Source organism: Nipponia nippon, unplaced genomic scaffold, assembly GCF_047370975.1.
Source record: "Nipponia nippon isolate SJK-2023a ecotype South Korea unplaced genomic scaffold, ASM4737097v1 scaffold_10, whole genome shotgun sequence".
Taxonomy (NCBI): Eukaryota; Metazoa; Chordata; class Aves; order Pelecaniformes; family Threskiornithidae; genus Nipponia; species Nipponia nippon.
Window position 1 is genome coordinate 26,011,456 of NW_028262291.1, and position 70,522 is coordinate 26,081,977.

Here is a 70,522-nt window from a genome sequence, read left to right on the forward strand (position 1 = left end):
AGGACATCGAGGTGCTGGATCGCGTCCAAAGAAGGGCAACGAAGTTGGTGAAGGGTCTAGAGCACAAGTCTTATGAGGAGCGGCTGAGGGAGCTGGGGTTGTTTAGTCTGGAGAAGAGGAGGGTGAGGGGAGACCTTATTGCTCTCTACAACTACCTGAAAGGAGGTTGTAGCGAGGTGGGCGTTGGTCTCTTCTCCCAAGTAACAAGCGATAGGATGAGAGGAAACGGCCTCAAGCTGCGCCAGGGGAAGTTTAGGTTGGATATTAGGAAAAACTTCCTCACCGAAAGGGTAGTCAGGCATTGGAACAGGCTGCCCAGGGAAGTGGTTGAGTCTCCATCCCTGGACATATTTAAAAGATGGGTAGACGTGGTGCTCGAGGACATGGTTTAGTGGTGGACTTGGCAGTGCTAGGTTAACGGTTGCACTCGATGATCTTAAGGATCTTTTCCAACCTTAATGATTCTATGATTCTATGAAGGGGCAAGAAAAACCATGGACACACCCATTCCTGCTCATGACATGGAAGCAGCAGAGAGCTGGTGCTGCTCATCAGCAGGGTGGATGCAAGTATCCCTCTAGAGAGCAGGGAAGTATTAAGGTGTAATCGTTCATTCATAGTAAACCAAATTTTGGGCTCCTGCTTCCTCCCTCTTTCTAGTCCAGGCCCACATCCCCCAGGATTATTCAGATATCTATCTATCTCCTCTTTAGACACATACTTCCCATTAATGTTAATGAAAGGTTCCTAAATAGGAGGCAGATGCCTAGATCCTTTAGAGGACCTGGGATCCTGGCAGTCACTGATTTCTGTCAATTAACTCATTTTTTCTGCTGGTGGAAATGAGAACAGAATTTAGCTCACTGTTCTCAGAGCACTCAGTGGGTACATGTGCCAATATGCATTCAAAGAATAGATATCTCTAAATACTAGAATGGGTAAATTTCATTCTCAGCAGCAGCAATGAACCTGATTGCTTTCTGCAAATTGAATTCCTTTAGAAATCTCTGACATAATTTCATCACCCCTTTTCAAGAACCCAGTTGGCATCTTTCATTTTACTTCATTCTCTTTCCTCTTCCTCACAGTTTCTACCTTTCTACCTTGAGATCGCAGGTTGGAAAAGTTTAGCTATCAGAAGACCCGTTTGTCCTTTCTTTACCAGCTCCTCTGGTCAGCTGCGCATCCTTCCCCCTTTGCTTTGTATTTTCTTTACAACTCTGGGATCTGCCTTTTCCCAGCTCTTCATGATGTTGGGCTCCTTGATTTCTGGAGCATTTTAGCACATTGAAATCCTTTGAGTATATTCCCTTCCTTGCGTCTCTGAAAACTGTTTGATCTGCTAATCATACTTCCCATTACTGATGGCAATAGCCAAACTTTTATTTCATGCAGGCCAATGCTTTCTGTGTTACCCTAATCAGGACACAGGAATACAAGCCAGCTCTGTACATTCAGTGGCACCTGGATGGCTGACGCATGGCCAAAATGTCTCAGTATGGTTTGTGGTAACATGTAAAGGCCCATAGTTTGCATAAAGCCCAGGTTCCAGTGCTTGGGCTCCGGGAACACTGATCTGGCACTCAAAACTGTAGTCTTGACATTGTGCTGAATGTGAAAAAGTAGCCAGGACCAAAGTCCTGAATAAGAACAGCTCTTAACCACTCCATGTTGAGAGGAAAGCAGCTCCTGGAAGCCAAACAGCTGCTGAATCCCCCTCCACACCTGCCGTGTCCAAATCTTACAAGTGACCAAAAGTCTCAACTTTACTTCCAGAGATTTTCTGAATCTCTGCTGGCTCTTTGGCTTTTTCTATCTCTAGCTTTGTGTTGACTGATAACAGAACCTAAAACCATAAAAGTTATCAGTTTCCGAGTCCCTCTCTACCCTGGCAGATCCAGAAGCTCTCTGAAGGAAAACAAACAAGCCAGCAGAGCAGCACTCGTTTTTATTCCTCCAAGGAGGACCAGGGAAACCAGCAGCCTTTTGTCTTCCTAAGCTTTCTAGAGCACCTCAGAGAACCAAAAGACATTTACTCACAACAAAGTACTCACCCTTTCTCTCTGTATCTCTAATCCCACCCAATGGCTGGGTTAGGCATGTGGGATGGGTGAATCCATACCTTATGGTGTCTATGGTAGAGTGCAAAACTGCCTCAGTGCCCAAGACCAGCATGCTGACCCCCAAAGAAATGCAGGGATTTCCAACAACATGACACAAGTGTTCCAAATCAAACCTCAAGCATCATCCATCCAGTTTCCAACACAGTCCAAACTACGTGAGAGACTTTATGAAACAGTGGCAGCTGAGCTGGACTTACCAGGGCTCTTTTAGCTGCCATGAACTTCACTAGCAATCCAGCTATTGGCCAACAGTCTGAGCTGTCTGTAACAGATGACTGGGTGCTATGGGATCGTTCTCCGAACTCTCAGACAATGAAAGGACTTTTTTTCCCAAGCCTCCTCACTGACTGCCACATTTAATGAAGACACATAATGGGACAGTCAGCACCTTAGGTGGTGAGACCATCAGTTGTCTTCTGCAATGAAAGGGGGTCTTTTTTTCACCCTTCTAGTTACTGAAGCTTATTGAGAGAGACTGCAAGAGATGAATTATCTCAGCTGAAAAGTCTGGGCCTGTTAAATCTTGTAGGGTGGCTAGCTGGGCAGCACTATTGCAACATGAAGATGACTCAGCCACATAGCATCTTTGTTGGCATCCTATTAGCTGCTGCCGAGACGATTATTTCTTTATTGCTAAACAGAGCCTGTCAGTGGCTTGGGGCACTTCTGTGAAAAATGTAACAGAGGCAGAATAATAATTCAAAACATGCCAGACCAGAAAGCCATGGCTCATCGCATCAGACTCCTTCTGCCTGAAAATAAACCAGTCCATATTTTTTTCAGGGTGGGTGAACCGGTGCTTGTGACTTCAGCAGAAGCAGCGCATCCTTCCAGGAAAGCAGGATCCCCTTCTCATGCAAATGGCCTTACAAATGCAGAAGCAGAAGGGAACAGAGAAATTCTCCAAGTGGAAGCTACATCAGCAGAACTGACTCAGAAGAGAAATTTGCTTTTCAAAGTTTTCCATGAGGCGTCAGCTGCTCTTGGGTGAAGTGATGCTAGCAGGCAGCGTTGCAGCTACTTCCCCACTGTGGGAACAAAACCCTTTTAAAACTGTTTTGACTGTAACTAAGGAATTAGAGAGATGGATGAAGCCAGCCGAAAGTGTGACAATCTCCTAAAGGCGCACAGATGGTGAGCAGACCCTGGAAACCGATTCACTTTGAGCAATCACTTTCCTGAAGCACATTTTGGACAGTTTTTCAACCTCTCTGAGGACCTGAGGAAACCCGTAACTTCTCTGAGGCAAAATGAGGGGCAAGGGGGGAGGCAGGAAAAAAGCATGATTTTTTCTTGAATCGCACATTCACACATAGTTATTTATTTACTTGCCCTTTGACATCGAGAGAAGCTCATCTCTCAGAGAACGATCACCCGTGGCTCAGCCCAGATGGAGGTGGGATACAAATTTCATTGCCAGTGGTAACCATGAAAAGATTTTCCCGTTTTACCAGAAACCACAATCTCCCATAGTTTCCAGACTTCTCAAGTGATATATAGCTTGGTAATTGTCCTGAGAGATAAGGGAAAGCCTCCTCTGTGGTTGCATTTGATATTGGCCTGATGTATGGGATCGCTCAGTGCTGGCTCAGTGGAGGGTGTCTAGAGACAGCCTTCTGCCTTCTTCTTCTCGCTGGGGAACCTCTGCTGGTGGCAAGCAGGATCCTGAGGGTTGCAAATTGCTTTCCCACATCTAACATCCCTTTCATAGCAGCCTTAGTCAGTTTTTGGCATGAGGAGGAGAGTTAAAGAGTTGTTTATAGCTGCTCCAGAGCCTCCTCTGCAGTGCTGCCACCCCTGTGGCACCCCTGCACCAAGGACTGAAAGGAGCTGCTGAGGGCAGCCCAAAAGGGTAGGAGGGAAACGGGGCATGGAGGGGAAAGTCTTGCAAGTGGAAGAGGGAGAAAAGCTTCTGGAGAGGGAAACCTTCAGCCACAGCAAGTGGCAGAAGCCCCTTTTCTTGGGTCAGTGCAAGTGACGCTGGACAAACCCTCAGTCAATCACCTATTAGAAACACTGGTTGTGGCAAATCCTGCTAACCAGACGGAGCCTGATATAGACACCTTCCAGCGTGCTGCTGTATAGAACAAATGGACAACTTAAGATTTTCAGATAAGACTCTGCGATGCTTAATGTTCCACTTTCCAGAGAGAAATGAGGACCCTGTTAAGAATTTGGGATAAGATTGTCCAAGCAATCGGGATGAGCAGCCGCTAGATGGCACGTCCATCCTCTCCAAACTTGGTATCCCACAGCCATGAAAGTCCAGGATGACCCACTCATCCCACACAGGCACAGCAAAAGGCTGAAATGTTATCTCAGCATCTGCTCTAAGAAAAAGCTGGCACACTTTGCAGTTATTTTGCGTGGGGGCTCTGCAATCTGATGAACATTCCTCTGTGATTTTGAAAGGATTTAAAAATAAGCTGCACACAGATTTTGCAAACTTGCTCTCACTGGTTTCAGTGGAGATGTACTAGGACTGCAAAGAGCATTTATGTGCAAAACAGCTCATAAAAGGAAATATACAGTGCTTTGTTCTCCCACAGGAGGGCTAGTGAATTATTTGGGTAGAACCCACATGAAGTAAGAAGTTATTGGTAGATACTATTTTCCAGATCCTCAGCTGCTGTTATGTGGTATGCTTCCCTCATTTATACTAGCTGAGAGTCTAGTCTCTAGGTCTCCAGGTCAGAATTAAACAAGACACCAAGAGGTCTTTGGAGAAAGGAACTTTTATTTGAGGGGACTGCCAAACACATTAGATTTGAACCACTTTCTCTCAGAGATTTAATCTCAGAGGAACTGGCAAAACAGAAAAGTCCCAGAAACAGGAGTGAATCAAGCACATTAAGGCATTATGCTGTAAGCCACAGTGTTTTCCATGTGTAACAGCAAATATCTGAAGTCTTTCAAAGCAGAGAGTTCCAGTGTAGCTTTTGTCATTGAAAAACTGGCTTGCACTATGCAGAAATTGAAAAGGAAGCTAAGCTTATAGATTTCCCTATATCAAGTCAGTCTTACGTACCATAAAGAAGTTGGGTTCTGATGCAAAAAGGCTTAAATCACCTCCTCTCCCCCGCCCCCGCCCCCCCCCCCCGAAATTTTCCCACTATAATATGAAGAAAGATTAGGTATATTGTACAGGGTTTTAAAATTCTCCCTCATCTTCTCTGTTTGTGCACAAGGGCAAAGACTGTGCTTTTATTTGATGTTATTTTGAAATTATCCTTTTAAAAAATGCTGTTTTGTGAATTCAGTAAAGTAGCACTTTGTGTTTCACTTGCATGCCTGTAAACATCTCTAGCATTTGTTAGAGGGTGACTCAAACCAGCCCTAGCTCTCTGTAACACGAATTAGGTCAAGTTGGACAACGAATATGTTACTTTCATGAAAAAACCCCAGCAACCAAAAATAAATATTTGAATTTCCTAAACATGTTTAAAACTGATGGGGAGCATACAGCAAAGCTATACAGCTGGGAGGGGAGGAAAAGGGAGTCTCCCATTTTGTGAGTTCACTATGTTGCTGATCACTATGGAGTCGTGGTGCCTCACTGAAACTTCGGGGTACTTCTACAATGCAAATAACAAATAATCATCCCCAGGAGAGCACTACTGGAGATCCAGCCCCAGATTTGAGACTAAAGAGAGACATCAAGTGGAAGAAAGGCACATGACCAGTTGCAAGTCATGAGCGGACGTCAAGGGTTTAATTCCTACATGCGGTTCACCGCGGCTTTATGTGCGTAAATATGTGATGCAGGGGCACATTTGGGCACCTCATTGCCCATGTGGGCATTGAAACATGCATCTGGGTGAGAAAGAGCAGGGAGGCAAAGGTGGAAAAGAGACTTCTTTCAATGCAAGATTTAAAATTACCTCTATGCAGCAAGGAGGTACTTGGATGCCTTCATAAATGAAATTGAAGGGAATTAAGTCTCTAAATACTTTTGTGGATCTGAGCTTATGTAAGAGGTATTAGTGTCATAGGATTGTTTGTTCCACTCGCCTTGCTCCTTCAGGTAAATCACGTCAGTGTTGCACACATTTCCCTGAAAAAATATCCAGCCTGCCAGTGCCAGCTCCTGAGTGCTTTCATTTACTTTTTCAGACCTTGAAGTGGGTTTTCCTTCCTTGGGTTTTCTAAAATGTTTTTGTTAACTGGACTGAAAGGGATGACTTCTCACCAGGCTCCAGGGCTGTGGGGTGTGGAATTAATACTGCCTAAGCAACAGCATCTGTCCCAGCATACCCCAAATGCAGATCAACAGGGAAGGTTTCCCCATTGCTGGGTAACATTCATTCCTCTCAATCCAAGGTACCAGACAGTTAAAAGAACTGTCAAGAAACAGATGAGTGTTTAAACACAGTTATTCAGCCTTGTATTACAGACAGAGCTGGTCCAGGTCAACATGGGTGCTGGGAGTGCATCACATGAGATCTGCCCAGATGTGCCCGTGTTTCTCTGGTGCCAATTCTGTTCTTCCTTTTTGAAAGACGAACGCAGATCCATGCAGCTTTGCATTCAAGTTATGATCTTAGGAGGAAAGTAGTCTTATTATCAGCGCTCTGGCTCCTTCTTCCTACCATGCAGAAAAATGCATATACTCATCCAGGCAGCCTAATCTCAGAAACACTGTTATGGAAAGATATTATGCAAAATAGCTCAAATCTTGTGGGAGGGGAGGGATCTCATGGTGCTTTGGCATTTCATAACCTCCCTGTGCAAAGCTGGACATAAAATCCAGAATATCACTTCAATCTGTAAGTACTAGATCAAAACAAGGTTGTAAGTGGAACCTATTGTGCTCCAGCAGGCTGCCTTTAGAAACAAGACCCTACTTGGTTCCTGGAGGAACGGTGGATATTCTTGTTGCCCTCTGAACAGGAGGTTGTGATTCAAGGAGAGAGCACACTGGCAGAAGCAGAATACTCCTGTGTGAGACGAAGAAGAAAGATTTTGGTGTCTAGTATGGAAGCCTCAGGAGTAAGGTCAAGTTCTTCACATGTTCATCCATATCTACATGTGTTTAAAAGGACTGAGCCTGAATGCTCTCTCTTTGGAATTAGTTTCTGGTTGCCAAAAATGACTGCAAAAAGCACAAAAAGGACTGTAAAATTAGGTTAAGTCCTAGCTCCACCAAGTTCCACAAAGTCACACTATGGGGAGTGTTAGCCCAGGCATGCCCAGGTACTTACAGAGCTCAGCAGCACAAGCAAGAGCTCCTTAGTGACTGGGATGCTTTCTTGTGTCCTGGTTTTGGCTGGGATAGAGTTAATTTTCTTCCTAGTAGCTGCTATAGTGCTGTGTTTTGGATTTAGTATGCGAATAATGTTGACAACACACTGATGTTTTAGTTGTTGTTAAGTAGTGCTTACACTGGTCAAGGACTTTTCAGCTTCCCAAGCTCTGCCAGGTGCACAAGAAGCTGGGAGGGGGCACAGCCAGGACAGCTGACCCAAACTGGCCAAAGGGCTGTTCCATACCGTATGACATCATGCTCAGTATATAACTGGGGGGGGAGTTGGCCGGGCGGCAGTGATTGCCACTTGGGGATGGGCTGGGCATTGATCAGCGGGTGGTGAGCAATTGCACTATGCATCACTTGTTTTGTATATTCTTTTATCATTATTATTATTACTATTATTTTCTCTTCCTCTGCTCCTATTAAACTGTCTTTATCTCACCCTGCGGGTTTTTTTGTCAATTCTCTCCCCATCCCACCGGGGCAGGGGGGGAGGGTGAGCGAGCAGCTGTGCAGTGCTTAGTTGCCAACTGAGGTTAAACCATATTTTGAAACTCATCTGGCATTTTCTGTATTATCTGCCTCAAGTGAGCAAGCCCATGGCAACAGACATGGTCTCATCTCAACCCAGAGATGTCTGTGACCTGCTCGCACTCTGTGGAAGACTTTTTGAGACTTGTTTCTATGAGGGTTTTTAAAAAGGGAGAAATTCTGGAAAGCATAGGATGATAAATCTTGATGATTTGTTCCATCAAATTTCCCATCCCAAAGGTCAGATAGACATCCAACTCATGGGGGCACATGCTCCCATACTTGCTAATGCTCAATGGATCACAAAAACTTAGAGTTCAGAAGTCCCAAAGTTAATGCCTGGGAAGACACATCCCTGTGTGCTGCATTTTCCCGTGCCCATTGAGGGGAGAGCAATCTTTTCTTGCAAAAAAAAACCGAGTTAGGGAGTGCAGTCACCTCTGTAATAGTCAGATGTGAGGGACCCCGTACCAGGGTCCAAAATAACCAAGCGACAGAGGAATCTGCTTCGTGGTGCCTTTGGCAGAACAGTTTCCCTTTGGCTCGTCCAAGTCTAACGTCTGCTGGAAAATTTCAGTTGCCTGCATTTCTCACTTCAACCAGGGGAGGGCAACTGGTCATCAGGAAAATTAATGCAGTTCACTAAAGCTGACACGTTCACTTCGATGTCGTAAAACTCAGAATTAGTAAAAATAATTAATCCTGAAAAAAAACTCAGACTACTTTAAAGACATACCTTTTGATAAACATTTTTTCCCTAATGTAAGTTAAAATAGTCTCCCTTTGCCCCACAAGTCCTACCAACCAGTGCACTTTTACTGCTGTTCACTCTAACCGTTATTCTTTGTATATGATTAATCTGCTAGTAAATCACAGCTTTTGGCAAATAAAAGAGGATTCCACTTACGGTGCCATGAAAGCACTTCTGTCAAATTAGACTTTACAAAATCTGTAATTTTAAATTATGCTTTGCATTCTATCTATTTTATACAGTGTTATTAAACAGATACTAACTGTGAACTGTAAGTTGTTTGATAGCGTGTTTTTTTTTTTAACTTGGAATTTAAACAGAAAAATTACCACATTCTTTGCTCTATTTTTGAAGTCTTTCCTCCTTACCAAAGCAACTTTGAAAGAACATTTTTTTCAAAGTTAGGCAGTTTGTGTTGATAATTACAGCACTCATCACTGTATCACCTGAACCCCTCAATGTTTTGGCCCTGTCAGCACAGAAATCCTTCTCCTCTTAGAGTCCAAGTGTGGCCAGTTCAAAGATATTTTAAGGGAAATAAATATGCAAACATTATAAATCCACATGTGTCTTCCTCTTTCTCTGTTCTCCCTAATGCCAAGGACTAATTTCCTGCTTCTGATATATGTGACACTGGGCAGCAACCTGTGCCAGCTGAACCTCAGATCCCTTCTTCTCAGAGATCCTCTGAGACCCCAGAAAAGCAGTGTGGTCCCTGCCACTCTGCAGCTTGCTGCAGAACAACCCCCAGACCTTCCATCCCTGCTTCACAGAGACGCGAAGCACTGCCTGTACATAAAATGGTGGGAACTTGCTTGCTTGCATCCCACTGCTCCAGAATGGCTCCTACCCAGCCAGGCATGGTTTTACCAACAGAGAATGAGGGGCTGCAGCTCCCTCCATCATTAGCAGCCACCCATAATTAGTAGCCCCCATGCAGTACCTGTGTTTTTCATTGCAAAGCAGTGGGGCTCTGAGGACTGTGCAGCTTCTCACAACCCAGAGCAAGGCTGCAAAGGGCCGTAAAGGTGCAGCACAGCCAGCTCTGTGCAGGGCATTAGTATTCCCCTGTGCTTGAAGGAGACAGACCGTGTGTACAAATGAATCAGGACCTGTATGAGGCTGCATCCCAGGGACTTGGACTCGTGCACAGACTTCCTCTGTTTATCCACAGAATAGGCCATGACTTGACTGGGTAAAGAGAATAATTCCTTCTAAAAAGAAAGTATTCATTTGACAGGGAATGGTTGTTGTGCTTGAAATGAAGATGGCCCAAGGCAAAAACAGATTTCTTGGCTGAATGACCTGTTGGCTGGTCTCTGGCTGCCTTTGAAATGGTATTCGGTCTTCAGCCTTACAAGCCACATAATGGTGGGTTTCTCCAGCCTGTGTGTTTTCTTACAAGCACTTTTGTCCTGTCACTAGCTGAGAATCCAGCCTACTGTGTATGTTGTAAAAGATGCTGTTTATACTTGGGCTTTTAGTTTACCATCTGTGCACAGCTCAGCTGCAACATCTCTGCAGATCTGTTTCTCCTCTGATGCCAAGTCCCTGCTGCAAGCCCTCAGAAGAGCATGATTTACTTCAGACTTTCTAGTCAAATTCAGGCTCTTTGCAAGTTCTCTTTTAATACCTGTCCCCTGTTCTCAGCAAATGCAGTGGTACAGACTTAATGCTTTTCTACAGACTCACTGATTCAAATCCGAGTGGCACTGAAGCATAACCAGTTACACATGCAATCGCTGATGCATGTATACCTCCACACTGCCCTAGCTAACACGTATCCCATTCTCAAAGCCATTGACACAAATTCATTCAGGCACCAGAGCGACTGGCGCGTACACAATCCATTTGCACTGCACCTTGTAATCACTTTTTATTTTAAACCCATTTTCTTTAAGAAGCAGCCTTGCACTAATCCTCAGGGGGAATATTTTGAGCCCAGGCTTCGTTTCTCAAAGTAGGACACTTTTTGTAAGAATCAGAAACAAGCTACATGCTCAGTACCTGTAGGCTTGGGTACTCTGTCAGCGCACAGATGAGGAAGGCTGAATATAAGAACAGGCAGACACTACTTCACCTAGAGCCTTGCGTCTTTATAGGTAAGCATTCTGGCTTACAGAATACAGGCATGAGCCTGACCAGATGTTTAAATTAAAGACAAAGCCTATTACAGAGAGAGAGAGGGGAAAGAAATAGTACTTTCAGTATTCTGTAGGAGAGTAGGAGTGTTTTTACTGAAGGTTAATTCTGCTTGAAAAAGAGATGCTGGAGTGCTACAGATTTCCAGAGAGACACATAGTCCCCAAGACTGGTTGTAAATGAGTTTTCAGATACTGCCCCAAATAATTCTGATGCAAAATTTGTCCTCGTCTTAGACACTAACAACTGACCTTGCAACTCTTTTGGTAACAGAGAGGAGCCTGAGCAAAGTTAGGTTTATTAGACAGTTTGCAGGCCATGGATAGCCTGGTATTGCTGTGGACAGCTGCAGAAATAGAGGTGACAAGACCACACCTACAAAAAAGTCCCTGTGCAGACCGAGTCATTTCACTTCCACCTTACTCTGTTCTGCTTCAGCACCTGCATTTCAGCCATCTCTCCCTGCCCGAGCCCACACGCCAGCTGCAGCTGATGAGCCTGCAGTTACCTCCTGGTGGCCCGGAGGAGGGCAGGCAGCCCGGGGTGCTGCGTGCAATGTGTGTAGCACTCAGCGAGTGGCACCTGCTCTCCAGGTGCAGCCCCCTCCCACGGCCTCTCCTGTCTCACGCTATCCAAGATGCATGAAGGAGGACTTGTTATGTGGCCTGCGTTCGCCCATTACACGACCACATGCTCATCCTGCCAAAAATGTAAGATGTCTGCAGGATACAGGCTAGTGGTAAGGCTGCTGAGAACCACTGCTGCAAAATGGGGGAAGGATGTGTTTAATCCTGGTACCAGCGGAAGAGAATGGGAGCTGCACGGAAAGGTTTGAACTAGATGTGGGTTTTGAATGCAAGAATTAAAACCAAGTGCATGCAACAAATAAAGCACAGTGTAGAAAAGGACCTTTAAAAATCTTTTCTTCAAAGTCTGGTGGCATAGTAAGGAATCACCCTGCAGGCACAGAAAGGTGATTGAGAGGCATCTTGTAAGGACAGAGTAAGGCAGCCATGGCATACCTGTCTCAGTACAAAGGCCAAACTGTTTTTTGCTGCCCCCAGGAATGAGGACTGGGGCCTTGAGTTCCTCCTCCTCCCAGGACAGCAGAAACCATGAAAGTGAGGAATGCTGCTCCTCAGAAGAGTGAGGGACCTCTTGACCTTCCCTCGTTTTAGGATTGGCTTGCCTGATTTGGTTTTGGTGTCTTTGAAATGAGGACTTAAAGAGGATCACAATATTGTTGCTGTTAGATTGCCTTATCGCTATTATTTTTATTTCTGTTCTGCCAGGAGAGAAGAGGCAGGATCCTATCGGGCTAGTTATGCCACACGCCAAGAACAAAGAGCCGGTGCTGCGAGCTTGTTGCTGGCTGCGCAAAGCGGACACGCGACACAAAACGGCAAAGCCCAGGGAAACAATGCAATGACACCGGTCAGCAGAGTCAACAGCAGCCACAGCACGCTAGCACCTCACCGCCCTCACACTGCTGTAATCACTGGGGCAAACAAGGGCTTAACGGGGTTTGGATGGGGAGCAATGCAGCAGCCCTACTGATGTTTACAGCGTTCACTAGGGCAGCAAAATTCCCCATTGGAAAAATCTTTGAGTGTGTCATCGGGCTTGCTTTCGCTTGGCAGACAGCCACAGCGCACATCTCACAGGAGCAGACAAGCTGTGAGCGGCCTTAAATATTAAGGTGTGTACGTACCTACTTGATAGGCCGTAAAGGGAGAGCCTTAAGTGAGGTGGGCAACGCAGCAAATACAGCGAGTCAGGGCAAGCGACCCTAGAGCAGTACCTGGGCTACCTGCCTAAGGGGAGCAAGATGAACTGATCACAGCCGGAGAGGATGAGGTAGCAGCCAAGGCCTAACAGGTGAGAGGGGCCGAGAGGAGCTTAGCTCCCTCCCATGGGGAGCTGAAAATGTGTTATTTGGTTTGAGGGGGGAGTATAAACGGGATGCAGCAGCCGAGCGAGAGGCTGGCCCCAAAGCAGGGCAGCAGGCGGCGAGCGGGGTACCCCGTGGAGCCCCGGGCGGGCGCCCGGAGCAGGGCCGCCAGCCCCGGGCAGGGCACGGCGCGGCCGCCGGGAGCGGCGCCGGCGCTCCGCAGCCTCCCCAGCGGGGGCCGGGCGGGGGGCGGCCCGCCCCGGGGCCGGCTCAGCGCAGCCGCCTGCTCCGCCCCGCTGGGACAGCAGTAGAGCCGGGGCCGGGAGCGGAACCGGGGCCACATCGGCGGAGGGAGGGAGCGGATCGCCGAGCCGTGCCGAGCCCGCCCAGCAGGTAGGCGCGCTGCGGCCGCCCTCTCTGTGGGGCCGGCGAGCGGGGCGGCCCGGGAGGAGAGGGCGAGGGCCGGGACCCCCTCAGCCGGGCCCGGCGGCCCCGCTCCCCTCGGCCCGGGGGTCTCGGCGGGGCGGGGCGGTGCGGGGGCCGGTGCCGGCGGGGCTCTCAGCGGCGGGGAACTTCCCGGGGGCTTTCCGCGGGGCGCTGGCGGCCGGGACCGGGGGCGTCTCCCCCGGGCGCGGCGGGGCGAAAATCCCCGCCGCGGTTAGCGCAGCTCCTTGCGGGGGGCGGCCGGGCGGGCAGCCCTCCCGCGCCCGGGGGGCCCCGCGCCTCCCCCCCGCGGGGGGCTGCTGCGGGGGCCGCGGGGAGCCGCTCTGGGGCGAGTCCCCGCTGCTCAGGGCTCACACGCGTGCCTCCGGGGGTGCCCGTTCAAACGGGTGGGTGAGCTTCGATCCTCTCGCGTAGCTGGTATGTGGCCCGAAAAAGATCATCAGGTGCAGTGGACCTGGTGTCACGCAGGAATGAGTCCTGCAGGCCGGGCGTGTTGGTGCTGTAAAGCGATTTCGGCAGGCTGAATGTGCCTCGACCGCCTGCCGAGAGACTGGGCGATGCTGCTGTCTTCAGTGGGACTCGGTCTTGATTGATTTCTAAGATGTAGATTAGTTGCCTCTGTAGCAATCTTACCCCTATTACAGCTACAGAAATCTAGTACTGGCCCAGGCTGCTGTGTCCCTTTTTTTTTTATTTCCCCCCATTCATTTTAATATCCCAGCGAAGAGAGGAGTTCAGAGTAGTGCTTCCATTGCAACAGCTGGGTAGATGTTGGCTGTGAATCGTCTTGCAGTGTGACTTAACAAATCTGTTGATATGGGGGTAAGGGCTTGTTACAACCCAGGCATGCAGTTTCTGCCCCAGAGCATAAAAGCTGTGCTGTGTATGCTTTAACATAAAATGGAGCACTCCGTACAAAAAGAAAAAGGGGGGGCGGGGGGGAAACCCAACATCCTGGAATCTAAATGTTGGCTTCAGTAAACTGTAAAGCTAGTTCACGATGAAGTGTTCCTATGTCTTGGACCAGTTCTAGCATTTCCATCTTGTGCATGAGATGAGAGCTTGAAACTTTACTAGCTGTGCAAGGGAGGGACAGAGTGTCCTGCTGCAGTGCTCTTGGAGAAGAGCAGCTCTTGGAGATGTTTGTGCTGGCAGTAGAAGTTCGCAGGGACGTAACCTATCCCAGTGCTAGTGAGGCCTCTCGATGTGTAGCTTCTGAAAACACCCGTACACTTCTGTGCAAGTGAGGGTGTACAACTGGAGAGTGCTGTATTGAAATCAGCCATCGATGATACTTCCTCTCCACGGAAGACTTTTTCTTTTTTTTTTTTTTTTTTTTTTTTTTTAACTTTCTCAGGTACCTTGGGCTTGAGAAAAATCTTCTTCAAGCCCGAGGTGTGAGCCTGCTGCTGTGAAGCTTGCTTGCTGCATGAGAACTTTTGAGCAGAAGCGTGTGGCTAGGATCCTTTTGGTGTGGTGGGTGGGTGGGTCTACGCTTTGGTCCAAGTGTAGAAACACTGCTCTGAAAACTTAGAGGGAGGTGTCTAGTGAGAGGAGCAATCTTGGTAGAGCACTGCAGTATGCTGGTGTCAAGATAAGCATATGACAAACAAGCTGGAAAAATGACAAATTACTTGGATCTTACTAAATACTTAATGAGCCCTAAGTGGGAAGAAAGCATTAACAGGGGAGAAGGGCACTGGTGGTGTGGTCAATGACCTGTTCTGCAGTGTCACTGCACGGGCGGTCGCAGTCCTGCCAGTGTCCCATCGCAGGACCTCTTTGTGGTTGCTGCAGTGGGGTGGTTTTAACATTTGTGCTTGTTTCTGGTCCTTTGGCTGGAGGAAGAAGTCCCACACCGACAGTTGTGCTTCTTTAAAAAAAAAAAAAAAAAAATCCATGGGTGCTTGCTCATGTTGGGCTGCCACATGGGTGAAAAGGACCTTAGCCAACTGCTCAGCAAGCCAATGTGTGGATTTGGAGTGGCTCAGGGAAATGAGTAGCCTCTCCTTACTCCTAACGTCCTTTCATTTTAACACCTTTTTCATAGAAGGATCTTGCTTCTAAAGCAGCTTCACTCGGTGGAGCCTCTCTGGGCCTGAACCCCTCTTGGCCTGGGCTTGTCCATCCTTGCTGAGGGCTCTGGGGACTGCTGGGACGACAGCCTTGTCCCTGTGCTGCAGGGCAGGGGTGGCTGGGTGAAGTCTTGCAGCATTTGCTCAGCTTCTTACCTGCATCCAACAGAAATAGAGCAAGATGCAAGCTCAGTGCCTGGAGAAAGCTCTCCCTGTGGGCAATCTCTGTCCTGCTGCATGGAAGCTCCTCCCTTAAGAGGATTTAGCGGCTTTAATGATGTGGCTCATCTGGACTCTCTTCATTCCTGTTATTGTCTCTATTTTAGTTCTCGGGGGACAGGCAGGTGTAGTGTGACCTACAACCGTAAGCTGGTGCAGGAGATGCTCTAACAAGGCCTTCCCACAGCTCCATGGAGGTTTCTTGCCCCTGCTACCCAAACCACTCTCTGCTTGCAACACCCTGAAGTGCAGGAGGGGATTCGTATGAAATTCCTCATCTGACTGTAGCTGAGGAAAGGTTTTATCCCTCTCCTCTTTCTCTGGTTCATTGTGTCACAGCTGTAAGGCAGCAGGGAACCATCTAGGACTGCAGGCATTCATCTAGTAGATGTTTAAATCAGAGAGGTGCAGGTGGGAGTCTTGCAGGCCTCTGGTAACCACAGGCCCCGAGGCACTTTCCAACTCAAACCATGGCTGTGGTTCTTGGTGCCCGCTAGCACTGTTACCGTGGGAGGCAAGCAGCAGAGGCAGAAGGCGCTGCCGCAAGGACCTCAGGCACCGATGGCACAGGATCTGTTACGGGAAAGCCAGGGTGATGCTGGGAGGTGGACCATGCCCCATGCTATCCAAAGTGGTAATTATTGCTCCGCTTTAATGGTGCCCGTGGTGTGGCAGCCACTTTCTTCCTGGTCTCCTTTCTGTTTCTGTTCGCTGGCGAGTGGGAGGTGCCAGTGTGGGTCTAGCAGGGCGCGGGCTGTGCGTGAGTGGCTTGGAAGGCCGGAGGAGGTGGCGATGCTTTCAGTCGGCCTGTGCAACAAGGGATGGTTGGAGCCTCAGTTCTTGCACTTCTTCCTCAGTTTCCTCTTTGGAAAAACTTGTGTGCATCAAAATTAACTTCTTATTGCCAGAAACTCTGGCCCTTACCCTAGAGTGCCTTAACTTCACCTCTCTGAAACAGGAGCACAATCTGGGGTCCTTCTGTATAGCAAAGGGTGAGCCTTGCCCACTGCCCCGTGGTTGTCAGCTTTGATAGGCTAAGAAATAAACTGTGGTCTTGCACTGATGCTTCTGTTGGAAGAATGCGGGATTAGAGCTTTCTACAGGCAAATAAATGATTAACGACACGTGCGTGAAGGGACGGCTGTGTGAGCCACCTTCTCTTTAGGAGCTGTGTAATGAGCTGCAGTTGTTACCTAACCACCTCCGTCTCTTCCTGTTGTCTGTATTCTTAAAGAGGGAATGAAATGGACGAAAGGCTGAAAATTACAGGCTCTCTCTTGGCATGGTGAAAGGAATAATAGGGGAGGCACAGCCAGCGCCAGCAGTTCCTTGATGGTTGGTCGGCTGCGGCAGAGCCTGTTTGCTGAAAGCTATCTGGGCTATCAGGGCTCGGAAACACTGAAGCAGTTAATGGCTGACTTGAACCTAGACGAGGTGATAAGTGAAGCACAAGAAACTCCGTGCTGGAGATAGCTTAAATCATTGCTTGTATGCACTGACAGATTCAGAGGGAGCTAATTTTCTGGAAGAAAGATGAGGCGTTACTGTGGGCAGCTCTGCGAAAGGGATTGCCTGGTAGATGACAGGAGAAAAAGGGAATAAAAGAGTAGCCTGTTGGGATGGGGATCGGAGACTGCCGGCTCAGTACCCAAGCGTGTGTCCTCTCAGACACAGCAGGGCCAGGGAAGCTGGGTGGTTTGAGGCTCCTCCAAAGTAAATACAGGGGAGAAAGGGAAGGAGACTAAGCCAAAGGCAGGCTTTCTCCTGTGGGAAGAGGCACTTGCATGGGCTGTCTGTCTGACTGCTCTAATTCTTTTATCTCCTTGATGGAGCTTCAGAACTGGGACAACACCATTTAAAAAAAAGTCAAATCAAAGTGCGGTGTATGTACTTAATTTCTGAAACTTGCTGCTGAGCTAAGTGGCCTGCCTTTTTTTACGGAGCTCAGGAGCTGGGAAGGGCCAGCTCTCCTGTGCCACCAGGACCCTTGTATATGGGCAAAGGGCTGGTGGCATTTGTTAAGGATGCTGCTGGGCTGCTGTTTCAGTTTCTCTGCAGTGCAGCCTTGAGTACACAGGTGCATCATGAAAGCGCTTTACCCTTTGCTGCAAAATTGTTGCTGGGCTGTAAGCAGATTGCTGATGTCTTCCAGTATGATGATAATCCCATTGCCATGTGTACTGGAGAAATGCTGATGTGGGACGAGCTATATATGTTAGGATATCCAGCAGCCCAGAGATTTGAAGTTATATAATGGAGAGTTCCCCTTGTACGCAAGAATAATTCTGTTTCAGCCAGAGGGAGGTCTCTCGTATGCAAGCAAAGGAAGGGATGAGCCGTCAGAGCTGCAGCCATCCACCTTCAGCTGAGCTGACCTTCCCACAGCTGGAGTCTGGGACTGCCTTTGGTCCCTTCTGCTGCTGCTCCCCATCCGTTGCCATGGAGGCAGTTTGGGAAAGGGGAGGGAGAGGAGCTAGCTTACAGGGATGTGCATAGCAGGGCCCAGACTTGCTGCAAAGTAGTTTTACCTGTTGGGAATGAAGGAGCCTGTTTTGCGGTTGCCCTGGAGAAGAGGTTATGGTCACTGGATGTGGCAGTGTCCTCTGCCAGCACCTTCCTTTGGCCACTGCTTCTGTGATCCATGAGGTTTCTGTGCCCTCGCCAGGATGGGGTCAAGGGGCCACACACGAGCTCGATGCCCTCACCTCCTGCTTCTACGGGAGAGGCTTCGTGCAGCAAATTGTCTGTCTAGTTTTAAAAGCAACCCACTGCAGGACCCTGATTTCGCTTCGGCTGGTGTACCGGACTGGCACAGGTTTGAGTGAGTTGCCTGTAGGTGTTTTATGCACTGGGGGGCTGCGGGATCACCACCTGTGCTGTATTGGTGCGGGGCTTCAGGAGCAGCACGCGAGGCAGGTGTGGAAGTGACATCTTGGCACTTGACTAGGACTGCACGGGCTGCTGCCATCATCCCATAATATAAGAATATGCAAATCCTAAACACCCGGAGCTGGCATGTCTCCTGTGATAGATGATTAGCAGTTTGGTTGGGAATCAATTGTGAAGTCTAAATTAACTCGAAGAGCTCTACTGTTGCACAATAATGGCTCAGTGCTCTAGTTAGACCTTTCCAGGGAAGTTTCTGTACCTTTCATGGCATTTCAGTTTCTAGGTGCCCTAGTCTTAGAGGCAAAAATATCTGTGTTGGGAATGTCTTATTCCCTTCCTACCTGATTTTTTTCTGATTTCTCCTTGGTCCTTCAAATGGCTTACTTAACATTACTTGAAATACGTGTGGACAGAAATCGAAGAGAGGTTCTGTATTCAGTAGTGTCAGTATGGAATGGTTTTTTTGTTTTGTCTTTTTTTTTTTTTACTCTGGTCCCCAGAGCTAACATGCCTGCTTTCGAAAGGCACCATGCAGACTGCTCTGCTCATCTCCTTTCTGCTTGTAATAAAATAATTTGTAGAGTACTCTTCGCATAAAATGGTACCATTCTGGCTGGTGTGGTGATAGGACACCATGCTCTAGTACTGCAATTATAATTGTGCATTGGTTCTGGGGCTTGTTTGGTGCTGATGGTGTGGCGCAATCGGTGTCCTCTTGACCGCTGTGCAGCCAGTCATGTGTCTGCTCTGTGTCAGCATGGACTGAAGCTGCTGGTGATGAGTCAGTCTTGAGCAGCTTTGCTGGAATGCCCTCAGCTTCCTAGTGTGCTTTACTAAGTGAACTCTCTCTCCTGTCCCCTCTCTCCCCATCTTCTGTGTCTTGTGATCATGGAGCTAGGCTCCCTGTTCATACAGAAGTGTGGCTCCAGAATACTGTGCTGGATTTCGATTGAGGGGACTGCTGACCTGCAGGTTAGCAAGGCTGTTTCCCCCCGGCGTTGCCTTGAATTTTCCACTGACCAAGCAGAGATGGGAACTACTTTCCAGCATCTATGCTGGATGCTTGAAGAATCTGGGGCTTAAAAGGCAGGCAGCAGTTCTAATTATGCTCATCTGTGAAGTCTCTTCTGGGGAAAAAAAACCCAACCAGACAAAACCCAGCTGCCAGGATGTACTTTCCCAACAGTCTAAGAAGCTGCTGGGCTCTTCTTTGCATTCAGGTCCCTTTCTAATGCAGGTTTGCAGGGACACTGCACATGGAATAACTGAAGAGCCCTCTGAGTTGTGCAGTAAATCTGCCTATTCCTGAAGGAAGCTCTTTTAATTAGAGAAGACTTCTGCTGGGCAGCTGCTGTGCAGGACAGTGCTATATCACATCTGTGCAGAGAAGCCCTGCTGAGCCATGTGAAACAAGGTAAAGGCACAGCCCTTCTCTTTCTGCTCCCAAGGGGTCTGCTGCACCTCCTTGGGGACGCTGCACAGGATGGGGGGGAGGCTGGGGGTACAACGGAGGTCCTCAGAGGCTGGTGGTGAGGGGGAGTGGAGCCCTGTGAGGCAGGTCAGCCTTGCGAGTGAGCCCCAGCCCCTCTGTGGGACTTTCTGCAGGAGGTGGCTGCTCTGGCTGCACGGGGCTCAGCAGGTCCCTCCCACTGGATCCCCCAAGGGCGATAACAACTTGTCTGAGTGCAGATAAAATGAGGGTGGTTATGCCTGCTCACGAGGGGTGGGAGGTGATGCCCACGACCGCTGGTGCCTCTTCCACCTGACGTGAGGGGACCTGACAGGTCGGATTTTCCTCTCGCCCCTGCTCCCTGGGGGAGGCGTTGTGACTCGTAGCTTCCTGGAACGAAACCCAGGTGACCAAAATGCTGTTGCCGAAACCGCATGGGAATTTCTTAATGTCAAAAGCAGCATCAAACTGGCTGCTACCTTGTCAGAAGAGGCTATTTCAAGGGAGGGCTATTTCAAGCAACAGCAAGCTGCTTTAATGCCCGAGTCCAAGACCTCAGAGGCTCATTTGATTTGATGTTGCAGTCCTGCTGGTGGTGTCGGAGCCTGGGTGTTTCTGCATTCATTCCCAATCCGTCATGTTGCAACTTTGGGCGCTGTTGTGGCAGTGGTTTAGACTTGATCCTGTAGTAAAACAGTAAGTTTGTGCTTTGCGTAGCTTCAGGCAGATGGGAAATCTCTTCTTATTTCAGCTGTCAGCTACAAGCAAGACCTACCAGCGTGTATACAAGTAGATGGCCATGCATGCGGTGTTGTCCCGTGGGAACCTACACAGTTGCTCCTTTTTTGCCCAGAAGAGAGGCAGCCTTCAGCACAGGGTGTTTGCTGTCAGGAGGAACAGCCTGTGCAGCAGTGTGCGAGCTGAGCCGGGTCAGCAGCCATGTTACTGTGGTGCTGTCTGGTTACTCCTTTGCCCAGGGTCTCGGCGGAGAGTCCCAGTGTCCTGCGGTGGGTGGCTGTCCTGCTGGCAGCCTCCCGTCGGAGGAGGAGCCTGTGATGGGGCTTTGCTGGGCTGGGTTTCAAGCTGCTGTGCTAACGAGGGGTGGGCACGCGTCCTGGGAGCAGAGGGGGCCTTGTGTCACAGCCCTTACCTGCCTAGGTAGCATGCATGAGAGCCCTTGCTGTAATTCGATGTTATTAGTACATTTGGCTTGATTAAAAATTGTAGAGCTGATGTGAAGTAGAAACAGTCTCTGGGGAGCGGGCGGTGGGGGAAAGAGCACAAGGTGGTGGGACAGGCAAGTAAGAAAAATTGTGTGCAGCCCTATTAAAGAGTAATCTAAAAAGCCTCAATTGTGATTTACCAATTAAAAGATGAAACAGCCCTGCTGTTTCCTGGGAGCATTTATCTCTGCATTGAGACTTATCTGATATTTGTAATTCAGTTAGTTATTCTGGATAAGAGTTCTTTCTTTTTAAAATAAATACCTCTGAACTACCCTTTTTCTATCTCATTCTTCTCGCATTGGTCCATCAAATAATATTTGTGCCCTAAATTTAGAAAAGGAGACCCTTTCAAGAAAGTAGAAAAGGCCACCCAGCCTCCCTTGGTTTGGGTTCAGCTGAACCTGTTTTCCAGACCACTGTGTGTGGATCTGCAGACTCCAAGGAGGCCCCTCCTTTTCCCAGAACAAACCCAGCTTTTCGAAGTCTTGCTTGTCTATTTTAACTGCCAAATTCCTGGGGAACTTATCCCATATGTCTGTTCCTCTTGGCTTGAAGCAGTCCTGTCCACAACCTACGCATGTGGTGCTTGGAAGGCTGGATTGATTATTTTCCTTTTTTTGGATGGTATTTGGTGGAGAGGTGATCTTAACTGCAGGTGGCAGGTCTATAATTGAGTCATGTTCTCACATCGCTCCAATTAAGTCTGCTGGGATTACCTGCCGTAATGCAGCAGTCAGCAGGTATTGCAGTTTGCCTTGGCCTCCAGGACCATCTTCATAGAAGGGAAACCAAAAGCTTTTAAGCATCTCTTCCAGCTGGCTACGTGTTTTCTAGAGGCCCCCTTTGTTTTCCGGCTTTGTCTGCTGAGATTTCTTATTGTGGCATTTCACTTCCTGAAATGCTTAGGCTGGGAACGAAGCAGCTTCACTGCAGCTTCTGTAACAGCTTGTGCTGTGTTACTCTTGCTCCTCACAGTGCTGCCCTTTGCTGCCATACAACACAGCTTTCTTTTCCACTTTCTTTCCCCTGTAGGAAGGGCTTGGAGTGAGGAGACTGCTCTGCGAAGGTGGAAGGAAAAAGTGATAGACAATGCTGCTGTACATCTTGGAGACCGTACAGCAGCCTCTGCTGGGACTGACTCTTCCAGAGTAAAGCACGAAATTGCTTCTGAGCTGCATCCTCAGAGTGATCAGACCAGTGAGGGGCTTGGCTGTTGTGGCCAGGTGCTGCCAGTTACAAATATGAAAAAAAATTGTATTATTCACATTGAAATTGGAGGGGAAAAATGTGGTTGCAGGTGAATATTTTTGAGTAGAAGGGAATGACTCAAAACATCTCTGCTCTAAACTCTTTATACTTTAGGGCTTTTCTTGCCCTTTGCCCTCTCTGGAATCATCATTCCGAAAGAGAGGCTGCTTGAGACAGAGTCCCTTCCTCTGAAGCTTTTAATAGTTCTGTTTTTCTCTTTTCATTCATGCCGGCTGATAGTGTCAAGTGGTATCTGTGGCATGAAACTCAGGATGTTGTGAAATGTTTGTCCTCAGACTGTGATGATGCTCATTCCGCCAGCAGGCAGACCGGGCTCCGGTCCGGCACGGGCTCTTGTGTGGCCCTTGGGTAGTCTGATGGGAAGTAAAGCTTCTCCTAGGGCAGAGGGCAGTGAGTGCAGAGGCTGGGTCCAGCAGTAACCTTTCATGGCTGCGGCACCGCTGTTGTGCGAATGGTTCTGTACCATTGAGTCCATTGAGTTTGCAGACCCCTTGCTTAGCCGTCCCTGTCTACTTGTAGCCAGTGGGTTTGCCGAGTTGCTTTTCTTGTCCTCCCCGATACGCGTGTCTGGGAGACACCATGAGATACTTCGCATGAGAATCTTGCAGGAGTCCTGTTCTTCTGACTCTGGGTACTAGCAGCCCTGCAATGAGGTCCTTCAGGTTGTAGAGTGGAGGGGCCATGGTTATGGTAGGGCAGACCTTGTTGAAGAGGGATGATGATTACAGCTGCTGATCTGTCATCTTCTGCTCTAGAACCACATGTAACAGTGCCATCATACTAGCAGGGGAACAGGAGTGGTTCAGTGGGCACAGGCATGCAGACAGCTGGTAAATGGTGAGGGTGCTGCAATTAGCAAATGGTGTATTTGGCAAAAACAAGATTCCTGAGATCACAAATAGTAAAGGGGCTGTTCTTGTGAACAGGCCAAAAGATGCATCCCTTTGGGGGCTGAGGCACTTCTCTGTGCCAGTAGGACTTATGTGACTTTCTGGTCATGCTGGGTCTGCAGTAGTCTTCCAGCTCTGCTTGTCTGTGGGGCTAAAGGGTTAAAAATCTCTGCTTCTTGAGATCAGTGCCTTGCTATCAGCAGAAGTTCTGATACAAAGCATGTGATATGATTAAAGTAGACTAATAGCCTGTCTATTCTCTTGTTCCAGAAAGCTGACTTAATTCTAAAGCTTCACAATCATTTGCAATAACGAGCCAGAGGTCTCTTCTCTGTTTCCTTTGTGGTGTTTTTTTTGTTTGTTTGTTTTTCTTCCTTTCTGCCACTTAAGATCAGGGGGATAGCTAGAGGAGAGAGGTCTTGGAGAATCCTGGTGCCAGAAGGCACTTCCATTCTCCAGTGGGCTGGTCCCTTAGCAGCATGGGACTTCAGTGCTCTGGTGAGCACTCGGCTAGCTTGGCAGGGTGTCTGAGCTTCTCCAGAGGCTTAGCCTGAGAAGCACAAGGGAGTGCTTGTCCCCCTACGCCCTTCTGGGTAGGTGATCTCTAGCTCTTGGCTTCTAGCAGTGTCTGGCTTCAGCTATGCAGTGAACTACCGGACAGCCTGCTATTGCTGGAAATGGTGGTGGATAAGCCTAGTTGGGCTCAGCTTCCTTCCCACGCTGGATGCCAGTGCCCGGGTTCTGCTCAGCCCTGTGAAGAAGGGTGCAGTCCCAAGGTTCGACAGGCAGAAGGAAGGTAGAGAGAGAGGATGTTTGTTTAATTGCTGTGCAAGTTGCTAAGCTGGGGAAAACTTCCTGCCCTTGAAGTAAAAGTACTCGCTCTGCACCTTTACTACATCCTTGCTAATTCCTGGAAAGAACCAAAAAGAAAAGGAAACCTCATTTCCCAGTTCAAGCAGATGCTGTAACTTCTCAGAAACATGTTTGGCATGGCGTACTGAATCTAAACACCCACTAGTTATCTGCCCTAGCATCTGAGAAAATGGAAGTAACTGAAAACCAGTTTGGTTTGAAAGGCAACTTTACAGTAGAAAGTCCTCGACCTTGACCTCTTGCATTTTATGGGATGAGGAGGTGGAAAAGATAAAAATCAGTTATATTACCTGGCTCCTACATGAGTCTGGCAATCTCTGGTGCTGTCTCATAAGACAGGAAAAAAGCTTGTGTTAAGGCTTGCTTCCTGCCTGGACTGTGGTAGCCCTTGGGTGCTTTGGCAGGGAGGGAAGGCTGCTGGGTCTCAGGAAGGTATCTCCAAGCCAAGTGGCATCGGGAGGGATATTGTGCAACTCCTCAGAGGAGATTTATTGACATCCAAGGCATTGCCTGCATGAGAAGGGAGGCTCAGGAGCCAGTCCTGTGCATGTACTTGCACCGGGAATTTCCAGGCTGATGAGTCAGATGGCAACAGCAAATGCTTAGTAGCGTCCTCTGCCCGCTGCAGAGCCGCGCTGAAGAGAAGCTTACCGGAGCACAAGCAGGGTGCTGCTCGCCTGTGTTGGCCACCCTGCTGCAGTTTGGGGTGCAGGTCGTGCTCAGGGGCTTCGCCCCTCCATGGGGTGGTGTGGGGCAAGCCAGCGTGGGGGGCTGCCTTTGACACACAGGCACAGCTCGTGGGCGGGGGAGCCAGTGGAGGCATCCATTTCAGAGGTTAAGTTTACAGCGTAACAGCTCCAAGTGCAGAAAACAAAGCTGTCCTGGTCTTGTTTTTGGAGCCATTAAAGAGCCAATGTAGTCAAGTGACAGAGTTGCCCAACCAGTTTTGTGAAAACTGCATTTTTACTGCACCTTGTGCTGGTTTTCATCAGTGTGGAGACCTCTTTCTGGACCCTACCTGCAGCATTTGCTGCCCAGATAACTTTCTAGTACGTGGTAATCAAAAAGAGAAGAAGTCCACTAAACTGTACTTTTGGTGCTTTCTTCTGTCTGCTATTTCTGGTAAGTTGTTTGGTTTTTCGTGTTTGTGTGTGTTTGTTTGTTTGTTTTTTAAGGGGGAGAAGAGAACCAAATGATTTCTGCGACAGATTGTGGGGTTGGTTTTTTGTTTTTTTTTTTTTTCCATTTTTTTTTTGGCAGACTTGTCTCTCTGGTCTTGCTGAATGGAAAGATTTGCTTAAATCGGAGAAATACTGTCCTGCAAATACTGTCATGCTGTGCAAGCATGAGCGTATAGACTGAAAATAGCAAAGAACTTTCTCAATTTGCCAGTCATAGGGACTGAAGACCTACTTAAATGTTGGCTCTCAAACTGAAGTGTGAAGTTCAGATGTTCTTAAAATCTGATTGCACCCCTTGCAAATATAGAGATATGATAATGGGCGCCTCTAAAACCTGTGCTGCTCTTTGATACTGAACTGTGAGGGTTTTTTTAACAGTATGATAGTGGTTTATAAATATCTAATCACTTCCTCTCAAGCATCAGAAGTACATTTCCAAAATACGCATTTCCTTTTAAAAAAAAATGCATGACATGTGCTTGTTGTGATAAAACATGCTGAAAAACCTCTGCCATCTTAGACAGTCCTACGAGTGCTTTCTAATCTAGGGTCTGACTGGATGACACTGTCGCTTGTCAGATTATTCACACAACAATATACTAACTACAGAAGTCAAACAGAAAAGCTTAACATCTTTCAGGTGCACCAGGAACAAATTACCTTTGCAGTGTGAGTTGATAAGTTTCCTCGTAAATCTAGTCTTTCCAGTGGTATTTCTGCAGTACTTGCAGCCAACTGTTGCCTTGCTTTAGTCTGCTCCCCTTACTCCAGGGGTAGCAAATGTGCAGGGACTGCATGCACACTTGAGCCTCTGGCTGGCATCAGTGACACATGCATAAATAGAAGTAACTTCTGCATCCACAAGTGTGGTCTGTTTGAGAGAGTAACCCTAATTAGCAGTCTTAATTTTTAGGATCCAGCTTGTTCTTCGGATCCCTCCATTGTAACTTTAGAAGAGATGCTGTTTGGAAAATCTCCATGACAAACATGATCCTGTTTGTTTTCAAGGTCATTACACAGCTGGTATTATCTCAGTGGAGCTTAAAGAAAAGTTCAGTGAATTCAGACCTTGGTCTTTCATTGGCTCTGCAGTTATTTGCTTGCCAGAGACAAGATGTACTTCCCAGGTATACTCAAAGTCCAAGGCCTTTGAATGTTAACGTCAACAAGATGAACTCCTTTGGGTGTTCTTTGTATGTTAATGTGGCTGTAACTTGCAGTCTCTGCCCTGAGGGCAGTGCTGTACCAGGTTAACAGGAGACTTAGTAACTCTGTCATTGTTCATTAACTGGTACTGTTGTGTGAAGCTGTCCTGTCTCATCACTGATGATCAGGAGACCTTCTGATTGCCAAGTGCTTGTTCTTCATGTGCATGGATAGAGAAGCATTATCGGCAGCTGAGTTTTGGGGTGCAAGGGCTCAAAATCCTGCAAAAGATGGGCTGTTTCCTCCCCTGCCATTAGAGATCGTGGCTTTCTGGGCTGCCCCTTCCCCAGCCTCTCCTGCGTGCAGGTGTCTGGCTTGGAGCTGGAAGGGGAAGTGACCATTTAGGGAGCAACTCCTGATCCCCAGCTGGCTTCTGTGCATCTCTAGCCTGGTGTACGGCTGATCTGGTTCTGGTTTCTGGATTGGGATAATACTGCAAAAAGTAACTGCACCAGCCTTCAAAATGGCCTTCACCTCATGCAAATTAGCATGCAGATAAACATCTTTATGGAACCAGCAGCTTGCTGATCCCCTCCTAGGGACAAGTGCTAGTTGCTTTCATCAGAGGGAACCAGCGCTGTGACCTGAGTACATCAGGGGGAGCTCCTCCTCCTCCTCCAGGGCTTCTTGGTCGATCTGTCTACAAATGAGCCCAGCTAACTTTGGTCACTGTTGTGGTGTGAAAAGAAGGTGGGGAGGTGAGATCGGATCAGGGAGATGTTTAGAGATTTTCAAAGTCCAGCCTGGTAATAGTATCCTGAGGGAAACAACCTGTTGCAATGTATAAGGCTTGGGTAGGCTTGGGGAAGGTGGCGCTTGCTTGCTGTGTCAGGCAGCACTTGCAGGGCTCGTAATAAGCTCAGGTTGCTTTGGAGGTTGCCTCAGTGGACTAGCTGAACTTTCATCCAAAGATCCCACCTGCCACATCAGATGTAAGATGTGAAGGATCAGGAACCTCAGGGTATGCTGCAGAACCTTAGTTCACAGCACTGGCTGCTGCATTTCTGCATCTGTCAAGTTTCTCCTTCGGCAGGCAGGAGGGATAGTAGAAATGAGCCAGCATGCCAGCCATACAGAGCATTCAAGGTCTTTGGGGGGACAAGGGGAACAGCAACTGGAAAACCAATTCTGGTGCTGGTTTGACCTCATCCTAGCCTGGTAAAAGCTAGTAGCAGCACATCCTATAGGGTCTGCCTTTGTTTTACACTCCCTAGGGTTAGAGCCTGAGGAGTGGTAGTGGGGACCAGCTGGCCAAAGTACATAGAAACAACCTGCAGCTTCTTTGTAACTGATCATTTCCTTTCCTTAAGGAAGAGGGTCTGGGGAGAGGGGACAGCATCTTCCAGGCTATGTAGATGCATGCAAATGTGAACCCTCTTCTACTTGACTTTGAGTATCGGGGCTGACCTTCAGAGCTCATTGCGCTCGGGAGCACGTGTGCTCTCCTCCAGGGTTTGTGGGAACTTTGCACTTGCCTGTAAATGTACCGAGACGGTGATTTCCACAACTGATGGTTTGTGTTGAGGTTGTTCCTGCTTGTCTCCTTCTCTCTCACCGTGCTTGTAAATGAGCCCCTTATTTGTGCTGTGCAGTAACTTGGCAGCTGAGGTGCTTCAGCTGCCAGAGCTCATCAGGAAGGAACCTGCACTGCAAGAGCAAGGGTGGTGTTGCAGAGGAAGGCTGAGCTCTTACCGGCAGAGCTGCATGGCACAGGCACGTACAGTGCTAGCCCGAGCCAAATATCATAAACTTCAGTGAGCACCAAACGTGCAGCGCTTGCTAGGTGGAAGCAGTACAGGATCTAATTGGAGAGAGCAGAATTGCGATTAAAAATTAACTTAACCACATCAGTTAAGGCGCAGAGAGGCTATAACATCTGTGCACAAGTGTTCCCCTTCCTGCCTCAACGGCCGGTGGTGGGGCCAGGAGGCAGAGGTGTTCGGCTCTTCCCATATCTGTCCCAAGCCTGTCCTTCGCTGCAGTCACCTATTGCGGGAGGGGGGCTGGGAGTATCGCAGGCTCCTGCGGCAAAAATAAGTTAATCTCCGAGCTGTGATGGGACTCCTCTGCTGTCGCTAACAAAGCAGGCCTCTGTCTGCCTCTCCTCAGACACACGTGTCCTGGATTTTGTGCTCCACATACCAGTCTTGCTGTCATCACTGTTGCTGGGAGAACGACAGGCCTGAGCACTGGAGGTGGTGGACGGGGCAGGACGCCATCCCCTCATGCTTGTTTAGCCTGTGTGGACTCATTGTTCCTCCCACACAGGGGGAACCCCGGGGTCCTGGATCAATTGATGCCTTCCTGGAGTTAGTTCTCCCTTCATGTCCTAGGGCTGATGCTAAGAAAGACCCAAGATCAACTACACAGAAGCTGACCAGGCCGCGTTGGCAACCAAGTTTTTATGGCAGTAGTACCTTAAAGGAGCAAGCTGGTAGATGTGGGTAAATGCATGACTTATAGGATGTCTTTATAGGATGGGAAATGAGAGGCTGGGAGAAAAGCCACTCTGCAAGTTGATGGTATGGTCTCTTATTATATCCCCTGCAGAGCTGGCATCAATCTGGAAAATGACAGGGAAAATTTGGAGGCGTATGGGCATGATTGTTAGAAAGACTGAGTGTGGCTGCTTGGGGAGGAAAGTTCAAGTGGTCAAAGCAGTTCGGGTGGAGAGGAAAAGGAGGAAACAAACAGTTGCGGACAATCAGTGGAATCTAAAAGTTGCAAACTTCATATATTAAACCTTTGCATGTGTGGCTGCAGGATGTTAAGGCTTAAAAGCTGGCTGACTTCAAAAGGCAACTGGACAGCTCTGACTGCCACAGTCCACAGGCAGCACTGGCTGACACAACTCAGTACTTGAGCCAGCCCTTCACTGCCGAGAGGCCCATGGAGATACCTGGTTGTGACAACTACAAGCCCGTCTGCTGCCAAACCTAACCCATCTCAAATTTTGTTGAGCTGCTGCTTCTACTGTATGGTGGTGGTGTTGGTTTTGTGACTGTTTGTGCAATTTCAGAAGGTAGGGTTTTGAGGAGTTTCATTAATGTAGTGAACAAAAGTAAATTTAATTTCGAAAGGATAGCAGAAGAATTGGAAAATCTGTAATGTTTCATTATGTGGAGCTTTGAAGTATCTTAAAGGCTCAAAGCAAACCCTGGTTCTCTTTTGGCTTGAAAACTGTACTTTGAATTACTTTATGGCTAGGAGCTACAAAAGAGGTATATCTCCCTGTGGCAAGAGGAGAATGGTGCATAATGCTGTAATGCACAGTTGGCTTTTTGGGTTTTTTTAATAAACGTTGAAGATGGTATGCCTTTAACAAATAGCTAGGAGTAGAAGAGCCCTGAAAGCAATCTTTTACTCTTGTCACCTTAGGCATGTCTTCTTCCACACCAGCTCTTCTCAACTTGTTTGGCTACTTAATTATCTTAGATAACTATTGTAAAGATCCTAACAGCTCTGCAAATGTGTTTTTTCCTGACTAATCAAAGTAGTGTGAACAGAGTCGGAAATAGGCAGCACATGGCTACCTAGTGCTAGGAAGCAAGTCAGCAAGTAATGGGAATTTTCCCTCCAGCTTGAAAATAAGGAGGATTGCACCTGGGACTGGACATCTTAAGGTAAGAAGTCCAATGCCTTGCGCAGGAGGTTATTGTCTAGCTTAGTTCTTGGCTAGTTTGAAGAGTAGAAAAATACTTGTATCCCCCACAACAGACATTCATCATTGCCTAGGGACCTGGCTGCGTCAACGTTCTGGTTAGACTGCCAGGCTCCAGTTTGTGATGCTATTAAGAGGAGAGGTGTTCATGGTGAAGCCAGTAAGCAAGCCAGCTGGATGGGAAAACTTATGTCTTAGTTATCCTTCCAAGTGCAGTCTTAAGTGTTGGTGCCTGCCAGGATTAACGGCCCGAGAGAATGTATCTCCTGCAGAGGAAAGGAGGGGAGTATACAGTTTGAAGGAAGCGACATTAGTGCTGTCCCTGCTCCAATTCTTGCCCCTTTTCTGAGATACCATTGAAGGCATGGTAGTCTTTGGGTTACAGTTGTTCTGTGACAGCAAGCTGGCATATGATTTGTGGTAGGAGAGTTGCTCTAGCATGAGCAAGGCTAGCTGAATAAACTTTCTGTCATTAACCAAGGGCAAAAATCTGCTAACAGAGAGCCTTCACTCACTTCTCATAGGTTGGTAGTGATGCAGCTGTTGTATAGTGCATCTGTGCTGGAACAGAACAAGCTCATAGCTGATGACTGCACCTGGGGGGACTGGAAATGGGAATGCTGTGTCTTTGATATTTGATGTAACAGTTTCTGGTCCATACTTACAGGAGCTTTCCCCGGCTAATTTGAAGGACCTACTTCTGGGTGCTGCGGGCTTTATGGACTCTGACCTGAGGAGTTAACTGAGTAAAAAGTGACTGAGATGATGCTAACCTAGCTGTGCAGTAAGAGTTCCTTAGGTGCAATGACTATATAGCATAGACGGGATTTTTAAGATCAACCTGTAGCACAGCTGGCTGAGATTGTATGTCCATGCTGCTTTCCCATCTCAATAACATCTTGCTGTGTGCTGTGCAGTGATGGGCTTAGCGCAGCCTCTAGCTATGGCATCCCTTCAAGTTAGAGCAGCAGTGTTGTCTTCCGCCACGGAGTTCAGACTTGTGCTCTCTCCTGGTAGTTGAAGGGTGGCCATTGCTTGGTGAGAAGACTAGCCAGTTATAACAAGGCCCACATACCAGAGTTAACCTAAATATTTAATAGGATTAAGCAAAAGCCTCTGATTGAAATAAAAGAACATACTGGGCTCCAGTGACCCTCAGTACACCCAGGCTGGCAGCAGGGAACCCTGCTGACCTTGCTGTCTGTTGGGGCTGGCTCTTCGCAGACCAGACTGGTGACCCCAGCCTAGCATCGCTCTTCCTCTCGCTGTTGCTTCTTAAAGCAGCATGGTCTGTTTTGAGCAAGGAGCTTGCTAGAGCAAATTTTAAGGAACTTAAAAGTCCTCTGTTGCCTATGTAGGAAACATAACTGAGCATGGGGGAGGAAGAAGAAGCAGGAAAGCTGACCTGAGATGTTCCCCCACCGCTCCTCATGTGTTACTCGGCTGTGCTGCTTCCCCAGGAGGAGGCTTACTCCAGTAGCGGGGATGGTCTGTGGGACTTTTTTCTAACTTCTGCACTCTTTGCTGTCAGACAAGTGAGAATTGGAGTAGCTTGCAGTAATACAGATCTATTTACTCCCCTGGTCCTGTAGCGCAAAGACCTGATGAGGATCTATTGTTGATAAGCTGCCTACTTTGCAGTGTTAAGAGCAACCTTGTCATCCCTTCTCGTAAGGGTTTACATAGGCTTCAGCCATGGTAATTGGGCAGAGTTAACATCAGATACAGTAAAGTACCTTCTCTCCGTGGCGAAGACCTGCCCTGGAGTTTGTCTCTGTATTGCTTGCTAGCCACCCCATGGATGTGTGTAGTTTGTGTGGCTGGTACCAACAAACTAAAACCAGCATCTTGTCTTATCAGTGCTCCCACACTGCCTCGAACTCGTGAGGTTGGCTTTGGAAACTGGGACTTTTTGGAATCTTGCCTGGCTTGATCCTGCAGCAGAATTGGTAGTATGTATCCACGGAGAAGACTTGCTGGACCTCCTGCGCTGTCAAAGCATCAGGTGCTGAGCTGCACACAGGAAGCTTGATTTAATGCTGCCTTTTAAACTGGCCCCTTGGTCTTGCTCTTCAGTGTTCCTTCAGCTGCTTAGGGGTCACAAAGAGAAGAGATTTTCTGTGGGAGGGAGCTGGCCTTGTGAGCTCCTTCAGATAAGTGCATCCCTTTTTTCTGCCAGGAGTGGTAGCTAGAGTTGGTGTTTTGGTTGATGCTATTAATGCAAAGTCTATATAAATAGTGATGGAATTAGTAGTGTATTTGTGATTAAATCCCATCTGTAACTACTGATAGCCCTCTGTCACTCTCCAGGAGATCTTGGCAGAAGTGGCTGTTTGTATTTGTAGTGACAGTGGTGTCCTGTTTTGCTGCCCTGAAAAGGCAACTCGGGTAGTCTATGGAGCACATGCTTTCTGTGTGTCTGCTCTGAAACCCACTAGATGATCCAGAGCTCTGCACAGGGTAAGGATGTTGCTCTGAAACTGCCTGAAGGACCTGTCGCTAACATAACTGGTTGTCTGTCTGCTTTCCCTTTAGGTCCTGTAAGTGAAAGAAGATGGGGTCTGGCTGCCTAAAAGTCACCAAGTACTTCCTTTTCCTCTTCAATCTCCTGTTCCTTGTAAGTATTGTGGGCATCTGCAGAGTAAAAAGGAAGGCCTGGACTAAAATTAGCTGGAAAGGTGTTTTTTTCTGGATGTTGGCCCAGCATGTTCATTAAATAAAATGGCCAGAGTTTTGGAAGGAGGGAGGGAATCCCTGAAGTCGAGGGACGTCAGAGCTGCTGTGCGGCTCCCAGGTATGTCGAGCAGCTCCGCTCCCAGTACACACCTGCTGTCTCCAATGCCCACAGCTCCCTTCCTGCAGTGGGAAGGGAAAACAGGAGTTATGGATCCTTTCTGGAAGGAGGGTAGTTGTAACTACTTTCTCTGCCACATCTGGAGCACCAGCTGAGCTGCCCCTGAGCAGCAAAGCTACAAAACCTGCCAAGTAATGGCAGTGCCCTCCTAAATAGGCCAGGCAAGCTTCAAAGAACAACTCTAATTTTGTTTGAGTCCCAACGGCTGGTTTTGATTTTTAACAAGATGAATTAGTCCAAGTCCCCTATTTGAAATGGAGTTGGGAGGTGGGGGAGATCGGGGCAGGCTTGCCTGGGGAAATGAGGCAGCCCACTGGATGCAGTTATTTTCAAGTGTGAGGCTCAGGAAAGGATGAGCTCCTTTTGGATCAGAGTGGGACTGGGAGGGCCACACGCATTCTTGTATGCATTGTTTTGTGAAGCTTAGATATTGTGTGTCATGTGGACGGTGATGGTACTGTTGGTGCTGCTGTCCTGCAGTGGGATGGTGTAGTGTGGAAGCATAAGGTTTCAGCTTTCCACATATCAGAAAGAAAATAGCATGTCTGATATTGTTACCCTTTGTGCAGCGTGTAAGGGGAAGGGCGGGCCAGGCTGGGAGGGCAGGGAGGGAAATGGAGCACGATAAGGTGAGCACCGCTTTCTGGTCTCTGTCCCTGCACACAGCTTCACTCTGGCTTCCTGCATGGCTGTGCTGTGCTGCTGGCACACAGACTTGAACTTGAGGCACATCTGGATCTGGTTTCCCTTGGCTTACTCTGCTGGCTCTTTCCTCTCTGCATTTTGCTTCCATCCTAAGAGTAGTTAGCTCTGGTCTAAGAGCTGAAAGTCAGGGGTGCTCAAAGCATCCATGGGGAAGACTCTTGGGAAGGAGGGGAGAGCAGAGGTTTTTCAAGTGCCACTAGATCTTTCAGAGTATGATTTGGTCCACTTTTAAGGATAGGAAAAATCCAGCAGAGTCCAAGCCTGTCCTCGTACTAGTGCAGGACTCCCCTGAAGACATATTAGCATCCAGGCTATCTCCTCTCTTGAAGAGGTGGTACTTTTTAAGCAGCGTATAACGTAATGAGTCTCCCCTGGGAAGCAGACCTGCAATTGTTAAGGCAATGTTTGAGTCTTGCTGAAGCCCAGTACCTGGGCACTGTCTAGTCTTCCTTTAACCCCAAGCCTAGGTCCAAGTTCATTAGCGAACCTCTGTGTAGAGAAAGTTCTCTTCAAGAAAGCCAGTCTAGCATGGGAAGAAAGGGGAAAGACGACAGCCTAAAATACTACAGTGCCTTACAACACTGTCACTGTTTTTGCTGGAATCTATCAATGGTCATTGTGGCATCTCTGTTCCACATTGCCCTCCTCTCCCCTCTCTGCTGAGCCAGGCATGGTCGTGGGCAGCCTGCAGGGATAGCTGTGCTGTCAGGAGGCAGAGTTGAACTGCTTCGTGGGGCTGACCCACATCTGTGCTGAAAAGCATTTTCCTATATTTTGCAAGACTGTGAGGATGGCAGGCGCTGAATCCCTCTGCGGGTCTTGGGGAGGCTTGAGCACTCGTGTCTGGGTTGCAAGTGATGGGAAGCAGCTGTTCTTTGTCCTGTGCACACCCCACTCCAAACCAGCTCCTCTGGTGTAGCAGCCAGCCCCTCTCCCTCTTGGGGAAAGCTGATTTGATGCACTGAGCTGAGCCTGGAGAGCAAGAGTTTTAAGGTGGGATGTTGGTCTGTGCTGACCAAAGCGAGAAGCTGCTTTAATGAGCTCTTGGCTAAGCCTGCCATGCAGCATGGGTGCTGTCTTCCCTTCAGGCTGCTCCATGGAGTTGAGGTCTCTGAAGCCACTGTGTTCTGGTGGGGAGCCTGATACTTCTCTAGAGTGAAGATTTTGAGCATGCTTCTCTCTTGACTGATGGCAGGCTTTCTGCATGTGCCAGATGTTGAGGAAGGTGGTATCCATTACACTCTTGCTGTCATAGGAAGTAGTTGACATGAGAAGCTTTTTCCATTATGGGTGTTCAAGGTCTGAATGTGGGGGGGGATTCTTGAGCTTATACAACGTGGTAGATCAATATCAATCTAGCAGAGAAACTGCTTCTGTTGAGTTTCTGTGAGCTCCCAGCACGGACAGGTTTTGCATACCTCATGCTGGTTTCCCCAAGCTGCTGAGTTTTGTTGAGGAGAGTGCTTGCACAAATGTGAATGTTAATGCTGGTGGTGGAGCTGTGTGTCTGCTCTGGTCCTTGAGCTGAGCCTCTGTGACTGCACCCTGTGCAGACCAGCCCTCGCTGTCTGAAGTGTGCTCTCCAGCCTTGCTTGGACCTGAATTAAGCCTTTAGAGACATGCTAGTGACTCTTTTAGCGGTTAGTCAGTCATTGAAATAGCCCTTCTCTACAGCTTGAGGTATATGAGAAGGTCGCTTGCTATAGCTGAAGTAGTTCAGGGACTTGGTGGTATTTTGCAGTTTTGGAGCCTGACTTCAGGGAAGGGTTTGACCTGCTTTGATTAAAGGGAAGAAGGTTGTTTGGACTGCTTGCCTACTTGCTACAAAAGATACCAAAAACATAAGCTTGGAGTGTAAACTTTGTTTCTCTCATCAAAATGTAACACATCTCTACCTTCTTGGGTATAGACACTGGCCACAGCAGATGCTTCTTCTTAAAGGCAAAACAGTTCTGTGAAACAAGTTCAACACTCTCTGGAAACTATTCGTTTAGAATATATAACTGTCTGTCCTACTTCTAACCCTTCTGTAAATGGAGCAGAAGGCCACTACCTAAAACAAAGCTTGGAGTTCAAGAGCCTTTCTGTCGGCCGCTGTGCCAGGCTCAATGTTACCTCCCCCAATCTGAGTGTGAAGGAAGGCAGTGCTGGGGGAGGACAGCCAGGGACCCCCAGCTGCTCTTTCCAGAAAGGTGAGTCAGCTCCGTGACAGCTCAGTTCTTCCATGCCCCTCTTCACTGGGCTCTGCTGTGGGAAACTGCTGGCCCTGCCTTGAGGCAGCTGCATCCTTCTGGCTTGGGTGTGGAAGGGGATCTTGCTGAAATCAGGGGTGAAATCTCCACCCCCAGGGTGGAGGGGAGATGTCTGTCCCGCACTTCAGGAGTTTAAACCAGTGGAGCAGAGGAATTAAACTATGGAAGGTGGATGTGATTTCTTCTACGGAGGGTCTGAAGCCAAGCCAGTGACAGAAGCAGCCTTGCTACGCTGTGCAAACTCCTGAAGATGCTGCACAGAGATACTATCTTGCTAGGAGGTAAATATACTGTTGTTAATAGGACAGTGTTTTCTCCTTGTCGTTTATTTTCTCCCTGCCTTCCCCTTTTAGTGTTTTCTCCAGCAGCTCCTGGCAAACATATGAGTTGTGGACTGGAGCAAAGATCAGAGTGAAAACAGGCCTTGAATAGTCTGAGCACCTCATAACAAATAACTTCCCAGGAGCTCAGCTCAGCAGCTGTTCTGTGTTTTGTCAGCAACAGCAAAACTTAGGTGACAATTCAGGGTCAGGGAGCCAAGAGAGATGTCACATACAGCCTGGTTTGCATCTTTGTTAAGACAAATATTTTATTAAGACTATAGTTTAAACGTGAGACTGTCTCAAACTGTAAATTCAGCAGTTCTTGGCAATGACAAGTTTTAGAGGAGTTTTTTAGGCATCACAGCTGATGCATGTTCAAGGGGCCTTTCTAGTTTGATCAGCAGATTGAGTGCTGAGATGCAGCATGTTGGGACGTAAGGCAAGGGGGAATTCTTGTTAACTGCCATCTTGTCCTTTTTTTTTTTTTTTTTTTTTTCCTGGGATACAACAGCTATGTGCTTTCTGCGGCTGAGTCAGTCTTCTTCATCCATCTTCATGGATGGGAACTTGCTTGGTGACTTTCTAATCCTGTCCCCAGAGCTAGCTACATATTGTGCCCTCTGCCAAGCCGGGAAAGCTTTCAAGCAGCTTATTTCAGACTGTTGCTTTATCTTTGCTCAGAAAAGCTTCTTTGTATGAGGAGCTGAAGCATAGTGTAAACTTTCAAAATGTGGAGCCAATGCCTGTCCATACAACCCTCTCTACCAGCTTGCTTCAGGTGGTGGTTTGGCATTTCCCTTGTCTCCCAAATATCAGAACATTCTCTAATGAAGCACAGAATTGCAATCTCTCTTCAGCCCTGTTGGTTTATTTAGTATTTCACTTATCCCTATCTTGAAATCCTGCTGGTGTAAGAACTGCTGCTCGCAGTTAATGTCCTCTGGAAGCATCTCACTTGCACTCCTTGTCCTTCCCTTGTTTCTTCAAAGTCTGTTTTAGATCTTTGCACAAGTGGTTCCAGCCTTTGCCACTTCTAGTTGGCTGAACAGCACAAGTTTCAGCTTCTCATGAGACCTGCAGACATACAAGCATAGTTACTTTATTATGGATATAATCGTGCATTCATCCTAATGTGGAAGCTGGGGTCATCTACATGCAAACACCTCACAGCGTAGCATAAAACATGGCAATACCTGGAAGCTAAACCAGAGCATGCTTCCCTGCTTTACACCCCCACCCTGCCCTTAAGAATGAGATGGGAAAACTGTATGTCTCTTGCCTTCTCAATTCAATGTCTGGATTCAGCTGAGTCCTCATAGGGATGTATTGCTCTGCTAATCCTTGCCCTAGATAAGACTGTGTGGTGAGCAAGGCAGAGACCGTGGCTAATGTTTCGTAACGCTTGACTCTGGTGGTAAGGTGCGTTGGCTTGAGGGGCTGGGGTATTCTGGCGTAAAGTAGTGGCCAAGGCAGAATGCCTAAGCTTGGCTTTGGAAGGGGCAAAGCACTTCACTCAAGGGAAACTGCATGCAAAGTGAATGCTGCTGGTTTTTTGCATTTGTGGGTTGAAGCCGTAATGTTATAGAGCCTGACAAGCTGAAGATTTCCTTCCTGGGAAGGTTCCAGCTGCCAGATATCTAATCCTTTGGCAGCTGGCTCCCAGTCTGGTCCCATAGGGTCAAGGATTTCTTTAATCAAAAAAAATCTTCAAAATCATATGCTAGACGTGTTTGTCCTTAGTTCTTCACAGAAGCAGTGCACTTACCTTTTGCTTCTGACAACAAGGTTCTAGCAGCAGGGTGTCTCTTTCTCAGACCATTTTGAACGGTCCTCCTATACAACATCATGTACTACTAAAATACCGTGTGAAGGACTGCCAAGCAGAACCTGGGGCTCAGATGCAGTTGGCTGAGGCACTCTTCCTGGAGTCATGCTAATCCTGTTTACTTTGGGAGGAGTACCATGGGGAAGATGGGTGGGAACAGCAAAAGAATGGTTGTTTTTGCTCTGTAAGTATGGAGGATGGTGACTGCCTCTTCTTATTTGTCTAAACTAATAAGCTAGCTATATGTGTTTTGTTCTTACTCTTTCAGATCCTGGGTGCTGTGATCCTGGGTTTTGGAATATGGATTCTGGCCGACAAAACCAGTTTCATTGCGGTTCTACGTAAGACCATGTTTCTTCATCTTCTTTCTCCTTCTTAATTGACTCTAGTCCAAGGCTGTGCTTGACTATGGTGTAGTCTAGGCATGGCAATACGTTTATGCGTGGTCTGTGACCTGAGCAGTAACATGGTGTATGGCAAGATGAGACTCTATTAGGGACAGGGTGAAAGGGAGCAACCCTGGAACACAGCATTCCTCCTAGTCTTGTGGATTGCAACACCAGGGTCAGACCGAGTGAGGCCATTGCCTCTTGACCCAACAATCCAAATACCTCATCTTAAATACAGGGACTAGTATTTCATCCTATTTTCACTGCATGCTCTGTTTCCATAACAGCTTCCTTATTACCATCGTCTCTGAAGGCCCCCAATGCCTTGATGTAGTTTTGCTATGTGAGTCTCCTATGCTCCCACTGCATTCTGTAATGATCTGTTTCAATTTGAGTGTTTTAAATGCCAAAGAAAGAAAGCACGTGGTTTTATTGATACTTCATGTACATTGAAAGTGGCCAATATGTTTGCTCCTAAGCAGTAGGGGATGTAGATCCGAGGGGGGATGGAAAGTGTGGGTCTGTGAAGTCTTTAGTGCTTTGACTCAGTTACACACACTTCACGAGACTTAGCCTGGCCATCAGAGGTGTTTTGTGTTGCTGCACATGTGAGAGGCTAGCTTCCTTCCCCTTTAAGTCAGCCAAGAGCATCGACTTGAGTCTTAACAGTGGCTCTGCTTTCTGCAACAACCAAAAAACTGAGCTGGCTTAGCAGAGCCTGGGCTTTGCAGGGCTGTAAGTGGACTCTCACCAAATAAGTAGCTCAGCTTCATCTTTCACAGGCTCTGCTTCCTTTGGGCTTCTTCCTAGAGGGGGCTTCAAACAACTTTTCTGCTTGACGGGTCTGGTTACCCATTGCCACTACCTCTAGAATTGCTGACTCTGGCACCAGTGTCAGATGCTGCAGGAGGGCTGCCTGCATGCTGCCTGCAGCCCCAGGGAGTGAACAGTAATGGCATTCATAGCCCTGTTTCTAACTACACTAATCCTGCAAAGGGATTTATCTCCCAAGTGGTAATGAACACTCTGTCCTGGCTTTGGAAGGTGCTGGGTGGAGACAGCACCCCCACTAATGCCATACACACGGATACTGCTGCTTGCTCTGTTTGTTGTGCTGTGGCATCTGGCTTGCTACTGCAGTACTAGAAGGGCAAGAAGCACAACAAAGGGTGTTGGTTAATAAAGTGGGGGCATGAGCAGAAATGCACTTTTAATACAGGCAGCCAAAACGGAGCTTCTCAGGGCCTGGCTGTTTGCAGCACCCCTCATGGTCTGCGGTGTGTTTGGTACCAGTGGGCCAGCAGCTTGTTCCCCCAGGCTGATGGGTGTTACTGCCACTTGTGGAGGTACGAAGCCCCTGAGCTTGGCTCTGCTTCTTCCCATTTTACCCAGAATCTCTGCTAACAGAGCATTTAAGGATTTAGCTTCCTTCCTGGGGATTTCCAGCATCAGCTCTTTCTCCTGCCCCCTCGCTTCCTTTCCCAAGCCTTGCCCCTCTTTCCCTCTCCTTTAGTAACCCTGGCATCAGGGAGGGAGCTGGGCACAGCAGGGCACTCCAGCTGCTGCTAAAGGAGCCTGTTGTACTTGCTTGGCCGCCTGCCCAGCGCAGGGGAAAACACGGAGTGACAGCAAACAGAGCAGGAGTCATCTTGCCAGCAGAGCCTTCTCTTGCAAGACGAAGACGTATTGCAGATAAGTGCAAATGTGGCTCCTGTCCCTCTTTTCCACTGTCACTTCTCTGAAGGGCTTTTGAGTTGGAGATACCTTTTTCTTTCTTCTAATGAGAAGTTGACTAAGCAACTGCTTTCTAGCACTGTGGAGGCGCTGCAACCTGGGCACTTGAATGCTTGTATGATCGCTGAGCAAATTTGGAGGGAGGGAATAGTGGAGTCTGTGAGGGCACTCCTGTAAGGCTGCGACTTCAGTAAATGCTTTGCAGTATCAGCACCTAACCTGCACAGCAAGAGTCCCAGGACTGGTGAGGAAGGAGGAGCAGGATCCTGGTTTCTGTGGTGTATGTCCAGCCAGGGAGTCTGGCCTGGAAATGAATCAAGGCTGAAGTGTCTGAAGTGACTTGTGTGGCAAACAGCTCTGGTTCATTTTTTGATAACTGGTCGTTTTCCTCTGTTCGACATGTTCCAGGGAAAAAGTTTGGAAGCTGGTGACTTGCACCAGATATCAGAAGTGGGGGGAGGTATGTGTTAGCAGGGAGAGTATTACTCTGGATTTGGTTACTCTCTCTTAACCTATTTCAGGAGGAGTCGAGCGGAAGCTTGCCTCCTGCAACTTCTGTCCAGGAAGCTAAATGCTGAGCTCTAGGAACATTATTTTCATTAATCACTGGACATCCAGAATTCCCCTACATTGTGTAGCTTGCAGATTTAAGAATGTCTCTTAATGATAAATGAGGTTTCTGGTTACTGTTTCAAGACAGTATCTCTTCAACTTTTATGCTATAATGCTTCCTCTCTCCAATCCTGTTCTGCAAGAAATAGTCCTGTAACCAACCCAAATATAAGAGCTTGTTTCTTCTGTTGCTCGCAGTACTAAATGTTGAGGAGTGAGGCCTGACAGCACTAGCATGTCTGAAATAATACTACCTACACTTGGTTGAAAAACAGTTGAGTGTTCAAGAGCACAGTCACTCCAGACACAATAGCAGATAACTTTCTCCAAACACAGTTCATTTGTTTGGAACGACTCTGAGTCTGAGATAATGGAGACCTGCAGGTTGGCTTTGAAAGTATTCCTTCATCAGAAGACACCCAGAAGCAGTCTTCTGTCCCCATGTTCATCATGCCTCTGTGCAGTTGCTTTGTAGGAGACAACAGACTATTATAAGTAGATATGGAGGCAGTTCTCTAAATGCTGATGGCAGATGTAGTTTTTGTCAGTAGCTAATTTTGTTCCCTCTCCTGGCCCCTACAGAGATGTCCTCTCCCTCCCTGAAGACTGCTGCATACGTCCTCATCGGTGTTGGGGCTCTCACCATGCTGATGGGGTTTCTGGGCTGTCTTGGAGCAGTCAATGAGATCCGATGTCTCTTGGGTCTGGTGAGAGAATTCATGCTATGTTTTAAATCCGCCCTTTAATACCTCTCCTGCAAAATATCTGTTGGATTGTAGCTGGGGCTCAGGTCTCCTGGGGATGGTACTTCTGCATTGTGTGTCCTGGCATTAGGAACATCTCCTAATGTAATGGTAGTAGCTGCCACCATTTAAAAGTAACCTCAGATGTCAAAGTTTACTTAAAAGTAGTTTGCTGGTGAATCTTAAGTTTAGATCCTTAAACAAATTAAATAGCATTTTTTAAAAAGGAAACTGACTTTAAAAATAATTTTAAAAATTAATTAGGTTTGTAAAATTGGCTTTTCTTGCCATGGAGGCTTGGGGTAGGCAGAGTCCGACTGATTGAGGCCAGAGTGGACTGGGAATGGAGCTGGGGGTGGGAGAGAGTCCCAGCTGGAATGACACATGCAGAGGGTGCTTGTAAACCCTCTCCCTCCTGAAGTCTTCCTGTTGGCCTGATGGGAGAAGTCCTGAAGTGCACTGGTCTGATGTAGATGCTTGTACTTAAGCCTTTTACTGGGGAGAGCATTGTTGATAGCAGAGCTTGTCTGCAGGCAAAGGTGTTGGCTCAATGTTGTGACTGCTCCTGTACATGAAATCTTATTAAATTTGTGCTGTTATGTACAGACCTTCATAAAGGCTGATAGTGGTCATCTATTCTCTTTTGTTTCCAGTACTTCACCTGCCTGATGGTAATCCTCATAACTCAGGTTGCTGCTGGACTGGTCATCTACTTCCAGAAAGAAACGGTAAGTGTTTCTTACTGTGCGTGTTTTCCTTGGTCTTGGTTTGAGGGAACAGGAGACACCTGGAAATTCTTTCTTCCAAACTGGGCTGTACTGTTAGCAGGTATAACTGGATTCTCCTTTCTTCTGCCTCAGCTCAGCAGCTTTGCTGTACAGTTTGCTTCTTCTGTATTTGCCAGCCTCAGTAGTGCTACTTTCTCAAGGATTATGAGGCTCTGTTTGGTATGCAGGCTTTATTTTTGGGTAGTGGGAACAGTAAAAAGAAATTCCTGAAAGGCTTTTTGACCACACCTCCTCTTGATCCTGCTGCAGACTACTATTTGGGCATATAGTAGCAGTGGTTACTGCCATGTTGCCATCATTGGTGCCTTGAGGGGTTACCAGCCTGAGTGATTGCTTTTCTGACTGGCCTCCCTTGTTGTGTCGTCTTGCTCCATCCTTTCAGCATGTATGTAAAACTCTCCATGGAAGAGCTGTCCTCTTTCCCCAAGAGCAAACTTGAGTATCTGACAGTTCCTGTACTACAGTTTGAACTTAAAGGCAAGTGGTTTAACATTTTGAAGTGGATCTCTTTGTCAGGAATGCAGTTTCACAGTGTATGCTTCCAGAGCTCCAGTAGGCTTAGTAGTGTAAAGGGAGTAACTTTTGAGCTACTTAAGTGCATTGCAACAGCCTGTCCTGGCTATAGGTTCCCTGGCCAGGGCAGTGCCCAGTCAGGCCTCCAGCTGTTTGATAGCTGAACTGGGAGCCACACTCACGCAGTGGGAGCAAGTCACAACTGTGGGGTCCCTGCCTGCTTCTGTCCTGTTATGCAGGTTTCTGGTACCAGTTGTGGGTAACCCTGTCCTTTGCCACATAACTGTATATCTATACCACTGCACAGCTGTGCCCGCTTCTCCTAAGCCAGCCCTCCTGCTAGGTGGTTACAGAAAGCCGGTGATTGAGGAAGTTATGGATGGGGCCTGGTGGTGAAATCTGGGGACAGGGGGAAGGTGCCTGTTCCTGGTGTAGCTGATATGAGCTTTGTACAAGTGGCTGTGGTGACTGTGAGCAGCTGTTGGCTGGGTTCCTTGCCAAATGTGGTGTGAATGTAGCTTGCTCTCTGGGCTGGCTGGAGCTGAAGGAGAAACTGAAACGTTGGCTAGCTGGTGTGTAAAGTTACAGCTTTAAACAAGCTGCTGATTCTCAACAAACAGCTCTGACTAATGTGGAGGCTGAGGTCTGGGGATGGGCATTCCCCTGCGATGGGGAAATGTGACTTTTTGGACCATGAAATTCCATACCTCCTTTGGTATTTCTCCTCCAGCTGTCACTCTACTCTAGGAAACTCCAGCTTTTGAGCTGTAGTTCTTAATCTGAACCTCAGTCAGACCAGGGAGAGAACAGAAGTGCTGGGGGTTATTCTGCACAGCCCTTGGAGCTGATGTGGCTGAATCATCACTTGTACAGATCCAGCAGAATGGTAGGGGAAGCTGGGCTTTGAACAGATGTTCCTGTTCAGTCCTCAGTGAACAAAACTTATGGAAAAGCTCTTCAAGAGCCTTCTATTTCAGGGATCCTCTGAAGTACCTGCCTAGAGCACTAAGAAAAACTGTTTCAGGAAGGTCTTGGCTGAAACCTCCCACACACTTGTTTGTGGCTGCGCTTCAGTGATACTACGTGTGTCGCTCTGCTTCACTTGATGTACGTCATGCCAGGGCAGCGCGGAGCACAGTAAAGCAAACTGAAAACTGCGCAAGATCCAGTCCCTAGATGTCTATTGTGTTCTTCGTGATAATTTCTTTCTGACTTCAGGAACTTGGTTAGATATAAAACAAGGAATAACGAGAGTGGAGGAAAGGACCTTCAGAATTCAGAAGGAATTCAGAATGTGGCAAGGTGATACTCGCTCCTCTGCTTCATGTAACTGAAGTATTTATTTCTGCACTGCAGGAGAGTAGACAGGATTATTGTTGTACTCCTCTCTACCTGCCCTTTTCTTGATTAGTAGTTACTGAGCAGATCCACTTGACGTTTTTTGGTTGGAATATCTGTTCCTTTTCAGTGTCAAAATCCTTCCCCACCCCTGACGTGAAAGTATGCTGAAATAGAGTTGGTGTAGCTGTAATAGTCCGAGTCTCTGACAGGAAGGTTGCTGCTTTGCCTCCCCCATGGGCATTGCTAGAGGAATGCCCCTTCAGACTGGAATTGCCCGGTGGTACTACTGGGAGGATATTGGTGCAACATCCATTTCCCTACATCTGTTGGTGACAAACTGTGGGGTGGGGTTTTTTGAGGGACAACAAAATAGTAATGTCACAAATGTTGCAAATGGCATTCTACTTTGTGAGCTGAATGTTACTACTCTCCTACATCTAGTGGATCACAAGCCCCTAAACATGTGAGAGCCTGGGCAAGGTCTGTCTTGGCCTAGTTCACACAGCTTGGCTCTAAATGCCTTGGGGGAAGGAGAGCAGTGCTCTTTTGGGAATTGCCCTACTTGCTAGCTGTTGTTTGCAGCAAAGAGGCCTGTGTGATTGCATGCAGCGACTTGCCTGGGGCTGTGGACTATGCATTAGTTTCAGAATCTGAAGTGACTGGGGGAGTGAGAGCCCCCTCCTGGCTTTTTCAGTCTATTTTCATGTGCAGGCTAGATGCTAGTAAATGCTGGGGGAAGGATCTAGCTTGAGTCTCGGACAGAGGGATGGGATAGATGACCGATGGTGTCTGACAGTGGAAGAAGCCTGCATGATTCATTCTGAGACTGGAATCGAAGACCTGTGCTCTTATCTCCGGTGTTCGGCTTTCCCCAGCTCCCTCTTGAGTAAGCCTGTGTGAAGGGGAGACTGACAGCCCTGCTGCTTTCTGGCAGTGGCCCATGGCTTTGGTGCTGTGCTGGTTTTGACTGGGACAGAGTCAATTTTTTCCATAGTAGCTTGTATGGGACTATGTTTTGGATTTGTGCTGAAAACAGTGCTGATAATACAGGGATGTTTTTGTTATTGCTGAGCAGTGCTTACACAGAGTCAAGGCCTTTTCTGCTTCTCGCCCCACCTCACCAGCGAATGGGCTGGGTGTGCACAAGAAGCTGGGAGGGGACGCAGCTGGGACAGCTGACCCCAGCTGACCAAAGGGATATTCCATACCGTATGATGTCATGCTCGGCATATAAAGCTGGGGGAAGAAGAAGGAAGGGGGGGATGTTCAGAGTGATGGCATTTTTTTCTTCCCAAGTAACTGTTACACATGATGGAGCCCTGCTTTCCTGGAGATGGCAGAACACCTGCCTGCCAATGGGATACAGTGAATGAATTCCTTGTTTTGCTTGCATGTGTGGCTTTTGCTTTACCTATTAAACTGTCTTTATCTCAACCCACGAGTTTTCTCCCTTTTACTCTTCCGACTCTCTCCCCCATCCCACCGGGGGAGGGAGGCATGAGCGAGCTGCTCTGTGGTGCTTAGTTGCCAGCTGGGGTTAAACCACGACAGGTGCCTAGGCTTTGAATGCCCCGGCTGTTGGGTGGCAGGGTTGTGCCTTCTGACACCAGGCTAGCTAGAGCTGGGAAGCAGCCAGAGCCCAGAAAGCCAGGGTGATTTCTTGGAGCAACCGTGCTCTACACAACAGAGTCCTGACAAGCCTTAAATGGATGAAGATGGTAAGGATGTTGAAAGCCTGCCTAAGCGTTCAATATGCCTTTCTAGCTTGTTGCTCTTTCCGTTTTCCTCTGCCACACTTGCGGAAGGGTGATTAGGTGCAGTTGCCTGTGTGTCCCCTTTGGGCTGCCCTGCCGGTTAAACCTGTGAACAAGCTGCCTCTGTGTGTGTGCTCTGCAGAGCTGTGCTATTGTTTGCGCAATATTCCCCCGTCTCCAATTACTTCCTGAAACACCTAAGAATGCCTGAGTTTTTCTTTAACTGAAATGCCTCACTTCTTGAAACCAGAGCTGTTTGTAAGACTTCTTGCCGCCTCTTGTGTAAGAGTAGAGGAAGAGCAGAGATACAGCTTCCCTATGCAGCTGTGATCGGGGACATTTGGTTCAGGCCCTGTCTCTGCTTGTGGTGGGGTCCTGGGGTGGAGAACAGAGGCACTGCCTGGGATTCTTGCAGAAGTGACCCTAGGCTCCATCTGGCCTAATAGCTAAGTGGCCAGATGGGCCCAGGGTAGGACAACAAACCCAGCTCTCCTTGCCTCCCTCTGTGCATGTGGAGCAGCAGTGTGCGGGAGGGGTGAGGGTGGGAACTCAGAGGTTCAGTAACTGATAAGGCTTATGGCAGCAGCCAAGGCCAATCTCATTAGTGAGAACCAGGTCAGGTTGCCTTGATTTGAAGGGAAGGAAAAGGGGAAGCAAAGTAATTAAAAGGGGAAGACCTAGACAGCATGAGAAGAAAGATCATACAGCTCCCATCTGTCTGGCCTGACGTAGCTGATCCCAGTTTGCTGAGCTGCAGTTTTCCTAGGAAAAAGAGTTGCTGATGTAGAGATGCTTCTCTCTAGCAGTAGGCACTGCTTCCTCTTGCTGGGTGTCCCTGGGTTTGCCATGGTCATTTGCAATGCTTAATAGTAGAAGGAAAGGAAAAAACACTTCCACTGATCTGAAATACACTGTAGCACCACAGACAAAAAGGTAATACGTGGGTTGGGAACATCCTAGTGCTCAGGGTGATGTAACTCTATCTCATCCTCAAGGAGTCTAATGACACTTCTCTCCAACCTCTTGTGATCTGGGTCTGTCCTTAGCAATAACAGCTGTCCTCATGTACAGGCTGGCTGAGAAGAGCCTCAGAAGGAGGTGGGAGGAAGAAGGTGAAGGAGTATGCTGGGTGGTAGCTTGCACCTCTCATCAAACTGAAAGGTGTTGTAAATATCTCTGGATAAGGAATAGGGGTGAAAGGATGATTCGTTACACCTGAGCTTTGACAAGACTGTTTATGAGCAGCTTAGATAGTTGTAGCAGTTCCTGTCTTAATATAAAAGCAGCAGTTGTAGGAGTTTGGGGGGAGGCTGATCAATGCCTTGTGAAAAAGGGAAGTTTCCACCAGCTGTATGTCAGAAAACCCAGCTGCATACAGGAGCAGAGTGACTCAGACCTTCCCTGACTGGTGGAGATGAACTCCAGTGACTGAGATTCTAGACCAGAGTCTCGCTTGCAGTGCAAGGTTAGAAGTATTTCACCTGTGAGTACTTAAGTGCAAGCTGAAGGATAACATTGCCTTATCTTTCACCTCTCTCTTGTCTGGGGCAGGCAGCAGGTGTTCAGCCTGTGTCTTACCATGATAACCATGCCCAGTTCTGTTTTCTTGTTGCTCATCAGGTTTGTAGCCCTTCTGTGTGCCTGGGCAAAGACTTGCTGGGAAGTACTGATGCTTTGACTGTTGCATTGCATAGCAAAGCTGGTGTCTTGCCTTCCCTTCAAGTCTGAGGCTTATCTGTACTTGTTACCTTTTGCACTTAGCTTTTTTTGAGTGACTGAAGCTGTATATAACACTTCTGAAGAGATGTAGTTTGTGCTTTGTACAATTGTTTTACTATTTTCCCATCTCTCCTGGAAGGATTTTCCTGATGCATACTAAGACTGTTTCTGTTCTCTGACTCTGGACCACCGGAGCCTATATGTATGCATGTTTGTCTGTTTGTTTTGTGGCCACCAAGCATCCCAAGCTTTTCTGTGGTAGATCTCCAGCTGTCCTCCATACATTATAACACTTATTTGCCTACGACTCCACAACTTTGGTTTCTTGTGAGTTAAATTTATTTCCCTATCTACTCTGATCTTAAGGGGATGCATGATTTCTCGGTCTGATGTCTGAACTTCTCTGTGTATCACATGTGCTTCCCATCAATGCTGTAACAAGCATAATGCTGTACTCAGTAAGCAAAGGAATTTATTCCAAGCCTCACCTTCTGAGGAACCTGAGTAGCAGTCTCCCATCTGCTTAAAAAGCTTGAGAAGAAACTGATTGGTGGAGGAAATGGGGACCTAGAATTAACTCATTTTCTCTAGAATAACTTCCTTCTTACACAGCAGCAGGCTGTGCAAAGCTAGGGTGGATTTGTTGTGTTTACTCCTGCCTGGAAAAAAAATTTCTTACCAAGAAATGCCACCTGGTCATCATAGTGGGACTTTATCTTGGTAAACCTATTCTGTATTTCATCCTGTTGATCATATTTATTGCCTCTTCTCAAAAGCACAGACAAGACTGCAGAGTAAGGTATTTGAAGGTCAGTCCGGGGGATTTGTCACTGCCTGGTTGGTTGTGGTATGGTTTTTTTGTTGGTGGTTTTTTTTTCCCCTTTAAGCATTGCTTTGTGTGCCAATTAAATGCTCATTTTCCAATGACTTTAGTCATGGTTCTATCTGTCTTTTTGTTGTAACTTAAAAATAGCTGTATTGTGGGAGTGTGATAGCCGAAGCACCTATTACTGTTTCCATCAGATCCTTTGGAGAAGGTCTAAGCGGAAACTACTGCCCATTCCATTTTTTTGCAGCACTTGTAATCTCTATCTGCAGTTTCTCTGCTGTAGCCTCATTCACTGGAGCTAGAGCAAAGCAAAATGTTTTCACACTCGTGACGATGACGAGCCCCTGTTTTTCTCCACTGTGGGAAAGGTGAACCCACAGCAGGACTAACACAGGTGATAGGGAGGGGTGTTATGTACCCTAAAGCCCCAAAGAAGAGGCTACAAGGAATTAACTAATCTAACTCTCCTGCCTTTTTTTCCTTGCCAGCTGAAAGAAGAGTTGTCCCGCATAGTTGGAAGTCTGATTGAAAATTATGACCCGTGGAACAATGATGACAGGAACTTACAAGATGCGTGGGACTATGTGCAAACACAGGTGAGTCATGAGGGGCAGCCAGAGGCAGTGATGCTATTTGTCAACGCAGTAAATGGCCTTTAAAACTAGGCTGAGGACAGGGAACCAGGTATTGCAAGAGGCAATACTGTAGCACATTGATTTGGCTGATTACAAAGTTCCCTGTGAGGTTTAGTGCCTGCATACGAGAAAACAATCTTACTTGTTATTACTAGCTAAGACCCTGAACCGTTCCTGCATGCTGGCTGTTAGGACTAGCTAGTATTGGCTTCATAGCCTAATGTATCTGGCCTATCAAATGGCACCTCAACAATTCTCTTTGCCTGCAGGGCCTCCAGAATACTAGCATGTGTGAAAACCACAGTGCATACTATTTTTGTAGCAAGTAAAGTCCCTAGCTTATTGCCAGGCAAGTTAGCAGCACTGCCTTGCTACTTGGTGTGTGTTGCTTGCTTATTGTGATGGCTCTTCTGCAAGTGTTAGCGTTCTTGGGAGCCATCCAGCTGCCCGTGGTTTCTGTTTTAGCATCAGGGTCAGCGCTTGAGCAACTAGGTCAGTGTTCAGGCATACTGGACTCAGATAGCTGTTTACTGCCAAACCACAGCCTTGAGAGCTGTCTGGCCCTTGTGGTTAAATACATGCCCAGCCTGGGACTGGTGTGTAGTAAGTACAAGTAATAGCATTTTTCTTCTGTCTGTTCTTGGGCCTCCAAAACACTGACTTGCAATATTTCTTCTCCTTGGAGGGAGAATGATTTATTTATGTTTTATCAGTGTAGCTGTATCTCCTTGCTAGTGGACTCAAGACAAGGCTGAGTATACTGTGAAAAGAGGATCCTGCTTGAGCCCTTGTTTTATGTAAGAAGAGAAGAAGGCTTTGTAGAGGTGAAGTTAAGTATTAGGAGTCTAATTCCTCTCATACACTAGAGTTAGCATTTGAAAGGGGGCGGCTGTTCTGTAGACTAGTCTTGCAATTGAAGTCCAAACCTCTGTGAGTCAGAGGAAGATCCAGCCTCCAGAAGGAACTACAACACTTGTTTGGAAACCAAATGCTTGTCCTGGTGTGGGTGTTCAGCTGTTTGTACCTCTGCTCTCATGTCTGTTATGTCAGACTGAAACGTTACATTTCCTTTCTGAGCAGAGGGGGATTTTCCCTAAACTTCCACCTCAAGCTTGGTAGCCTTTCTGTTCTGTACCACCGTGCAAGCACTGGGATCCATGCTTAAGACAGATCTTAGTCTTTCCTGGACTTCCCGATGTGCTTTCCCCTCCAGCAACTGCAGTTTTATCACGTGGCTGTATAGGAATGTAAATGTTTCTTCGGATGGAAAACTTTCCTCATCCCATCTTCCAGCCAGTCCCAACTGTAGCCAGGCGAGTGTCAACTCGTTGTGACTTGCTGGGGCTCGGTGGCATGTCGACGCCATCGTGTGGTGGCTGCTGGTGTCCCCCGGGGGCCACAGCTAAGATCAGTGGTACCTTGCAATTGGGAACCAGAAAATGATAAGTTCCTGCTTCATGTCTGCTCAAAAAATGTGTCCTACTGAAAGAAAAAGTAAAGTCTTAGCATTTGAACCTATGGAAATGGCATCGCTAGTGGAAGACTAGGTAGTAATCCTTTTGAGATGTCTTTGAATACATGGGATGTCTTGTCAACACATTAATCTCTTGCCTGCCTTGCTTCTCCCTTACCAAATCAATCTGCTGACAATGAACTGGAGGGACTGGAAAAATCTCTGATGTGTCACACAGGACAACAGCCCTCCTCCAGCTGACCCACCAGCAACATCTGTTTTGCACTTTACTCCTGTTTAGCATTGTCACCTGGAGATAAGATGAGGTTTGCTAGTATTGAGTCTGCAAAAACTAATCAAAATTATACTCTATAGAATTGATGTCAAGCTGCATGGCCTGCTGAAATCTGAGTATCTAGGCCTCATGCAGTAAGGCTTGTGAAGGATTCATATTCTAGCATGACTAGTGTGCTAGAACTTTATGGATGGCCTGTGCATATTATAGTCTACTATGCTCAAAGTCTGCCAGCAGTGGCCCTTTAACTCTTGTCTTGCTAGCAGTGATTCTTTGGTAGGAAATAATGCCCTTGTCTTCTGAATGGCCCTATGGATAGGTTATCCTCTGGTAACCAGGGTGATGTTCTAATGTAACTAATTCATGCAACATGTATGGCCTGACTGTTGTTATTACATGGAGAGCTCCTATGTACTTCTACCTCCACTGCCTGTTTTCACGTGCAGTATGTTACCAGTGCAAAGTGTAAGACCATGACAATATCTCTCTGCTTCTTAGATCAGCTGCTGTGGCTGGACTGGAGCAAAGGACTGGGAAAATAATAAGATTCTTATCAACCAAAGCATGACACTGTACCCCTGCTCCTGCTCTAATAGCTCCAAGGACATTCAGGCAGAGAGCCGTTTCTGTAATCTGGATGTCCCTGTCAACGGCACTGCAACGTATGCTGACTGGCCTGTTCATGAGCAGGTGAGTGGCAATGTCTGGGCTTTGTGAAGCTTCCGCTGAAGTCACCTTGTCTTTGTTCCTCTGGGAATTATTTAGAGCACTTTTTTAAAACCAGTATTGCTTGACATACCTGTGGAAATGGAGGCAAGGGGCAACAAGGATCCTGCCCTTTTCTGCTAAAGCTACTGTGAAACTTGGTATAGCATGTAACTGGGATAATCTCTGCATGCACAAGGAGATGTCATGGATTTTCAGTCTTGAGATACTTAGACTTGTGCTTCTTTCCCTTGTGACCATGTTTTCTCCATAGGGATGCATGGATGGTGTAGAGAAGTGGTTGAAGGACAACCTTGGTGTCATTCTTGGGGTCTGCACTGGTGTTGCTGTTATAGAGGTAAGTCACTCCCTGATGTGAACCTGTACTGTCTTACCATGCAGAGTCTTTTAAAGGTAAAGCTATCTGTTCAAGTAATAGACACCTCGTTTAATAGCAGTGCAGTTCTAGCTTTTGGTTGTGTCTACCGGGAGCTTTGAACTGCTGCTTTCATTGGTTGGATTAAAAATTGAACGAAGCCCTGTCTACTTGTGGTTCCTGCTGCTGTGTCTACTGCTTGGCAATTCACTGCATGCGTAACCAGAAAGAAAGAGAGAAGCAACATCCCACTAGTGAGATCCCACTTGTTGCCTTGAAAAGTTCATAATATAGATTCCAGATGAAGGCACATCTTTTTGCAGCAAAATATTTTTGTCATCCCGACTATTACATTTCCCTTGCATTGGGGACCAACTCTGTTCACCTGTATGGTGTCATTAAAAGGAGACCACTGTATTCCACTTCCCTGTACCACCCTCTCTTCCCACCTTATCTGTCTCATTGCTGATTTTGTTCCCATTCTTCATTATTTATTCCAGCTGCTGGGGATGATACTGTCCATTTCACTCTGCAAGAACATACACAGTGAAGACTACACCAAAGTGCCCAAGTCTTGAGTTGGCTGACTCGAGAGCTACAGCACCACAGAGAAAGGAGCAAACAGAACATTCCTGCCTCGTACCCAGACTGTCCAACCATTGACCATTATTCCTGTGACATCCCATTTCTGATACCACTCTGCTAAGAACTGTTAGAGCTGCAATACAGCCGGATCTTCTGGCAATAGGGCCCTTGGGCCACCTGCATCCTGTCTCTGGATTATTTCTACTTCAAGAAGCAGAACTTAACTGTCTCGTATCACGTGAGACACCGATTAATTTGAGGGGACAATGCTTTTGCTGCCTGCTCCATGTTAAACAATACTATTTGTATCTCCATTCTACAACCCACTGGGCCTAACATACAATAACTCCTCTCCTGCCTCGTTCTCCTCCCACACATCTTCCCCCTACCCCCAGAAGTCCCATCTCTTTGCCCCATGAGCCAGGATTGCTGTTGAGATTCCAGTGCTTTGATAGCTTCACCTACTTCACTGACTTATGGTGGTAACTAGTAGTGCTTTATAGGCCTTCTCCTCCCTTGCAGTTAACCTGATTTCGTTCCTGCTATGCATCTTCCAGCCTAGGCTCTCATCTGAAATACTGAGCGCTAACCTCATACTAGCTTCTCCTGCTTCTGGAGTCAGTTATGCCTTGCGTTCAGCGGAGCTCTTCCCTTCGAGCGTGATGAGAAGCCACTGGGAGGGAGCCAAGCTTACCTGTTCCTAGTGTGGCCTGGTAGATTGTGGTGGTGGTACTTAGGTGCTGCTGGAAGGGGTCCCTTGGGTCTGGATTTGACACTTAACATGTTTCTCCCACTTGCCTCTTTACCTTTTCCTCTCCCCCTAGCACTGCTTTGCTGGCTCCTGTCAGCTTGGACGTGCTTCAGAGACTGCTGCATAGTGTCGACTCAGCCCCAGGCTGGCTCTGCTGGTTGCATTCTTGAGTTGCCAACTTTTATAGAGGTTACAATTAACTTAATTCTTCCACTGCCCCCTTTATGAACATAAAACTTGTTAGCTGTGGTTTTTAATTATGAATATGGAGGTATCTGACTGGATTGCTGACGCTGTATACTAGAGATATCACTGCTACCGGTACCCAGTTTAGGTTTTGTAGTTTGGATGCAAGGATAAGTTGCTTTTATTTCAGTTGTCCAGTCTTCTGACTCCACTGTGGTCTGGAGCCATGGCCGCATCCTGAGCTCTGTCTTGAGTGTAAGCACTGCAGCAGATAAGTAGCTGGTTTTGCAATCATGCAGGCTGGGTGGTTTCTGTACTTAATGGTTGGGCTGTTTGCTCTATTCAGCCAGTGGCCAACAGCAAGGAGTGGTGTAGAGCAGAAGAAAGTAGGAAATGCATGTGAAAAACTGCCCCAGCTTCTTAGATAAGGGAGCTGGGTGCAAATCCTCAGTCTTAGAGGTGGCTTGGGCACAACAGATTTTCTGCAGTTGCACATGTGTGCAATCAGCCTGACAGTAGGATGCTGTAGGAGAGAGAAATGGATGGTCCTTGCCTGAGACCTGATACAAGGTACTTGGTGAGAGAGCCTTTGCCTTACAGCGGTGGTCCCAGGACTGTCGCTTGTCAGGGGTGGGGTTGGTAGGAATAACCCTAGTAGCAGTTCAAAGGGATGGCTTCACTGCCTACTCAGTTTTCTTTCTGGGAAGAAAGGCTTGTGCAGGGGATCAGGGCCCCAGCAGTGGGTCCCTGCTCTGTCCGTATCTCTGGACACAGCAGTGATTGGGGAGAGGAGATATGACTGGGCAACTGGTTTTTATGGAGGTCTGATAAGGCTTTGCTATTTTGAGACACATGCCCCCTCCTGCACAGATCCTTCAAGCTGACCTTTGCTATAGCAGAAGGCACCCTTCTTAGCAGTAAAGCTTGCTAGCTTTTGTAGCACAAAGTCTATTCTCTAATGTGTTCTTATTTGTAAGATTCTTGTTCAGTTACAGATGCCAATGCTGAGCAGCAAGTAAAAGGAGCCCATGCTGGGTTTCCTTTTTGGTTTTTTTGTCTGTTTTTAGCCACATCTTCCTACTGGAAGAAATGCATGTACAGATGTAAAAGTCTAGAGGGTGAATATTTCTGTAATAAAGACTTTGCTAAAAAAAACCTCTGCCTGCAACTTGTGCGTCACCCCCTTCTGCTTACATGCAAATCACTGACAACTTGTTTGTTCAAGGTAGCAAAGGGTCTGTCAAAAGCTCTTCTGAGGCCCATGTGCGAGATCAGTGTGGACTGTGAAGATAGATACTGCCCAGCAGAGGGAGGTGACCGGTTTCCTAGGCTATATTCTAGAGTAAACTTTGCCTTCTTTTATGAAGTATGTCTGTCCTAGGGTAAGCTGATTGAATGGTAGTTCCTTTGAATTACCTGCTATCTCCTGAGGTAAGTGATCTCTGTATGTGAAGATGTCACTTCAAATCTGTACAGTCTGCACTGTATGAAGTCATAAGCCTCGGGGACTAACTGACAAAAAATAAGCTTGCTGCTATGCCCACAGTCCATACAGCTCTCGCTAGCTTAGCTTTATTATTTTTTTCCTCTTCCTGCTCACCTTCAGTAGGCTCCTGCCTCAAGGCTGCTATTTTAAAGACTTCTCAGCCCCTGCCCTGCCACTGTGGGGAGGAAGAAAGCTGAGGTAGCCATTTTTGTAGGTTATGCCACCACACGCTGGGCTTGACTGTTTGAAAAGCTCTTGAGAAGCAGATAGAGCAACTGTATGAATTTTCTTGCTTCCCTTAGCTAAGCAGCTGAGAAGTGTGTATGAACTGCGTATCAAAATTCCTTCGAATCCTGCTCCACGTAGGCCTTAGAAGGGCCTACGTTAGTGCACTAATGGAGTCTGGAGCTGTTGCTTTCGGAAGTAATAAGCATGACCTAAGTCCTCATACATCTTTGAAGAAAGAGTGAAATTTGCAGAGAAGATGATGCTGGGTTGCTGCTAGTAAACACAGGTGGCAACTGGTCTAAAGTCAAGACTTCAGTTACCCTGACCAGCTGAGTGTGGAGCTTAAATGGATCCTGGACCCACAGTAGGGTGCAATGAACTGTCTGATCTGTGAGTACGACTTGTTTCTTTAGGCTGTGCTGGGCTGTGCTTGAGGACAACTTGGTTCTTGGTCATATGGGATCTCCCCTCTATCTGGTTTGTTTCCCAGAGCACCCTGCTTTAATCGGGTAGCAATGCTTTCTCAGGGCTAATGATTTACAGGGCTACACTTCATGGCAAAGCTGCCAGACCTGACCAGATGGCTGCTAGGTGGGGAAGGGTGCTGCTGGTTCTCCTTCAGCCTGATGTGGAGCTGGAAGGAGAAAGGAGGGAAAGGTGAGGACTGTTGCCTGTCCCCAGCTTGGGTCCCCAACTGCCCGACCTCTGTGGAAACCACTTGCCTTTGGCCACTGGAGGGAGGTGTTCCACCAAGAAAACTCAGCCCGGGTGCTGCAGTATCGGCAGCATCGGCTGGTCCCTGGGGGACAAGATGATGACACTGATCGTTTCCTTCTGCTCCTAGTTACTCCTGGCAGCAGGGTAGCTAAAATAACTTGTAATTACAGATGTATTCTCCTCGTAAACGATTTATGCTGCATGCTTGGCATTTTAGAGATAACTTTCCCTTCCCTTTCTTGGAGCAGCACACAGTTGGATATTTTGTTGCATGTCTTCCACTACTGTATATGGGTTGTGCTTGCTTCTCGGGTTTCTGCTCGGAGTAGCTCTGGAAGTTGAAGACAGCACGAGGAGCTTCTCCTGCTGCTTCTTTCCTTGTCCCCATCTTTTTTCCTGTTTCCCTCCATCTTCAGTTCCTTTGTGTGGTCGGTCTGGGGGAAAGGAAGGGGTATAAACCTTATAAACCTGTTCTAAAAATGGGTTCCAGGAAGAAAGGCCTCAGACCTTCAGAGAGCAAGAAACCTGCTGCTGCTCCTTGGGCCAGGCTCCCAGCTCATCTCCAGAGGTAAAGGTTTGCTGCTGGAATTGGAAATCAGAATAGCACTCAGACTTCTTAGGAGCTGCAGTGTTTGTCTAGCAAAACCCACAGCGCCAGCCTCTGCAGTAGCTCAGCACATGGAAGCGTTTTGTGCATAACCAATAAGCTGCTATATAGCTGTCCCAGGCCAATAATTAATATTGCAAGAGTATAGTTGTGACCTCCCTGTGGCCTTAAGCAAGGCCCCTAGTAATGAACTGGTGACATTCCTCATTCTGTGTGATCATGAGGAACTCAGAAGCTGCTATAATTCTTCCCATGAGGTATTTTTTCCTTCTGGAAAGGGAAGAGGAATTGCATTAGTTAGAGTGGGTAGGGGTAAGCCTATAGGTCGCAATGCATCTTGTTTTCTGTGATGGTTTCTGCATGGCATGTACTCAAATGTAACATGTGGCAGCTGTTCTTTTCTCTGTAATTCTCTCACATGTGGTGGTGTGGCTGGTCCCTGCTGGCTTTGCTCAGGAATTGAGGCTGAATTTGGTAGACTTCAGGAAAGGTCTGATTTCTGGCTGCTGAAGGACAGGCTGCAAGTGGTGGTGTCAGACTCTGGGACTTGGTTGGGGAAGGTGAGGAACAGCAGCCACAGGGGCTCATTGCTGAAAAGCCTGAGGACCCTGGGATTCCCACAAATGCATTTTCACAGCCAGTTGCTGCCACTCAATGCCATAAATGGAGAACATACCCTCAATTACTCATGGTCTGGCTCTAACCCATTAGCCTCTGAGATTTGGCTCTAGCCTTGGCCTTTTATTACAAAGAGTAAGCCTCAGTTAGCAGCCAGGATTTCTGAATGACATCTTAAGCCAGGTTGACACTAAAAACTTCTCAGTGTAAAATCTAACATGGAAGTCTTCAAATACTTGGAAGTTGGCAAGACGTCCCTAGCAGAGACTATGCTATTAGTGAACCAAAGCTATTAGTAAAATGTTGCTAGTAAAGCTACTAAGTGTGGTTTAGTCATTATGAACAGTTTCTAGCAGGCATGTGCTGGTAGAGGGCGTGCAATTTCTTTCCTTGTGGCAAGAACTTCTTCTGCCAAACATGGGAAATTACACAAGCTACTTAGAAGAAGGTAACCCTAGCCATACATTCTTACTTCTCATAGGTATGAATTTTCTAGTTTCTCCCTTCTAAGCTCCTAATAATACAATTGGTTGGGGGGGGTGTGTGTGTGCTCTTTGGCTTTTGTGGGGACGGATTAGGAGAATATTGGATGCTCTGTATCTGGAGAAAAGGTATTCTCAGTTCTCCAGGCAAAAACATTACCCCCATTTAAAATAGGAGTTTAAGAGAAGGATAAGGCTCCAAGTAGTATGTGGATGCTCTAAGAGGCATGAAATCTGAGAGGGAAAATCCTGCTTTAGCCCCCAAGGATGGTATTTGCATATACTTGAATTAAACTTCCTTCTGATATCTTCTTTCCTATACCTCTCTCACTAGTGAATGATGTCATGAGGTGACTTGCCTGTCCACGACAATCCAGAGTTAAGCAGAAAACATAGAAACCTACTTCTGTAACCACAACAGGCCCCATCTCTAGCAAACTAGAGAGCATTTCCCTTTGCTCCTATTGGCTCCAGATGTTAGTAACTCCCATTCCTTCACTATGTTGCTTTGAGCAATGGCAGCAGCTCGGGGGTTATCTTGATATCGCTCTTTGTTTTGTAAGTGTTCACCAGGTTAAGAACTACTGGTTTACACCTATGTGAGGCCATCATGCTGCTGCTCCAGACCTGTATCAGATCTAGACCTACCGCAGGACGCCAGATCCTCACTATGCCAACATAGTGGCAGACCTTGTCCATTGTGTGACTCTTGCCAGCACTCCCTCCTGTTCATAACCTTAAGCCTTCTCCATGTTGTCTCTTCTTGTCCAAGCAATTTCCCTGGAAATTCTCAGTCTGCAGTTCTTTCTGGATCTGGCTGCCCTGGCATCAGGTAATTAACTCCAAAACAACAGTTGTGACAGTGCTGGAGATCAGAGGAATGTGCATTAGACTAACTTTTTCTTCTTTTTGCCCTGTTTAGAGTTAGATTGGACATATGGAAGTTCTTCAGAGACAGCAAGAATCCCAGAGCATGTGATCATCTGAATTGCTTACCCAGCATGCTTCCTGGGTATTTTCTACATAGCGCTTCTGGAAACTATTTAGGATTTACTAGGGTGGAAATGTGAGGTCCTGTCAAGACCGTGTTATAGTATAGGCATGTGCTTTGGGCACTGAACTTGCAAAATGATGTCAGAATAGTAAACTCATGCAGTGATGTCTGCAGACAGCCTGGAACAATATCCCAGCAGAGAGCAGACCTTTAATTTTGGCAGAAGTTGTTTCACGATGTTCTTAAGTATTTGAAAAGAAGTCGTCCTTTTAATACCATGTTGTAATTAACTCTGGTTAGCACTGGTTGGGAATTCTTTTGGCAAAACAGTTTTTCCCTAGAGGGTGTAGGTTCCTATAAAACAGTGTGTTTTGTTTATGGGGTTTTTTCTTCTGCTTAAACAGGACTGAATATAGTTGGATAACTTCTGATGGAGGGGTTTCTTCTGCTTTCTTAGTGATTGCCTCATAGTAAACATTATGTAAAAGACCTGGAATTGAACAAAATAGGATTAGGTCACATATTCTAAATATGTGACCTAACAACAGGGTGTACTGGTCTTCTGAAGTAGGATAGACTGGGGAGGTGGGTACTCTTTTTTTTCCCTGTGAATAGTCAAGAGTGTTGGCTGTATGTGAGAGAAAGAAGTCATTGTGTTTGCCTTTAAATCTGCATTTCTTAAGATCTGGGGGTTAAAGGAGAGAGAAAAAAAAAAAAAAAAGGAAGGGGGGAACCAAACCAATGAAAAAGAATAAACTACCCAAGATACCACTGTTGCCCATAGGCTGGGTGGAATTAGACTAGGGGGTACCTGCTACTTCCCTTTCAAGCAAAGGTGTCTGTAACAAATGTGCAAACCAGGTCCACTTTGACACACCACTTAAAATGATAGCATCATTTAGGTTGGAAAAGACCTTTAAGATCATCGAGTCCAACCGTAAACCTAGCACTGCCGAGTTCACCACTAAACCATGTCCCTAAGCACCACATCTACATGTCTTTCAAATACCTCCAGGGACGGGGACTCAACCCCTTCCCTGGGTAGCCTGTTCCAATGTTAACAACCCTTTCAGTGAAGGAATTTTTCCAAATATCCAATTGAAACCTCCCCTGGTACAACTTGAGGCCACTTTCTCTTGTCCTATCACTTTTTACTTGGGAAAAGAGACTGACACCTGTGCACTTTGTATTTTGGAGTGGCTCCTCTGGACTGCTATGGGCAATTCTTTAGAGCTGCAGAACTCAGCCAGGCTTACGCAGGGCAGAGCAGCAGTGAGGTGGGCTCCACATGGTGTATGAGAGAAGCTGCCTGGAGAAATCAGTGGGCGCCCTTTCCTCAAAACTAATACACTCTGTGAGGTCACTGGGGACAGAGGACAGTTTAGCAGGACCTTTGACTTCAGTGCCTGCATGGTAGCACGTGTGTCACTGATTTCATGTTGCTGCCCGGTGGAAAGCTAATGTGCCTCTTCTAGTGCTATGAGGCTGGGGAGAGACTGGTGGAGACACTGTGAAATGCTGCCGCTGCTGCCAATGTTGCATATGTTCAAAGAGGGATTGGACAAGATCGGGGGGGGGGGGGGGCAGAAATCCATTGAGGGCTATGAAATAGAGGCAGATGCAACTTTGGCTTGGGGAAGTTATTTTTAAAACTGTACACTGCGTAGCTGCTGCGTGGTGTTTGGAAGAAAGCAGAGTTAAGGTTTTAAAACCATGGAAATATCTGGGAAATCCCAGCCTGAAGTGAAATCCTGACCTGACGTAAAATCCCACCTGAGGTAATCCTAGCTACCCGTAGCACTGTTTATCTGGGTGCAATGAGTTGTTCCCAGTGCAAATGTTTAATTGGATGTTTGCTCGGCTGGGGAGGGGAAGAGGAAAGGGAACCCTTTCATGAAATCAAACCTAAAATAGGTGATACTTCAATAGTATGGTGGAAATTTAAATGTGCAAAAATCATGGCTGGCTGCTGCTGGTTTTTGGTTTGTTCTGTTTTGTTTTTTTTTTTTTTTTTTAATGCCCCTAGAAGTAACTTCTCCAAGCAGTGTGTAAAATTAGTAAACGGTACAACTGTATTGTAAGCCAACAACGTGACTGTACTTCAGTGACTCTGAAAAGCAACATCCCAGCAACTTGTATGTCTGACATGCTGACAACAGTATTTCATCCATACGGGTTTATAGGGCTTGGTTTTTTTGTTGCTTGGGGTTGGGTTGTGTTTTCTTGTTTTGTTTTTAAGTGGAAATGCACCAGCGCCAGGTCTGTATGAGCCTGTGGAAGCGAGGTGGTGTAGAAGCCCCTGGAGGGTGGGAGGGGTGGCCTGGGGAGGCGGGGAAGCCCTTGGCACATGGCCTGGAGGCGAGGGGCAGCGGCATGGGGTTTGCCCTGACAAGAGGGAGCCGGAGCAGAGGGCAGGCCCCCGCAGTGAGCAGGATGGGAAGGTGGCAGGGATCCATTTCCAGGCATTTAGCTGCAGCCATTTGCCCTAGCAAGTCTGCATGACTATTTAGAAAGGGGCTTAGCTGTAATTTGTGTTCTTACTGGAAACCTAGCTTATGCCCCAGGGCAGTGTGTAAGGCAATGGCGAGACCACCACCTCAGGGCCATCACCCGCTGTAAGCCAAGCAGGAGTCATCTGGCAGCAGAGTCGGCGAGTTGGTGCGTCCAGGAGCCGCTGGCTTCCTCGAGGCAGCAAAGGATGAGCACGCTAGTGCCAAGGCCTCACTTCCCTGTTCTGCAAGGTGCCATGGATGTGGCGGGAGCGGGGTGCAGGGGCAGGTCCCACCTGCGAGGGAGGTGTGCCCGGAGGAGCCTCGGGAATGGACCCCCACAGAGCAGCGTGCACGAGTCAGCCACTGCCCTGAGGAGCCAGCCGGCATGGCCAGGTAGGTTGGTTTGTTGAGGAAATGCCAAGCTGTGGTCTGGTCAAGGTTTGCCACATCAGTTCTCACCGGCAGCGTGAGAGGGGCGGCACAACGCCCATGCCTGAGCGGCAGTGCTCTGGTGTATGGCTGCTGTTGTGCGAGTGGTCAGCAGGGAATACAGAAACCACAGCACCTTTATCCTTAAGCAACTCTGCTGCCTTTCCCATTAATTTCAGGATCACTTTGAAACCAATTGTTTATAAAACAATCCTCTAGGTTGCTAGAGTTGCCTTTTGAGTCCTTCCAAGTATTGGCAGTCTGTCTATTGCTTTATAGGATCTTACCACAGATGTTATGAAAACAGTCTTCTGCCTCCTGTAACACTCTGGGTTGAATGTTCTTTCTCACGCTTGCTGGCTCTTCCTGAAATCCCCAGCAACTCCTGCTTTGGCTAGTAAAGTACCAAAACTTGATGAGAAAGTTTGGCTGCAGAATGCTGTGGGTTGCAGGCTCTTGATTGCAAAGAATCCCTCACGCTGGTGAGCTGTGAGCAGAAGTGGGAAGATGTCCTAATGGGGACCAAGGCTTCAGAGCAGAGGTGTGTCTGGGATTTGGGAACCCTTTCTTGTTTTCTCTTAAATTTCCCTCAGTATCCTAGTGGTCATTAGTGAGGAGCTTGCACTTTATGTTAGAGTAGTGAAGAAGCTGGTTACACCAGCTTTTATGTGATGAGAAGATGCAGAGAGCACATCACTGATCAGATGGCTATCATAAAGTTGGCAATTTCATGCCTGGCTACAGTGGAAGCTAATTAGCTCAAGGCCGTCTCTCATCTGAGCAAGGCAACAGCAGGATTACATTGTCTTCCTATTAGGCAATAGCCTTGCCTGACATAAAATGAGATGTCTGGCGATTCTCATAATTGCATCCAGCTATTTATTTTTTACCACAGCTAGATTGTCTCACTCTTTAATAGGCAGTGAAATGGTAATGAGATCTCTTCTCTCCTCTTGGATTCATCACAAGCCGTGCTGAGGAATCCTATGCTCCAATAGCAAAGAGGAGAGTAAAGCAGAAGTAGAGGAGGAAGCAGTCTTTTTGTCTCTGTGCTGAAATCATCTTCATAGGATAGTCTGCTAGCTCCTGTCTTAATGGTGAAATCTCTAGGATAACTGCTTCCCACTCAACCCTTTATTCTCCCCAACTAAGACAACTTTCGTCACGTGCGCCTGTTAGTGCCATCAGGACCTTGTAAGAACTTTGCAGTACTGCCAGCAGTTCTGCGCCATGTAAACACAATCTCAACTCTGTCCTTAATGCAGCAATCTCTATCTGCCTGTCCTCCTGTGTGTGTGGTCATGCTAGAATTCAGCATTAAAACTACCTAACTGTTGTTTGCAAGGAGAGGACTACAGTTGAGGAATGTAATTGGTTTATAATATACAGAGATGTCTCACATAAGGATAAGAGCCCAGGGCCAGACGGTTTGAGAGTATTGCACGTTTCGGGATCCTGGAAGGCTTGTCATGCTTATGGCTGCTGTTGTCAGATTCCATCAGTAAGCAAAACCTACCTCACCGGAAAGAAAAGATTATGGTTAGGATCAATGCAAGGACAAATAAAAGCTTGTTAAAACCATAAAGCTCACCTGTTTATAATGGACTAACTGGTGACAGCAGATAATGTCTTGATAATCTCGTTGTGGGGGGCAAGTATATTTGTGTCATTGAGCCTAAGCCTGACCAGGTGACACTGCTGCTGTGAGACATGCTGAGGAGAGCAGCCTGGCATGCTGTGTCAGGTTTAGGGTTATCCAGAATTTGGATAGGAAGCATTTGAAAAGCAGTGTACAGTGATGAATGAAAAGCGTGGATGCAAAGTCTAACAGCACACTTTTTTTTTTTTTTTTTTTTTTTTTTTTTTGTGTGGAGTTAGTTACAAGCACAGTGAGGGTTGGGGCAAGAAACACTGAAGCTGGAGTTTGCCCAGTCCCCAGGAATGGATGAAGGCTGGTGTTGATAGGATTCTATGGCTTCAGTAACTTTTTGTTCATGGGAATGAAATGAGACATGAGTCAAGAATGAAGGATGAGTAGCTGTGCGAGGAGGTTCTAGTTTAGGAAAACTTCTGGTACTGGAAATTCTTATTAACATATGGCTAAACTTAGTGTTAGCTTTGGGATGGGATAGACTGAACACATTGCTGAATTCTTAAAAAACTTTAACACTGGAAAAAGCAACACTGTTTTAGTTTGGGGTGAAATGGATTGAGAAGGTCAAGCTATTGACTGGCGTGGGTTCAGACAGTAAATATAAAACATTCTGGTGCCAGTTGGGCACAAGGTCCTAAAACAACCTTTGGCTGTGATCTCAGCACCCATGGTACAGCAGTGCTTCTGGACTGTGCCCAGAATAACCAGAAGCTGTGGTCAACCTGCTACCAGCACTTTGTTACTTGGTCAGGGGAGACACAAGTTCAGTCTGATTCCTCCCTAAGCCTAGGCTTTGTCACAACATGGTGTCAGTGAAGTAACTGCAAGCTATAGGATTCTCCTGAATGTAGTTCTTTATCCATCAAAGTCTTTTAGTATGTAAAACCAACTCCCATTCTCATAATTTTTCTTGCAATGGCTGACACTGCAATGTAACTGCTGAGGCCCTGTGTCTTCTAAGTAACACCCTTGAATGCTGCTGTTTTCTTGTTCTACTTCTGCAGGCCTCAAGGGTGTAATAAGAACTGGTCATGGCTCACACTTTTCCAAAAGCAAACCTGGCCAAACCTCCAGCGTTCAAGGTAGTTTGATGTTGCAGGCTCAGCCACAAATAAAGCACAAGCCCAGGAGTCCTAGCTTCAACAGTTCTTGTCCGCTTGCAAATTTCTGGGATTCATCAACAAAAGGAGCTCCTAGTTACTTCCTATCTGTAATCCTAACTTTAATAAAAGGCTGCTGAGGCATTGTGTCCCTGAAAGTAATCATGGCTTGGAGGAGCTTTCTAGCACGCAGTCACAGCTTACTTTTGGAAACCTACATGCAGAAGACAGACTGAAACTCTCTGATGCTTGTATTTTGGAAAAAGAAGTATAAATCCAATCTGAACCCTGGAGTTCACTTAGCACTGAAATAGGCCTCCCTGCAAGCTCAGCAGGAGTCACCGGGTCTTTGCCACGACAGCCTCGTTATGTCTGCAAGCCTTCTGCTATTGCAGTAAATCCTGTTTATTACTACCTCCTAATGCTAGTCTAAACTGTGGTCTGCTAGAGCCCAACGGTCTCAAAGCGGTGGTAGTTCCTAGGATGTTGCTGATGTCTGTCCTTTGGGATGTGTCTGTGAATGCAACTTAGTGTTGAGTAGTTTTATTCCTAAGTCTATCTTTCACTGAGAGTACCGAGTCACATGGCTGCTTTGAAGTTTGGCACAGGCGACAGGACCCTAAACAGAACTGCTTGGTGTCTTGGCACCAGAGCCAAGGCCAGGATTTGGGCTGGGATTAAGATTTATTGTTCTGTCCTGCCTTGCCTAAAGGGCAAGAATAAGAGCTAGTTCCAAGAGGGGCCAACGGATGTTTAAGTCCCAGTCAGGATAGCTTGAGGTGAGGCTAGGTTTGGGCAACATTCAGGAAAGCTGGGGACTAAATGGAGTTTTGGTGATCTATTCAGGGTTTGTAGGATTAAGAGAAAGACCGGTAAAGGCTTTGGCAAATGCATGAGTGGGAATGTGGGAAGTGGTCACTGGACTAGGTTTAAAACTAAAATAGGAAAGAATGGTTATTAGGGATAGACTTATCAGTGAGCTCTGTAGGATGTACAGTGTTCGGATGAAGAATTGGATGAGTAGCACTACCCTTGAGAGAAGAGACGGCAGGCAATCTAGAGTCCTCATGAGACCTTGAGTATACTCTTTGTGTCAACATGAGTCTTCATGTCTGAAAAATTCTTCGAATAAATTTCATGGTATTCATTCCCAGAAGGACCAAGATCTCAACTGAGTACTGCACTCATAGTGCCTTGTCCTAGAATCCCACACATTTCTCCTCTTATGTTTAACCATTAAAGAGCCCTTCCTGCCTGCCTCGACATGATTCCCATGAAACACTCACCAGAGCAAAGCTTGTTGTGAGCTAAGGCTCGCAAGCTGATCTGATCTTTGTGTAGAAATTGCACCAGAACAGCTTAGATAGCTTAGATGGGGTACTGCAGAGTCATCAGCTGCTGATCTTCCTGGCTCCATTGTCCTACAGTCAGGACCTGAAACTGTTGGGTTTTGTTTTTTTGGTTTTTTGTTTGGGGTTTTTTTTTTTTTTTTGAGTCACACAATGCATCAAAGCGCTGATTCTACTCCTCGGAAATCAAGAGTCATGCTAGGTAATAACTCAGAGATATACTTTATCTTACTGCATTCCAACGATACAATGATATTTCAGGATAAATCAGTTTTCTGTTTTTTAAAATGTCATTGCATTGACTTTAAGCAGTTTTTCTTCTTCCAGAAATTTTTATCCCTTCCTCACCTCCTCCTGCCCTCAACCCTTCTCAAACTAGGGACTTGAAGGAGGAGTCTAGAGGCAGTGTTGTTATATGGGACGTTTTATCCCATATTTAGTTGCCGAACTAGCAGCTTGAAGTGTTCTGATGTCTTAAAAATCCAGGGAGTGGGGTCCTTTGGCAGGAATCTCTCTTTTTCTCTTCCCTTGAAGGTCTCAGACTTCATTAGGCCTTGGAAAGGAGAATGAATTTTGAAGGCCTTTAAGGAAGTTGCTTTGATACAAAAGGGGCTTGAGTTCCTGTGATCTGTGTGTACGAGGATTTCTTTCTTGGAACCGGTTCCTCAGACCCATGTGGCAGACCGCCTTGTCATCTTAGTACAGTAATACTCCTTTCCAAAATGCTCCAAGGGGGGTTGTTTTGGTTTAAGGGAAAGAGGAGGAAGAGGGAGTTTCCCTTGTGCTTGCCAAGGTAAGAGGCAGTCCTCTTCTGAAGCTACTGCCAGCCCCTATTACCCTCAAGTGTTTCTTGTCGTCACCTGCTATTACCAGAGAGTTTATGAATTCCTCAATGGCTCATTTCAAACTAAAGTATCCGTGTTCTTTCTAGAGCCTGCTGCTTACCGGCTCCATCCCAAATGCAAGGGCATGGGAGAGATTCTCAGAGCTTCAAACTTTACTCTAGCCATAAGCTCTCAGCATATTACATTAAATGCTGCCACCAGCTTCAATCAGGGAACGCAGGGTGCCTCTCAGCAAGATGAGATGAGAACCTGGTTGAATTGGGACATCCAAAGATGTGGACTTAATTAGGCAATTTTGTTCATCTCATCCGAAGATAGGAGGAATCACTGCAAATAGCCAATGGAAAGTTTTATGAAAACAGTTAAATACTTGCTGCCATTTCTTGTGCTTTCCCATGCAGGTTGGAGCTCTTCAGACTACTTTCAACTGATGCCAGGCTTTATCATTTACAAGTGCTGTTCCCATCAGCCCTTCAGCAGCCTTGTGCCACATACTGTTCTCTACTTGGCTGTTTCCCCATGGAGACTGTGCGTTTCCCACATGTAATCCATAGTGGAGAGTGGCAAACAACTGTTTGGGTCAGATACCTCATCTAAAGGTGAGGTGATTCCCAAACTCTTCTCATCCGAGAAAAACTCAAAAGTTATATCATCTTCCAAAGAGATAAACAGGCTTGCTTTCTTTTGTCATTTCTTCTCTTTCTGGCAATAATCTGCAATCACTCTTTTGTTTAAAAGAAACAGTGTTTTTGTTTCTTGTTGAAATGCCTATAACTTTTTTGTGAAAATTAATAAAATCTGGAATGAAAAGAATGAAGGGAATGTGCACTGCACACTTTTTCTATTTTTCAGTAACCAAAAGTCTTCAAAAGAAATCTGTCACACATTGCCCTTTGTCTCTAAAAAAACCTAATTTCTCGTCTAGCCCCTGTGTTTGTGTAAAACACCTTACCCTTTCCACTCTCTAATGTTAGGATTTATAGGCTTCCTTCCTGGCTGCTAGCCTTTCCTCCATTGAAGAAAAATAAAACCAGCAATAAATAGATTCGCAGTACTAAGGCTATAAATTTGTAAATTCCGTTGCCAAAACTAATTCATCATTTGAACACAGGCACAAACTCCGATAAGGTATGGTCCTGCAGCATTCAACCCATTCCACAAATTTTTATTTAGTTACTGCATTTACTCCACTGGGAAAAAAATTCTACTTAAGCCAAAAATCCTTAAGATCATCAAGTCCAACTGTTAACCTAGCACTGCCAAGTCCACCACTAAACCATGTCCTTGAGCATCACCTCTACCCTTCCCTTAAATACCTCCAGGGCTGGAGACTCAACCACCTCCCTGGGCAGCCTGTTCCAATGCTTGACCACCCTTTCGGTGAAGAAGTTTTTCCTAATATCCAACCTAAACTTCCCCTGGCGCAGCTTGAGGCTGTGCCTTCTTGTCCTAAAACTGGTGGGTCATTTCCCAACTAACATTTCCATAGTAGCATCAGATGTGTTACCTACCAGGCTCCCATGTGACAGTGCTGTAGCTCTTCAGGAGCATTATTCTGTTGCTCTGTATTTAGTTCAAGTCTCAGTACTGGGTATATAAGTTTGAAGTGTGTTTCTCCTATCTTTCTACTCCCTCTTCATTTACAGCACTATAAAAATCCTCAGCCTATATCCCAGGTCCCAGTAAATATTTAGCTGTCTTTTAAATCTAGTACACAAACATTTGTGATAAATATATATATATATAAATATATAATATAAACTATCTCATTCTCCTAATTTGTGCTCCCTAAATTAACTTATATTACCAGAGGAAGGTGTTAGTATGTATATTTGTATTCCTGCTTTTCTGTAATATCTTTTCAGGAATTTTAAAGAAATTATAAGTCTCCAAGTCTATCAAACTTACAAAATTATTTTTTCAAAATCTCTCCATTAAACATAGACATATAAATTCAAATTTTAGAACTGTCTGAGATACAGTATGAACACTCTGTGGCCCACAGTAAGCCTCTGGCTGTATTTAATTTCTTTTTTTGCTAATAACATTTAGCTTCCTTACTTCTGATCTAACCTGACCTGATGTGGTATTCGTGCTTCAGCAAGCATTTATCCTGGCATATTTTGGATTTAGCTAAATGAGGAGGCATTTTCTTTTATGTTCAGGGAGTTTCCATGAAAATTGGTAAACCAAAATGGCTCTCTTGGGGTCTGAGTTCAGTGGCAGTGGGGAGAAAGGTGAAGGTAGGGGCAAGAAAGGAAAGAGCCATAAAATTCAAAGAACCATTTAAGAACCTTATTTCAAAAGCCAAGAGTTCCCCAACATAAGCTTTCCCTCTCTAACTTTGGCAACATACCTGAAGTGCTTAAATTGATAGCCTAGTCACAGTTGAAAACCTAATCTAAACTGGGAGCTGAGACCTTCAGTAGCTGCTGAAGAGAGGCTCAGGTTATAGATTAGAGGCACTACTCAGGATCATTTGTATCTCTCCATCTACTGCCTTGGAATCTGAACATGGGCAACTCCAGTACACTTAGCACACATGCTTGCCCTGCCCTTTGATTAATCGCAAACTTAGCCAATTCTTTCAAGTTTCAACACTTCAGTAAGATCTGGAATGTTTCTTGGGCTACACTCATTGCAAACATATGTTGGGGTGTAGACCACATCTGTGATGGTGATGGGGGAGAAAAAATGGTATGTGGAAACTTCTCTCTCCACTCCACCCTCATTGTCACCAATCCATCTCCATGGCTTAACATTTGTGATCTGAAGAATCTGTTCCCCAGGCCCTATTTCTGGCTCACTCTGCAAGTTATTCCATTTAACAGGCCTTGCCAAAAGTGGCTGATGCTAGCATGAGGGAGAAGTCTAATGGTTTTCAGCTACAGTATTCACATTAAACCCTTGCTATAGAGCTGACATTAAGTGAAATGGCTGCTGAACTGGAATGTTCTCATCTCATTCAGTAGAACTTGCTCTTACTGAGGTGTCACATCCTTCCCACAGTGGCAATGCATGCTATGAAGCTGTTGAAGATCTGCAGATACTCCATATTTACAGGATTATCTGAAAAATGTGTTTGCTTTGCTGACTGTACTAGAGATGTGCTGTTTCCACTTCACTGAAACTAACAGATCCCAGACTACTAGGTGGTTTTTGTTTTATTTTGCACTATAGTTGGCTTGGGTCTAGGAACCTTGGGTAAAATGTCAATCATGTTGTCTGTAATGCCTGACACCAGGCAGGAAAGGCTATTTCAAGCACTATCAAGTAATGATTGTGAGGAGACTCCAGAATTCCTTGCTGAAAGCAGGCTGTTAGCTGTGTTGTTTAAAACTGGAGAAATCTGTTAGAAAGCCATGAGAATTCATTGCTGGGAAGCAGAAAGATAGGGGTGGGGACAAGGTCACATAAGCACTGCTAACATCTCAGTTCCCTAGTTCTCAAAATCCTAGGCACTCCTAGTGGAAATCCAAGGGGCAGTGTCAGTGATAATACATAAGGTGGGAGTGGTGGGTGACTCTGCCATGCCACTGCTCTCCACATCACCGAGTTGAGCACAAAGTCAGCATGTGATGGTGAAAGAGGGATGAACATAACAGCTTTTGTCCTATAAATGTAACTAGTTCACAAGTACTTCATAAATGCATGGTTAGTTCCCATCTAAATCAACAACTAATCACCTTCATTCAGCTCCTTCCGCACTATGCATTACAGTAGCTTTCTGAGCATCCCAGTTTTGGAAACTGCAATTTTCCTGGCAACCCCATGACCAAGGAGAGCAATTCTGCACTTTTCCTGGCAACCCCATGACCAAGGAAAGCAATTCTGCTGCTCTGGTTGGGTCTAGATCTGTTCTTCTAGCTGCTGGTCCATGAAAGGGCAGAAAAGTCAAGCTTTCCTTCTGAGATCCTTAGCAGACCACAATTCTGATTAGTTGTGGCTGGACAAGAATGCCAGACTTCATTAGAAATTTCATCCTTTCAAAATTCCCCGGGAGCCAAGCAAGGATAAAAAGAGCATCTACCAAATAGGGACAATAATCAACATGTAGGCTGCTGGCAACAACATGCAGAATGAGG

General features: G+C 46.8%; 1 protein-coding gene across 5 annotated transcripts; it reads left to right on the forward strand.

The window, feature by feature from the left end:
• The first annotated feature begins 12,945 nt into the window (after positions 1–12,945).
• CD82 (CD82 molecule) lies at positions 12,946–52,681 on the forward strand. 5 transcript variants are annotated; one of them, XM_087746022.1, is made up of 10 exons: positions 13,027–13,079; positions 31,930–32,074; positions 32,605–32,686; positions 38,297–38,369; positions 41,346–41,470; positions 42,160–42,234; positions 48,939–49,046; positions 51,332–51,523; positions 51,813–51,896; positions 52,415–52,681. In XM_087746022.1, exons 3-10 carry the CDS (start codon positions 32,624–32,626, stop codon positions 52,490–52,492), a joined length of 798 nt encoding a protein of 265 aa, XP_087602148.1. In that variant the 5' UTR covers positions 13,027–13,079; positions 31,930–32,074; positions 32,605–32,623; the 3' UTR covers positions 52,493–52,681. The 5 variants fall into 5 exon arrangements, with proteins under 5 accessions (XP_087602144.1, XP_087602148.1, XP_087602147.1 ...); XM_087746021.1 differs by lacking the exon at positions 13,027–13,079 and adding an exon at positions 24,572–25,143; XM_087746020.1 differs by lacking the exon at positions 13,027–13,079 and adding an exon at positions 30,744–30,853.
• The last annotated feature ends 17,841 nt before the right edge of the window (positions 52,682–70,522 follow it).

Excerpts from the sequence above, each read along its gene's own strand:
- CD82 (XM_087746018.1), top strand. The coding sequence starts at position 32,624 with ATGGGGTCTGGCTGCCTAAAAGTCACCAAGTACTTCCTTTTCCTCTTC. Across the intron at positions 32,687-38,296 it reads TCTTCAATCTCCTGTTCCTT|ATCCTGGGTGCTGTGATCCT; the intron begins GTAAGTATTGTG and ends TTACTCTTTCAG. Across the intron at positions 51,524-51,812 it reads ACTGGCCTGTTCATGAGCAG|GGATGCATGGATGGTGTAGA; the intron begins GTGAGTGGCAAT and ends TTTTCTCCATAG.